This window comes from Gossypium raimondii, chromosome 1, assembly GCF_025698545.1.
Source record: "Gossypium raimondii isolate GPD5lz chromosome 1, ASM2569854v1, whole genome shotgun sequence".
Classification (NCBI taxonomy): Eukaryota; Viridiplantae; Streptophyta; class Magnoliopsida; order Malvales; family Malvaceae; genus Gossypium; species Gossypium raimondii.
This window is the reverse complement of record NC_068565.1, coordinates 51,681,053-51,742,000: the sequence shown is the minus strand read 5'-3', so window position 1 is coordinate 51,742,000 and position 60,948 is coordinate 51,681,053. Positions and strand designations below refer to the sequence as shown.

The following is a 60,948-nucleotide window of genomic DNA, read 5'->3' as shown; positions in this document are numbered from 1 at the left end:
ATATACATCGTGGTTTTCTATCAGTATGGCATGTGAGTGTATTCGAAATAAGAGTCCGTCAATTTGAGCTAGTATGCTATTGAGGTGCAATTTTGAGTTACCTGATATTCATTATATCTGAATAGTATTACGTCTTGTACTGAGCTCTGATGGAATCTGAGTTATTTGTTATATTGAATATCTTGTGCCTGTAACGAAGATGTGCAACATTTTTCTGGACGAATCTGGAGGGTTCCTCATAAGTATAAGTATGGATTTGGTTGAATCAGGGTATAGTCTAAATTAAGATTTGATTTAGCAAAGATAGTATGGGTATTTGTCAAAGGTATGAATAGTAAGTGGTAACCGCCAACAATAGTGTCTGCAATTATCTGTTCTAGAATTATCGTTGAAAGCGTCTGAAGAGAAAATGAAGGTAGTATCGTCTGTCAAGAACTGAAGTTAGTCAAGTAGTTGAATGAATGATGATACGGTAAGAATTATATGAGGCGTGTAGGTATGAAATCATATCACTGCCAGCTAGGCCTGTCCATGGGCCGGGCGGCCCGGCCCGGCCCGACGGCCCGCCCGAAATATGGGAGGGTTCGGATAAAAATATAGGCCCGAAATATGGGCTTGGGCAAAAAAATGAGGCCCGTTTAAAAATGGGCGGGCCGGGCTCAACTTTTTGGCTGGGCCCGCCCTACCAATATAATAAATATATTTTTTTTATTTTTATTTTTTAATTTTAAAATACTTTTAAAATTTTTTTATTTTTAAAATATTTTTTTTGTGTTTATTAAAAACCGGGCCGAGCTCGGGCTTATTATTTTTTTCCCGAGCCGGGCCTGGGTAAAATTTCAGGCCCATATTTCGGGCCGGGCCCGGGCCTAAGAGTCGAGCCGAAATTTTTTCCGGGCCCGGCCCGAACCCGGCCCGGCCCATGGACAGGTCTACTGCCAGCATGAAGGTATCCGCCAAAGATAGGTATAAGAAATTCAAATATTCAAGATGTAGAATTTATCAAGAAAGGTTAAGAAGGTATTATTAATATTCAAATAATAATAAAAAAACATTGTAATGAACTTAAGTCTAAAGAAAAAAATTTAACAGTATTAACTATTAGACTTAAATTTTAAAATCTAAAAATAAAAATACATATAATAAATTCCCAATTTACAAATTTTAAAATGTGGACAACAACTCAATTCTCTTACGTTGGAAACAATCCAAACATGTAGACAACAAAATAACTCTATCTCCAACTTTTACAAATGTCCAACTTCTTAGGGATTAGAGTAATTTTGTACCTAAGTGGCGACAAAGACCAAGATACATCATTGTTCCTATCATTATTAATTATTATCATTCAATAGCTATACCAACTTCACACTTAAAGCAAATCAAACACAAAATAAAGGCATCAATATTTACGATTTATAGTAACAAGACACATTACACTTTAAAGAGAATTTGAGTCCGAATCCTATAAATAATATTGTTGAGAAGAATAACTATGAATTCGAAATAGGATTAAGCAAAAAAAATCGTAAAATTAACTCGAATCGAGTGTTTGAAGGGTTTATAGAATTCAAATTTAGAAACATGATTACCAAAAATCGAATTGAATTTTATTTTTATTTAATATATAATTAATTTTAATTTTTATGATATAAAATAAATATTTTATGTTTATAATAGTGAAATTAATTTAAAAGTTCTTGAAAATTTACTTTTTAAAAATAATTATGAAAAACTTTTAAGATTTTATTGAATAATGTTCAACTATAATATAAAACTAATTTTGTTATAATAAATTTAAAAAATGTAAAACTAATAATTAATATGAAAAAATTGAGAATCGAATCGAACTGAGTCAAATTATGACAAACAATTCAAAAGATCCAAAAATCTAACCGAACTAAACCGATATAAAATAAAATAAAGAAGATTTAAGATCACATAATTTCCTTGAAAGCTTCAAAAGACTCTGGTCATAGCGTGGCAAAGACTCCAAATTTAGGAAGCAAATTGACACTTCTTTGGCTTTAATTACCCTATCTATGACTATATGTATATAGGTGGCATTTATAGGTGACAATGAGGTTGAACTTTCCAACAACACTTCCAACCTTTCATATTTATGGGTAAATTTATCATAAAGTTCCTTATATTAAGAGTATTAAAAAGTAAATCGGTTAAAAAGTATATCTATTTCTACTATTAAAAACTAGAATAGCTAATAGAATAACCACACAATTATAAATAGCAATTCCTCATTTTGACGTATCTAGACCAGTTTTCAATAGTAGTAACGAATAAACTTTTTAACAGAATGATCAGTTTATTCTTTGATACCAAACGGGGACTAATTCATCTATTTTTTAGTAGAATGAGTAAAATACAATCTAACTTCTTATACAAGGACTTTCATAATATTTTTACCCGTGATTTTATTTATTCAATATTTAACAGGAAACGTGACCTTGTCTTAAAGTATTTTCTTTTCTAAAAGGAAATTGTGCAAAAGAAAAAGAAAAGAAAAGTACAAGTCAATGCTTGATAATTATTAATTTAACAGAAATTAACAAATATTAAGTCAATAATTCATAAACGTGTCATGCATGTGTATGTGTAATGGTCTTATTATTACTCAAAAGTATGTTTTTTATTATTATTATCTTCCATTTTTGTGATTTAGGGTATTAGACATTATCTAGAAGCATTTCATCTAATATTATAATCTAATATTTACAACATTAAAATATATTTTTCATATATTTGGAATTATATTTATTTAATTTAAATTTATTAGAATTTAACCCTTTACTTGTTATATTTAAAAGTTTATATTCCATTGTTAATACCGTTAAAATTATTCTCAAATTTGACGATGTAACATTTAGAAATAATAAAATACTTATTGGATAATCATGTAATAAAAGAAATGACATTGTAGAATACTTAAATTTAACAATATTAAAAATTAGATAAATATTTTAAATCTAAAAGTTGAGAAATTAAATTCTAAATATACGAAAAATATAAAACTTGAAACATAATTTAACCGAAAAATATTATAAATCTTTTATAATCTATATCAATCCACTAAAATATGGGACTAATTATGAATATATATTTAAAATATTATACATTTGAAATATAAATATTTACTTTTCAATATATACTATTCTCAAATAATAATATAAAAACCTTCTTGATACATATAACTATTTTTTCCGATTTTTTAATATTTTATTCGAGCGAGTCCAATAATTAATTTTCTATATTTTATAAGTTTATTAAGAGAGTATATATTGGTCACGAGTTTTAAAGCTACTTGATACTCAAGATAATGATCAAACCATCGACCCACTATTTTCGTTTTTATTTGCAAATAAAAACTATTAAAAAGAGGACCGTAGAATTTTGGGAATAGTAGTATAAATAGAAAAATATCCCCACTAATATTAGGCATTGAGGCAATGGAGACATGTTGACTAGTTATTCAAAGTTCAAACTTTAATATTCTAGAAACAAAATTAAGAAAACTAATTAATCATCAAGCAAAATAAAACACGTTTTTTGATGTTTAGTTAAAAATTTGACTAACATCAAGTGAAAATTTTGTAAATTTTCTAATTAATTTTATTTAAATTAATTTATTCTTTTTGAAAGGAATTAATTAGATTAAGGGTAAACTACACCCATGGTCACTTTTGTTTACCTTAGGTTACATTTCAGTCACTTATTTTGAAATGTTATGTTTTAGCCACTTACGTTATCGTGTTGTAACATTTTAGTCACTGAGCCGTTAATTGTCGTTAATGGTGTAATGGTAAGCTGATAGCACGTTAAATTATCATTTCAAATAAAAACTTTAGGTTAAATTATACAATTGGTCCCCATAATTTTTCGTTTTGAGCAATTTAATTCTTTTATGTTCTTTTAACTTTCTTTCTTTTTTTTTCTTTTTTTTTTCATTCTCTTTTGCTTCTCCCTCTGTTTTCCTACATTCTTTATTTCTTTTAACATACCAGGAAGTCGAATTTGTAGTGAAGAAAGAAGCATAGTATGGGTTTATGAGTTTTGGTTATAGGGTGTTGGTTATAGGCAAATGATGACAATCGACTTCCTACTTCTTTTTTCACTACCAATTCGACTTCCTAATATGTTAAAAGAAATGGGGAAGGTATGAAAACAAAGGGAGAAACAAAAGAGAATGGAAAAAAAGAGGAAAGTTTAAATAACATAAAAGAAAAAAAATTAAATTACTTAAAAGGAAAAAATATAGGATCAATTGTATAATTTAACCTAAAATTTTGTTTGAAATGATGATTTAACGTGCACGTCACTTACTGCTACACCATTAACGATTTATTAATGGCTCAAGGACTAAAATGTTACAACATGATAACATAAATGACTAAAACATAACATTTCAAATATAAGTGACTAAAACGAAACCTAAGGTAAACAAAAGTGACCATGGGTGTAGTTTACCCTTAGATTAAAATTAAACACTGGCATACATGTATTAGCCAAGTAGCAAAAATATATTAAAAATAAAACTACAATTGATTCGAAAATTAAAATCTAATATAATTGGTTTATGTAATTAGGGGTAAGAAAAGCTGCTTGAGTCTTAGCCCAATTGGCATGAAAATTGTTGTCAATGTAAAAGAATGTGGGTTCGAGTGCACTGAAGCAAATCATCTTCTATTTATGGGTTGAGAAAAGGGTTATGGGTAGTTATAAGAAATGGGCTTAGTCCTCTCAATACGAAATTACAAATTAATATAATGAAAAAATTACACTCTTACACCTAAACTTTTATGACTCATCTCTAAACTCCTTTAAATAATTTAGTAATGCAATTTGATAAAATTAATTTCATTGATGGTAAATTAAATTATCCAAAATGTAATTTACCCAAAAAAAGTTTAATCGAAAATCGAAACTAAAAACCGATAGTTTAATCCGTTATGATTAATTTATATAATCTATATTTTCATTTACTTATTATTGAATTGATAATTCAACCGATTGAACCATTAAATAAAAATCGATGATCCGATTTAATCCATGTACTTTTATTTTTAGAATTTAGTTCCTCTACTTTTCAGATTTTAAAATTCAAGTTCATTACAACATTATTTTTTAGTTACATAGCTATCAAGGGAGTTTCTTTTTTCTATTTCAAAATATCAGACCAACAAATTTAAAAGTATTAACAATTGAACCTGAATTTTAAAATCTGAAAAGTAAAGGGACTAAATTTTGAATTGGTGAAGAGTAAAGGGACTTGTTAAAAACTAAAGAACCAACCAAGAAATTCAAATAAAGACCGGTAAACTTCCAAACGCGTCATTCAACTATGGAAACAAGCTGAAGGAAACGAAGCTGGTGCTTTGCTCTCTATATATACATCACAAAGATGCCTTCTTGTTTCAATCATTGATTTCTCCATCTCAATTCAAACAAACCCATTAAATTTATCTGATCAAATCCATTATCAACAATGGCTTCTCTCAAATTCCCCATTGTTCTCTTCATTTCTTCTCTTCTTCTCCACTCTTCTCTAGGTATCTATCCATCAAACACCTTCTTCATTAGTTCATTTCCATTTTATGTCAATCCATGGAGTTTCTTAAAACCCTGTTTTGTTTATTTGATTTTAATGGTTTTTTGTTGTGTTCTTGGCAGCTGAGATGATTTGTGAAGATTTGCCCAAAGACGTGTGCGCGTTTTCGATAGCCTCATCGGGGAAAAGATGTGTGTTGGAAACGGCGGTGAAGAAAGACGGCGACGTCGAGTATCAATGCCGGACGTCGGAGGTTGTGGTGGAGAGGATGGCGGAGTATATCGAGACTGACGAGTGTGTTGCTGCTTGTGGCGTCGATAGAAACTCCGTCGGCATTTCATCAGATTCTCTTCTCGATCAACAGTTCACCGCCAAGCTTTGTACCCCTGCTTGTTACCAAAAGTGTCCCAATATTGTTGACCTTTACTTCAACTTGGCCGCCGGTGAAGGTATGAATTTCCTACCTACGTATCATTATTAAAATCGTACCGGTGGTCGAACCAATACGATGGTTGATTCCAGTTTCAACAGATTTTTAATTCGGATTAATTGGTTCCAAACAATTTATTTAAATCCAATCCAAAGCTAGTTCAATTTTTTGTCCAAATTAATATATCGCTCGGTTCTTAATTCAATCAGCCTGACTAATTGAATTAGTTCAGTTCCAACAATCATGGTAGATTGGTCAATTTTGAACTCAAATCCGAGCTTACCCTATTTGATTTGACATAAAAAAGTTAACAATCCAAATAAGAAATAACTCAAACTCAAAATAATCTGAATAAATAACTTGAAATGATCTAACTTGATAATCCTAAATAACTAAAACTGGCTAGACAAAGCAACTTGGGTAATTTGCTTTTTTGTTTTTTTCCAAAATTAAAAAATTCAATTTAGGTATAATTTTAGTTCTTTTAAAAATTTGATAATTTAATTTAAACATTTTTAATATAAGATTTTTCGCTTTAGCCCCTCAAATTTGTTTAATATTGTAAGCTTTGGTTTGCAGGTGTATTTTTGCCTGATCTTTGCAACGCTCAGCGATCGAACCCACGGCGAAGCATGGTGGAGCTTATGTTGAGCTCCGGTGCTGCCCCTGGCCCTTTTTCTGGCCAAGCAACCGCCGTTGAAGCCCCTGCCCCATCCCCCATGTGGTGATCTAAATTGCTTTCCTTCTTTTTTTTACTTCAATAATATGGTTTCATCACAATTCACAATTACTTCATTTTCAATGTGTGATTTGGTTTTGAGGAATACTTGAGAGAGAGAATATATTTGTATTTTAGAATTTTCAGGGTGGATTTATTGGATTGGACATTCATTTGTTAAATTATAATAATATGTGTCTTCTATTTATTATAAATTTATTTTACTATTTTATTAACGGGTTTTGACCCGACTCAATCTGTTAATGCTCGATTTGTTCTAAAATTGAGTTAAGAGCAAATTAAGTTGGATTAATTCTTTAAAAATATTGAGGTCGAATTCTTTAAAACATTTCAAAATATATTAAACAGTGATTCATATATATAGGGATGGCAAGAAAACCAAAATCGACAGGTTTTGACGCGACACAATCTATTAGGATTTGATTTGTTCTAAAATTGGGTTGTGAAAGGGTTAAGTTAATTCTTTAAAGAAATTGAGATAGAATTCTCTAAAAAAATTTTAGGATCAGATTCATGCAAGTTTTCTTTAGGTTGGGTCTAGATCAAGGTCTAGGCATGATGGTACATCTTAGGTATTTTAAGAAGGTATTTTTAAATTATAGATAATTTTAATTACCAAAATTTAGGGAAAATAAAATAAGTTAAATGTTCAATTTGTATTAGATATTATAATTATTTAACTTTAGTTTTACCTAATTAATATTTAGATACAATTTATATTTAGATATTGCTATTATTAAATATTATTTTATCAAATTAATATTTAGATGCTAAATTTGTATTAGTTTACTAAATTAAAGTATTAAACTAAAAATATTACTAAATTTATCATAAAAATTATAAATTCTATAAAAGAAATCAAATTTAAAAACTTTGAAAAACTTTGGGGAACCCAAATTTACTAATTTTTAAACACTAATTATAATATCAAAATAAAAATTTAAAACTTAACTTAACAAAATTTGAGGGCCAAATATAAAAAAAATTTAACACTAATTATAAAAAAATATTTAAAACTTAAATGACCTACAAAATAATTTTACAAAATTTAGAAAGGGTTGTTGGCAACTTATCAACCCTCCTAAATTCGCATATAATATTTGAATTTGGTCAAGCAAGCAAAAATCAAACTTGAGTACTTGCTTTTGTAAGTACATATAACATAACCACTTGATTACATAATTTGAGTTTCAATTAAAATTTTCAAGTACTTATATTTTTTCATCATTAAAATTAAATTTGTAGCTCAACCTCAAAAAGGAATTTTATGTTTAAAATTCAATATAATTTGACTCAATTTGATTTAAAATTTTATTTTTATTATTCATAAATTTTAAAATATTTAAAATAAACTTTTTAAATATTTTAATAATTAAATTTAAATAAAAAATATTTACTATGATTTAATCTGACTTTTGATGGTATTCCTAAATAAAAAATTATATTGTCCAAAGCTCACCTTACTCAAAAGTATACACTTATAATAACATTTAATTTCATATTGGACTCAATATTTGGAATAAGTACTCATAAGTTGTATAATTTACTAGCCCAACAAAAGTTGAAATGCCCATTCGTTCCTCTACTAGATCTTCAAAATTATTTACTATGATTTTTCATCGAGGTAAAGCCCCATGGACAATTGAGAGGGTGATCCATGCATGTAGACGACTAAGATTTGAATGATCAAGGTATGCATTGAAGCATCCATTGAATTAAGTGGTTATACATCTTAACTTGCAAGTGTCACGAGATGAGATTTTAGCTCGACACACTGTGCAATCTCAGACACAAGACTTAAGTCAACATTCCCTAAGTTCAGCCTTTTGAACAATTAACAATGACAAAGACACTTGAGAGAACAAAACAAATGAGGGAGGAGTGTAAGGGAATGCTTGGGTAGTAAAATAAACTCAAAGCAGTATTTACAAAAAAGGCCTTACAAAGGAAGAACTATGAGTATGCCTAAGTTTCCTAAGTTCTCAGCCTGACTTAGATGCTCTCTTGCTTGTTACAAATGAGCTAGGTGCCATCCTATTTATAGGCAACTCAAATTGATCCAACGGTTAATATTACCCCTAGTGGACGACTCTGATCAATTCTAACCTAAAATATCTTCTTAAGGCAATTTAAGACCTTTCCAGGCCATTCTTGGAAAGTTTTAACCTTTTTTGGCACTATTCCCACTTGCCCAAACACTTCCTATGTTCTCCAAACGATTCTAGAGTCTTTTGTATGTGCTTGGACCCTACTAGTTTGATTCTAACACCTTAGCAACCCAATTCTCCCTACCATAGTGTTGCTTACAAGCTTGCTTGGTTCTAGAGGGTTCCAGGTGCTACCTTATTGTTCAGATTGCTCCTCCAAGCTTTTAGAGACTTCTCCTATCTCTAGAAGATTTACCACCCTTGTTGGAGGCTCAAAACTTTTATTTCTCGAGAGCCCTTGTTGAAAAAATTTAGTTTAGAAAACTATTTTCAGTCACAGCGGAAATTTAAAATTTTTGAAAATCGAACCAATTTATGATATTTATAATAATGAAATTTTTCTCAAAAAGTACATATACTTGGTGCAAGACGAATATGTATCGTTCCCATCTTTCAACCGAACGGTCTTCACCGCTATACTCGTATCCTAAATTGTGTCGAGTGTGAGTTTGAGCAGCACAAACCAAATGCAAAACAAGAAACGGTTAAATTACTTTCATTAGGAAAGTAATTCTCCCAAACAGAAACTGGTAGAAATTGCAATTCCCAAGTAATAGAATTTATTCTTAAAAATAAATTTGTACTGCTTTCTAGCAGAATAACAATATATACAATTTATATATCAAAATTTATATCAATAACTCTACTGGTATCATCTATTTATAGCAAGAGATAGAAGAATTTTTGTTGAATAAGAATAACACAAATCATACTTATTTAATAGAAAACACTTTCCTAGTCTAACTACGAGAGTAAGGGCGACACACCCTAGTAAATATTACTAGAGTTATCGCCCCTCACTTATCATTTAAGGGGGATTGGATCTCTCATGTATTAGGTTCAATTATATGTGCTTCTCAGATTTTTGACTCAGCACCTTATAATTTAATGCAATCCAATATTTGTTTTATATTTTCTAAAATAAATATTAATTAATTAATTTAATTAATTAATTAATTTCTCAATTCAATAATTTTGTCAACGCAATTTTAATTTCATTATATCATATTGAATTTATCGTAAAATAATCTATAAGAAAATATATTTAATTTTCATATTCAATGATTCATAATGACAAATTAATTTAATTTCATTTTCGAACTCAATTATTTAATTAAATAATAATTCAAAAACCTTAAATTAATTCTCAAGTCATATTTATACTTAGTGAGAAAATGCATTCATTTGTGTACACGACCCATTTCTCTAACTTTATCATTTTCATTCAATTTTGTTCATTTGGTTCTACATGCAATTCATTTATGATTTCAACGAGATAGTGGAGAGACCAATTGGACATATGTAATTAGGGCTTGAATGACTTATAATTAAATTCTAACTTTTCGCCTATTAATTATAAATTTATTTATTCACGAAATCATTACATTATAGTATTATGACTAAACTCTCTTCAATTATATATTACTACAAAAGCTACTTAATTAGTGTTTATCTAATGACCTTGTTATAAGTGTGTTACCCATAATTCCATTAGTCTCTTTGGGATAAATTTGTTCCCCAATATGACCATATTTTGTGTCATGATAATCATTTCATCTTCTCTAATGAAAAGTCAATTAGTATCAAGTAGTAATTAAGTCATTTATCAGAAAGACAAACGACTTGTAATCACGTTTACTTTCCATCTATCATGTAATGTCGGTGAGAAGATATCATTTACCCATTAATTGGGCTATGAATTACACTATTGTAATAATGCTACATACTGCAGAAGTTGTATACCCAACACATCAACTTTCGGTTCCTTAACTATTTGAACTTAAGTTTTTACTTACATCAGAGTATACGAGCCACGCATATATAGTCCATTATTTACTCAGAATTTAGGTATGTCACATTACAAATGTCATAAATGAATAAATCCACAAATGAATCTAGTATCTAGTTTGCTTAGGTATTGTTTGATATACTATCAGTCTAATCAGTCACTTTCTATATCATATGAGTCATCCACTTTGATACTTGATAGGCGACATATTAATCTTTCAGTTTGCTCATTTCCAATTAGATTAAAGACATGTTTAGGTTCATCTATTAATACAAAATATCTTTCTATATTACGGTTCGATCACATAAATAATGCATAGTATTAATTAAATGCTAGATAACCAATGAATTAATATTTGCTTTCATTTTGTTTTGCGTGTAAAAATATCAAAAATAATATACAAAGGGTATTAATGTAATTAATAAATATTTTATTAAATCATTTTGTTCAGAAAATACAAATATAAGTAAAGAAAATTATTACACTTAGACACTAGATCCAACATCTCTCTTGACTCGGTCGGCCTTTTTGGCCCTCGTTAGCAGTCTCAATTGTCACCCGTGGTCTCAACACGTGGTCCATGACACATGCAAGATCCTCAAGTTTCTGTCTTTGCTGCAGCTTAGGTTGCTTCTGCATTTCAGTCTCCTCAAATTGAAATGGTTGGGACTCCAGCATACATTGGAGGGTCCCCAAGTTCTGATGGTTGCCGATGCTAAGGATGATTTTGCACTAAAAAGTCTTCCAGAACAAGACATTTTATCAATATTAGAGATGATGACCGGAGAGACTGATTTGATCACACGCGGCAGAGGTCAAATGACCAATAACGCTAATGATTCTTTCTATAGGCAACCATCTTTAACAGCTAAAAGTCTCCAACAGACATTGAATAAACATGAATTATCAAAACCAACAATAAAAAAAATTTTGAAGAATTCTATCGAAATCCCATAATGAAGAAAATGAAGGAATAAATGCAAGAGCTTAAAGTAAACTATGGGAGTAAAAGAAAATTAAATTTAAAAAAAAAATAGAAAACATATGCAAAATGCTCAGTTTTTGCTCTTTTTGGCTTCCAAGTTAGTGCCATCTTTGAGGTTCTCTTGGGCGTCACTTTCCATCCCTAGGCTAAACAGGCAAGCTGCTTGTAGATAGAACGCAGTCGGCCATTCTGGGGAAACCGCCTGTGCTTGCACAGCATCCCCGAGCGCCTCTTGTGGCTTATCATTCATCAAGTACGACAAGCAGCGTCTTGCATAGACTGTTGGCGACACCATAGTCCCGCCATCAATGAACTACATGACAGACAAGGTCTTTGAGTCTATACATATATATCATGCTGATTATCAGACAACTTTCTTTTTACGGAAAACACTAGCCAAGTGCTTCAACCCCACCCAAACCCCATTTCATGTTTCTCTGTTTTTGCATAAAATGGTGTCTAATGTTTCAATATGGAGTCATATAGAGTCTTGAACTCAGTATTATAGCCAAGAACCACAAACTATATAGATTTGGATGTGGGAAGCTTACCTGTGTATAGTGATTTATTGCACTTGTGAAATCCTTAGCTCGAAAAGCGCTATCTCCATGTTTCTTAGAGTTCAAGGTGTCCTGCATTTGGCTGGTCCACATTTGGAAAGAAAGCTGAAAAGTCAGGAAAAAGAATGAGCAGAATCAAGTAGGCTGCAAATAATCCAAGGAAATAATCCTCTGTGCTCATTTAAGTCACAAAATGTAGATTTCACCAAACAATTTGGTATATAGATTTGTGTCTCCACTGGAAAATTTAGCAGTAAATGGTTATCAATCATTGACAATAGCGTTTCTTATATCCGTTATCTTCTCAAATCCGTACCCTGATATGAGCTTGTGACAGGCAGAAGAATGTTTATGTTTGCCATTAGTTAAATTTAAGATAACAACGAAGCTTTGCTTGCCACTAATCGTTGGTTATGCTATAAATGACTTACAGAACGACATGTTTCACGATTTGTGCAAATAGAACATCAAAGATGAAGTAGTGAACCTCGTTTGCGATACCCTCATCATCTTTGTATCCCATTTTCTCCAATATTTCATGTATGGCAGTCAGATCAAACCTCAAGCAAGCCTCTCCAAAAGGAGTTAATGACAGTGGCTGTTTTGGAGAAGTGGTTCCTTGTGGAATACCCATCAAAACATATGATGGTACCTAGCAATACTCAATCTCATGAGATATGTGCATGGTACACAAAATAACAGCTAGAGAATATGAACTTCTTGTAGTCAATTCGATCTGCAATTTAAACGTACCTCTGCTTCCTTCTGAAGTGACATGAGAGATACAACAAGTGACTTCGCGTTTGGCCTTTCACGAGCTTCATACTGTAAACAACGAGAAGCTAACCGTACTAACTCTTCTCCATCATCATTAGAGAAATGACCCTCCAAAGCAGAATCCATCAACATGAGAAAATTCTTGCCACAAATCAAGTCAAGTGCCTACAAACAGTGCATTCACTTCAACACCATGCATTAATTCGAGTTCAACATCCTAAACAGCATCCAAATGCTGGCATTGAAAAGCTTTTAGAGGTAAAAGTACCATGGAGTCCTTGTACTAGGAGTTAGATTGCATTTTGCCTCCTTTACTCAAAAAATAGGCAAATTAGTCTCTGTACGTTGGATAAAGAGCAAACTGATTCCTTTTGTTAAAAATTTCATTTATTTCTACTGTTAACAACTAGTGTAGCCGATGGAATAACCAAACAGTTAGACGTCATGCAACATGTACCTCATGCTGACGTACAAGGGCCCTTTTTTTATAGTAAAAATGGATAGAATTTATAACAGAAGGATCAGTTTGTTTTTTGATTTAACATACAAAGATTAATTTACCTATTTTTTTAGTAAAAGAAGCAAAATGCAATCTATCTCCTAGTACAAGAGTTTTCATGGTACAAGAGTTTCCTATTAAGTTCATATGACCAAACTTTGTCTTGCTAAGAAAACTTCAGTAACAAAGTGAAGATCCTAAAAACAATAAAAATTCATTAAGAGACAATAATTTACATGGCTAGGAGGGATATGCTTGCCACTCATAAGATCTAACAGCAAGGTTCCAAAGCTATATACAACGCTTTCAGCCGTCACTCTACCTGCCAAAGAATATCCAAACTTTGAGCTAATATTCAAAGTAATCCATAAGGTAAAAGTATCAGGAATTGTATTTTGCCCCCTCTACTCAAAAAATGAGTAAATTAGTCCTTATACTTTAAATCAAAGAGCAAATCGGTCTTTCTATTAAAAATTTCATCCAATTTTATTGTTAAAAACTGGTCCTTGTACATGACCATTTAGTTATTCTATCAACCATGTCCGTTTTTAACAGTAAAAATAGATATTTTTTAACAGAAATGATCAATTTGCTCTTTGATCTACCATGTAGAGACTAATTTGTCCATTGTTTGATTAAAGGGGGCAAAATGCAATGTAACTCTAATATAAGATACTCTATGTTTCTTTTACCTAATCCATTACAATTGAGGAACAAAAAATGAATTGTTAAACAAATTTTAACCTGTTCTTAGATATTCTGGAGGTGTAAAAGCTAAGTTTGTACTATAACTCTTGCCATCTCTGCTATTCTTCATTAGGCCAAAGCATGACAGCCTAGGATTACCGTCCTGCCACATAAAACCCAATTCAGAACCTATTTTTTTTTTTTTTGAAAAGGGTAATTTTTACAAGCAAAATCTTCAATAAATTTCACATTGTCAAACAAAATCCTGTAGGCATTAAGATTATGGTACAAAGCTCTTCCTTTACTGCTACAATACTCCAATGCTTGTGCCAAGTATAGTGCCACCCTTAACCTCATTGCCCATTTCATCGGCTGATTTTCCCCTAACAATACAGCCCAGTACTTATTTTTACTTCATTTTCACAACGAAGACGAAATAAAGAAAAAAGGGTAGAAAGACCTCTCCAATCCCTCTCAATTTCAAAATTGAGCAAATTGGTCCCTCTCAAAAGAATCAAAGCAATTTAATCTTGCCAATTTCGAAACTGAACAACTAAGAGCAATTAATTACGTTGTTAATGTTTTTCATCAATTGTACATGATTTTGATAGGTATAATAACAAATTCAACCTTCAAAGTTTACACATTCTATCAATTTGGTCCTAATTTAACAAATTTATCCCACAACATTTGTATAAATGTTGAGGCCGAATTTATTCTAATATCGTGATTAATTGTCCTTAGTTGTTCAGTTTCGAAATTGACACGATTAAATTGCTTCAATTTTTGTAGAGTAACCAATTCGCTCAATTTTGAAACTGAAAAGGACCGGAGAGGTTTTTAACCAAAAAAGGTATTAACGTACAGTGAAAAAGATGCTTAGCCAACGTTTCATGAGGCATAAACTCCGCGACCAACAATCTTTCCTCGCCTTCACAACAGCAACCAATCAGATTAGCTAACCGTTCACTCCTTAAACTCCCAACAGCTCTTGCTTCCTCCTAAAAACACCCACAAATTTTAACATAAACTTCACTCAGTATTTTAAACAAACAGTTAGAAAACAAAATGAAAATGAGCAAATGGGATTGAATTAAACAGACGAGGAATTGACGAGGATCAGGCCAAGCGAACTTGTTGAAACGTTTAACGGCAACCCAATGATCGTTTTTGAGGAGCTTCCCTTTGTAAACAACATTAGGAGCTTTTTCACCATGTTCAGATACTATGTTATCTGAAGAGAATCCATTTGTGGCAGCTTTCATTTGTTCTAAGCTGAACTCAGTGAAACTCGGCCATGTTTGCTTCTCACCTTTGCCTCCATTATCTACATTGAATTATAACATAAAGAAACATGACATTGTTTTTCCTAAACAGAGAAAGAGAAACAGAGGGGAAAAAAGGGTACCCAAATCGGAGGATTCAAGAACGGTAGCTTTAAGGTGAGATTGAAACCAACAGATAGAGAATTTAGAACAACGAGCACCCATTTTTTTTCTTTTTCAAGTCAAATCGATCAAAAAAATGGGGGAATCAATGACTTGTTAAATGATCATACACCATACATTGGTGCTAAAATCCCAAATTCTGATCGTTGTGAACCCAAAGTTCTGTTTTTTTTTTTTTTGTCCTTTACTGGGTGTGCTTTGTTCAGCTTAACACAACTTTTTCCCTCGCTCTGCAATAAAAATGCGACATTTTATGACTTACAATTCAGGGTTAATTCCAATTAATGCCCTCAAACTATCACTCAGATTTTAAATTGGTCCCTAAACTTCAAATTGTTTTAATTAAGTTCTCGAAGTACTAGTATTATATCCCTCGGGTTCTTCTTTCCACTTAATTGTCAATTTAGTAGTTAAATTCTAGTTCAAATTACGGGAATAATAGAGCAAAGTCGAACTAAGCTTGAATACTGAAAAGTTTGAGTTCGACTTGAAATTCGAAACTCGATATTTCACTCAAACTTGATCTAACATCTATTTTTGAGCTTGAGGTCAAGTTGGGATATAACCAAGTTAACTCGATTAAGCTTGTTTATCAATTTTTGTGCTTAAACTCAAGCTAGATTAAGCTCGTACGTATTTAAATTTGTGCTCTAACTAGGCTCAATAATTAAGATTAGAGTTAATAATATATATTAAGAGCAATAACATAATATAATAATATAAAATGTCTAAAACATATATTAAAATTGAAAAGGTTGATAAGTCTTACGAGCCGTTCGAGCCGAGTATTACTAAACTCAAATTTGGCTTAATTAATAACTCGAGCTCCTCGAGTTCCATCTTGGCTCGATAAATAAAGAATTGAGTTCAATTTTTTTCGAATGAAACTCAAGCAGCTTGTGAGCACTAGTGTCTCAATTGACACCTCTAATTAAGATTTAACGTGAAACATATTTAAAACATGTGAATAAAATTGTAAATGCACCTACCTAAATTATCAAATGGACAACTTAGACATAACGTGTTTAATGTAGAAATTATTTTTTTAACATGTTAGATACAAGTTGTCCATACAATATACATATTTATAATTTAATTCGCGTGTTCTAAATATGCTTATCGCCATATTTGATATGGCATTTAACGTTTAAACTAATGGCTAGATTGATAAAAGGACTTGATTGATACAATATTAATACCTTAAGGATTTAATCAGAATATTTTGAAGTTCAAGGATCAATTTAAAATCTAAGCATAATTAGAGGATGTCTATTAAAATTAACCCTATAATCTATTGAATTTTAGAACTTATCCAACCCCATTCCATAAAAGCTATTTCCTTTTTATTATGCTTTTTCTTCAAATCTCATCATTTGATTTTCCTTTCCCTCTTTTATTTTTAATTTAGATAATATCAAAAGTCAAACAAATCAACGACAAGTAACGTGTTTCGTTTGCTCAAAAAGTCAAACAAATCAATGGCGTGGGAAAGCAGATTTTATGTGATTGTCTATCAGTTTGGTCTTTGTTTTTGGTAAAGTTGCATTAACATTTTTTTTTTATACATTTCTAAGCTCCAACTTACAATTTTTATACTAAAGGAGTCCAAGTTAAGGGTTAGTGGCAATTTTCTATTCATGGATGGAATAAGGTGAATGTTGATGGTTTGATATGAAATTCTAGTCCAAGAGCGGCCATAGGTAGAGTGGTGAAAGGGCCGAATGAAAGTTGGATGGGGGTTTTGAAATGGTGGTAGGATTGTCAGATATTTTTCAAATTGAAGCTCGAGTATTACTTGAAGGTTTAAAGCATGCTTGGGCACAGGGGTACCGTTAAGTAGAGATTGAGAGTGATGATTCTTTACTGATTGCCGTTATACAAAAGGGATTAGCAGTAGCCAATAATTTCAGCGAAGTTAGGCTTATTCAAGACTGATAATTTTGGCAGATCCTAAGAGAAAGTAACAAAGTGACAGATCACGTTGCCAAAGAGGCTCAAGACAAAATGGAACAATTGATTATTTGTAAGAAGCCACTAGATATTGTGAGACATTTATTGGATGAAGATATCCATCGCGCCATGTGTCCATTGTTTGAGAGAGATTAGTATTGATGTAACTTTAGCTTTAAGGCTATATCATTTTATTTACCAAAAAAAAAAATTTACTTTTAATGATCTTATTTTGGGTTTAATTATTATGTTAGTTCCTTTATTATCCTAAAATTTGAATCGTGATCTGTCTAGTTTAATATATTTGATCTTTTTACAATATTATTAATAAATCTAAATCGATTACACAAGATTTACCATCCTTGTGATTTTGAAAATAAATTTATTTGGTCATGTGAAAATTCAATCGATCATATTCAATTATTAATAAATTTACATGTCGGTTGAATGATTAAAGGATTAAAATCACAGATAGACCCTTTTTTACTAAGAATCTTGAGAGGGACCAATTCCACAATTTTTTTTTCTTTGGATTCACGCTTTTGTTTTTGTTGAAAATGTGGTGCAAGAAATTAAATTGGGAAATATGAGTTCTGCATGAAACAAGAATCATGTTTTATGAAAAATAATCATCTAAATTTTTTTCTAAATATATAAATATCATAAATATAAATATATATATATATATATATTGTATGAATCCATTGAAAAATTGAGTTGCACATCTTACATGAAAAAATATATAATTTGATCTATTTATGCTTGGAGAAATGTTCTTAAGAAAAACGAAAGATGATTTCAAATTTTAGAAGATAAACGTGTCGTAATAGAGATGAGAAAACTTAAAGTCACAAGAAATAGAATAAAAAGTAGAGATGAAGGAGAGAAACTTATGTTATTCCAGCCCATCCATAACCATATGTAAACATGACTGATCGATTTTTAAAAAAATTATTTTTTAAGTGATAAAATAAGCTGAAATTCCAATTCTCGTTTTAAAATTTTAATTTTAGTTAAATTATTAAATTAAAATATCGTTTCAATCGAATCATTCTGCTTATGGTTGTAGCCTCTCTACCTTTATGTTATCGATAACCTCTTTAAAACCCATTCTATTATGCTCAAATTTAAAACTTAATCCGATAAAAAGATTGAAATAATAATAATAATAATAATAGAAAAATAAAGAGTATATGTCTAACAGGTGGTGACATAATTAATATCACCCACTTATTAGGGTTCAAGAGGACCCTATTTTTGGTCATTCTTTTACATGAAAAAAAAAACCTAAAGGCCCGGCAATGCATGCAAAAGGAGAAAGTGGTCGTTATTACATGCAACAATGATGAAAGTTTGCACCTTCGGCCCCAAAATTTATCGGATCAAATCGATTTTAAATCAATTTAGATCGGATTAATTTAAGTTTTCATATTTTAAAGTCATTTTAATTAGTGTTTAATAAATTTAAATTGTTAAATATTTACGATCTAATCAGGTTAAATCAAGTTGATTTTCGAATTTGTATCAAAATTCACGGGATAAAAATGAGATAAACTAGTAGTACCAATTTTTCAGAGCTTAAATTGCGGCAGCATTGCTTTTGAGGGCATCAATCATTTTGTGCTTACCTTATAAGATTATGGAAGAAAAATGGGGCCTCTTTGCCGTCAATTTGTCGACATAAGCACACTCCATAGAGAATCCCACATGGGCAAGCAACACTAGCTGTTGTACAGCACATATACTTGAAAATTTTATTACATTGACAATATATAAAGGTGGATAATATAATTTTATGGTAATTTATATTAATAGTCATTTAATTATTAGTAAATTTTTTTTGATCATTCAACTATTTAATTTTATCTTTTTAGTCACTGATTAATTAATGGTGGCAGCTTTTAAAATTGACATAATAGCAACTTTAATTCTCAAAATTTATAAATTATGTCGATTTAGTCTTGATTATAATATAACCTTTAACATTTACCCATTATGTAATTTAACTTTTTTTCAATTTTATTTTCCTTTGTAACATTGAAGGTTAATTTTAAAAGAATGAAAAACAATAAAATTATTATATTGAATTTTGGGATGGTTCCAATTTTATATATTTTTAATCAATTTAATTGATAATTTATTTTTAAACTTTTAAGTGAAAAGTTGGAAAAAACCATCTTTTAGGGTCATGTATTTCCCAATGTCTTAATTTTTTATCAAAAGATGATACTAGTTTTCCGAGATGTGTGTAGCTTAGCGCTTATATTCTTTATGTACCGATACCATTAAGATCCCCAAAAATAGAGCATCAAGACCCAATATTTAGTTTTGTTGAGGTCTTTTTCTTTCTATTCTTTTTTCCTAGTGATATTTTATTTATTTATATAATATGGGTAATGACATGCTAGGTAAACTCTATGCATACAAACACATACCCTACTCTAGGTTTAACACGTGTTAAATGTTCTCATGCATATATAGATTCGTAGGGAGTAAGCTCAGCGAGCGAACTCTGCCTGCAAACTCAATTTGCGACCTTGTAAGTTTGGGCAAATGCCAGTCCAAAACCTATCGGCCCAAACCCGGATGGATTTTGGACCGATGGTAATAATTATCCTAACAAGTTTCTATTAGAGAGTGAGATGCTGTTAAAAAAACCCGTGGAAGGTATATTAATTGGAACATTACAAGAAAAAGGGTTTCCCTACAGAAGCAATAAAGACTAAGCAGCCTGGCTACGAAAATAAGCCTTTTTCTTTTTTCCATGTACATCATTGCCCCATTCAAAGGTACTGAAAAAGGGTAAGAATTGTAGACAAGTGGTGGCCCCAGGGTATTGAAATCACCATAGCCATTTTAGTCACAGGAACCAGAGTTTTCAAAGATTGGCCATAGTTCGTACCTCCTTTTGGGATTTCAGTTCTTTTAAGATTCAAGCACTTCTCACCTGCAAATCCTGTATTGAGAGAGACAACAATTATGTTCCAAATATTCACATTGAATTTGACATAAATCGATATTATAATTTGATCCTCTACTATTAATAGGTCTAAATCAATATGATTGGGATTTTCTTTTACTATTATTGGGTCACAGTCTAGATAATGGGAACATTCAATCGATAAATTTATATGTCAAATGAATGCTTAATGTTGTTTAAGAAAAATTATTGTCATCACTTTAACAGCAACAACTACCTACTAATAACATTATAATAAAAAAATAGAGAAACCAAATTATACCAAAATAAAGGGACCGAATCTCAAATTTCACCATGGTAGATGGACTAAAACCAAATAGTACCGTTAGTTGTTGCATTCAAAGAATAATTGAATTTTTTTTACTATTGTTTGGTCATAAAGTGAAGTTTTCAACCAATAATAAATTTAGATGTTCAATGAATGCTTAATGTTGTTTAAGAAAATTTTACTGTCATCACTTTAACAACAACTACCTACTAAAAAGTAAAAACATTATAAAAATAGAGGGACCAATTTACGCCAAAATAAAGTAGAAGGACTAGATCTTAAATTTTGCCATGTTAGATGGACTAAAACCGTAATTAGACAAAAAAAAAGAGAACCAATATTTCAAAAGCCACAACAAATGAAAAAAAAAAACTATCAACAAGAGAAAAGAAAGAACCAGCATGTACATGTTTGATGCTAATGATAGCTGATGATGGTTTTAAACCAAGAAATAGCAAGTACTGTTTTTTTCTTTTAAGATTTACAAATAAAGTTTACCATTTTTGGAAGAAGTCGAGTCTTTAAATCCAAGAACGATATGGTTTCAAAACAGTCCCCCATTATGGTGTACTGTTCATTGAAGTATCGACCTGGTTTATATTGACATCTTCCAGATTCTTGCCATTACTTTGAGATCTTGGCCTCTAAACAAATTTAGAAAACACTACCAATAAATACCAAGATATCCAAAGAGGGAAAAGAGTTAAACTGATAAAGTTACTGTACCCGATCAGCAGGGTTTACAGAATTCCCGTTCAAAAGTTTGTGATTCTCTTCTTTGGTCCATTTATCTTTATCTTTGGTGCTCAAGGGTAACAAAATAAGCGAACTTCCATTAGTTCTGCCGGACAATTCTGCAGTAAAATGTTAGTGTTAGAACCACTCCAAAATGCCATGACCGAAGTTAGATAAGATCGAAACATTTCTAACCTGGCAATTTCTTGTCTACGAAGAATACCACTAAATTAACAGTATACCTGCAGAAAACAAAAATGAAGTTTAGTTATGTATAAATAAAAAATTTTGGGAGTTTGCTTCATTACCAAGCGACAACTACGTCAACTGTGTAATGTTTGCGAGATGCTACAATCAAGAGACTTTGAATAATAGCTATCGACCAACCAAATTGCTTTATACATCTGCAATTGTACAAACGATATCGTTACAAACCAATCAATTTGTTTACTCATATGTAATGTCTACAGAGCAAAGCTAGGATGATTAGTGGATTGATTATATACGAGAAAACCGATCAAACATACTTAGGGGACAGCTACAGCCATACTTAGGAAATAGGATGACTCATCCATTGATTAAATACGAAAAAACCATGCTTTACCTTCGTGTGCCGTATTTCTGATAGGTGAGAACAAAGACGAGGGTGAAGATCATGTGTGACGAAAAAATCAAGTCACCACAGCCATATATTACACCTTGAGGAACTGCAAATTTGACAATCAAATGAGTATATGCTTAAAGAACATATCTATGTTTTTTAAAAACAATAAATCAAGAGTTCAACAAAAGAAAAATACAAACAATTAATTACAAGGACTTCTAGCACACCATCCGGTTCTGGCAATCTAGCAAGCTTTGAACCCTGCAACAAACACAAGTTATTTACTAAAACGATAAAACCAATCTGTTTTCATTTGTTACATTAACCCCCAGAGAACAAATATACCGGTCGGCAATGGTAATTTGGACCAGGAAGCTGAGTAGAATAGAAAGTGAAAATTCGGAGAGTCTGAGAAACCTGCAACAAATAAATAAATGAAACAAACAACTATTAAGTAAAATTACAGAGGAAATGCTAAAGGTTTCTGATTTATCAAGATTTGCACCAAATTAGTATGGATGAACAACTTCAGCATCGAGTTCAATTTTTACTGGACCGGTCATTGATGAAAACGGTACTTCCAATGGATAGACAGGGATGAAGACAAAGGGGGGCAAGCAGTGGCCTTGGTCCCCCAAAATGGTAGATTTCCATTTAGTCCCTTAAATTTTTATGAAATTACATGTTAGTATAATGGTAAATTTGTGCTTTGGCCCCCCAATAATTTATGATTCATTTCTAGCCCCCCTAAAGCAATTTTCTGGCTTCATCCCCGTGGATAGAAACCTTTGGTCAAAGATAAAAAAGGGTTTTGTACCAACAATGCTGAAGTTGATTCTCACTCAAACATGGTAACATACATTGGCAAAATATGAAAAACAAAGAACCTTAAAACTGCTTTAGTAAAGGAACCTATGGTGGGTGCATATTTATCACCAGAACAAAAGGGAAAGACTAATGCATTAGCACTTACAACTAAATATGCTAGCACCCTGCACCAAATTTGAACCGTATAGAACTTTTTGACCTTGAAAACAAAAGGATGGAAAGTCCACTGCAAATATCAATTCATGCATTAGAAGTGGAAACAAAAACGATGCTACTCAAACTGAAACTAATGAGGAATATAACTTTACCAAGAAAAATGATAGAAAGACAAACATGAACACTGTCTCACTAATGTAGGCTTTATCTTGTCCCAGCTCCTAAATTTACAAGAAAATTAAGTATATGAAACTTGTACATCATGGAGATATAAGCAAAAGGGAAAAACAGAAGAAACTTGTACTTACTGGAAGAAGAAAGAATCCAAGATCCTGTAGTGTCGGTCCAGGCCGGTGTAGATAATGAACTCCTCGAGCGGCTACACCGTGTATGTACTTCAGAGAGCAAAATGCACATTTCAGTACCAAAATAAAAAGGCCAGATATGACTATAATTAAGTATACTTGAACTTTGTAATGCATAAACACACACTAAACAATCTCAAATGACCCTGAAATTCTTTCGAGAAAGAGAGTAAAAGTAACAACTTAAACCCTAATTCAAATGCTACATTTCAGTACCAAAACAGAAGGCCAGAAAATGAACATAATTAAGTATACTTGAACTTTGTAACACATAAACACACCCTAAACAAACACGAATGACCTGAAATTCTTTCGAGAATCAGCATAAAAGTAACACCTTAAACCCTAATTCAAATGCTACATTTCAGTACCAAAACAGAAGGCCAGAAAATGAACATAATTAAGTATACTTGAACTTTGTAACACATAAACACACCCTAAACAAACACGAATGACCTGAAATTCTTTCGAGAATCAGCATAAAAGTAACACCTTAAACCCTAATTCAAATGCTACATTTCAATACCAAAACAAAAGGCACATAAACACACACTAAACAATCTCAAATGACCCGATATTCTTTCGAGAAACAAGATAAAAGTAACACCTTAAACCCTAATTCAAATGCTAGATTTCATACCAAAACAAAAGGCCAGAAAATGACTATAATTAAGTATTACTTGAACTTTGCAACACACAAACACACATTAAACAATCTCAAATGACCCAAAATTCTTTCGAGAAACAGCATAAAAGTATCACCTTCAACCCTAATTCAAATGCTAAAACAATGCCATAAGCTTAGATTTCTCTAAGTATTACAATTCACCATATACTAATCTCTTCATAAAATCAAGCATCTATTAAAAAAAATGCAGAAAATGAACCTGAAAAACGAAACCGGCAATAATGTATTTCCAATTGTCTATAAAAAGATTGCTCTCTGCACTTGTTTCTGCACAAATTCTCTTCCATAACTACAAATAAATTTTTTTAAAAATACCAAATCAAAAACCCTGAAAAAACCTCATATAGAACGAACCATAACAAACACAGACACCCACCTTTGAAGCTTCGCGACCAATGTAAAGCGTCATCTTGTAATCGTTTACCAATCAGTTCCATAGTACTTCAAAACAACCCAGTTCTGATCAACATCATTTAAAAACTAAATTAAAGTCCTCAAAATTTTTTTTAAAACAAATGGTTATCTTATTATTCTCTTTCTCTGCTTCCTTCAATGTAGCCGATTCTTGAAACGATCAAAGACTCGGCGATTTACGATCAAGAACAAAAACCCAAAAGGAAGAACAAAGAAAGAGAATCAAAGTAATGGGAAATGGGTTGGTATTAAAGGTCTTTCTTCTCCTCGGGTTTTGATATAAATGAAATGGAAAATTTTTGTTTCTTTTTTTTCATTTTTTTTTGCTAAAAATTGTAACAATAAAGAGAAAAACGGAACAATAAAACAGCGAGGGTAACACGGAGAAGCCGTTCAGAAGGGTTTTTTTTTAACAATTAGCCCAAACACCGTAGCAGCAGCTAGCAAGTTGAGTTGTATTTAGAAACTTTACTGTATTAAGGTTAGGGATGGCTTTGTTAACTAATTAATGTTTGGCGGTTAATTTAGGTGAATTGATTTAGGGCTTAAAATTTTAGGACATTTCGGTTACTTTTTTTAGTTTTGTTTTGTTAGATTTAATTTTAGGTTTAGGTGGTTTTAGATTTTAATGTTGGGTTATTATAGATTTTTATTCTCATCTCGAATTCGAGTTATTTTGGGTTTTGGGTTTGAATTATTTTAATTTTGGATGGTTTTAAGTTTTGATAATTTTGGATTAAAGTTATCCTTTTTTTTTTGGTCAAAATTGAGTTGGAATGAGTGGATACGTGTTGAGTAGCTAGACTTTTAGTTCGGGATAAAACAGTTAGGTTTAATGATGATAAAACGAGATTAGACTAGTAGAAAACATACACATGCATACATGTTGGTTATACTTAAAAGCTCTGACTGAATTAATATCAGGAGTTAATCAGTCAACAATTTAATTGGGAAATAAATAAAAAGCTACTATTTTTTCAAAGTAAATTATATTATTAAGGGGGTGTTTTAATCTTTTTTATATTTTATATAAAAATTAATGATAATTAGATCCGATCATGGTCGGGTCATTCAGTCTGCTTGAAAAGTGGAAGAGTTTGGGCAAAAATATAGGTCCGAAAAATAGGTTTGTACAAAAAAAAAGGGTCGTTTATAAAATGAGTCGGGCCTCAAAAAGCTTTTTTGGCTTATGCTCAGCCTGAATTTACAAAAAAAAAAATTGTTGTTATTTTTCCATTGTTTTGCTCTGCTTTTTTCATTGTTTTATTATTATTTCACTATTATATTGTAACTATTTTGTTGTTATTGTTTGAATATTGTATAATTATTATTTTATTGTTAATTTTACAACTATTTTGGAGGCATTTGTTTGTTAGTTAAATTGCACATATCTTAGTGTTATCTAAATATATAGACTTTTTTTTAATTTATTTTCAATTTTTTAGAAAACATTTATTTTAATATTTTTAGTGTATTTGATATATTATATTTTTTAAATTTATTTTTCTATAAAAATAATATAAAATTTTTTAATATAGACTACAGTGCTAAGCTCGAATTTTAGCTTTTTTTATCTGGGTTGGGTTTGGGCAAAATTTTAGGCCCATTTCTTTGGTTGAGTCGAGTCTATCAAATGGGCTTGAAATGTTGTTATGACCCGACTCGGGCCATGATCACCTTTGATGATAACCCACACCTGAAGGAATTTAAACACAGGACACTAGTTTCTAAATTAAAACTCAGTTGAGAAATAATAATAAAAAAAACTATTATTTTTAAAAGTAAGTTATATTGTCATGAGAGTGTTTTAATCGTGCTAAATTTGTTTAATGGTCAAATTATCTATTCAAACTCCAAATTCTACTTTAAATTGTGAGGGTTTAAATAGAAATATTAGATAAAAATTGGGCTTGCACAAAACAATTAAACCCAATCGAATATAAATCGAGCTTGAACTCTAACATTATAATATTAAATTAAAACTAATGCAACTTTCTAAAAAATTTTGACAAGTCTAAAAAAGTTAATCATTTACAATATAGATGTACTTAAATAACTTTGAGACTCATATTTTAAATTGAATCAAACTTGGGCAAATATGAATTTTGTTAATATCATATTAGATTTTGTCACACCTATGATGCTGGTGGAATAAAATATTTGATATTAAAAATATTTTTTAAAATTATTTAATAATAAATATAGGTGGAATGGTAATGAATTTGTACTTTAATATTATTGAATACACATTCAATCTTCAAATTTGTAATTTTTTATTCATTTTATTTAAAATTTTTATAAAAGTGTCATATAATATTGTTAATAGTAATTTAAAATAAGAGATATTTTATAATTTCATAATTGAATTGTGATCCGATTAAGGGTGCCACAAACTTCATAAAGTGTTTAAATATTAAATATATATATATGTAGTAATGGTATAGGTTCAACTTATATGTGATCATGGGTCAGGCCGGGTTCAGGCGGGTTGGGACAAAATCTTAGGCCCTTTGCCCGAGCCTATAAAATGAGTCAAAAATTTTGTCCCAAGCTCGATCTAGATAAAAATACTAAAACCCAAGTCCGGCTTAGCCCATATTAATTAATTTTTATAATATTATTTTTATATAAAAGCAAATTTTGGAAAAAAAAACATAATACATCAAATACATTAAAAATTTAAAATAAATGTTTTCCAACAAATTAAAAATAAATTAAAAAAATATTTATACTTAAATAACACTAAAATAGATGCAACTTAACAAGCAAATGCCTCTAAAATAATAGCAAAATTAACAATAAAACAATAATTATACAATATCCAAATAACAAAATAGTAACAATATAATAGTGAAATAGTAGCAAACCAACAACAAAACACAACAGCAAAACAATAGAAACAACAACAATTTCTTCTTTTTTTTTTCTGCAAATTCGAGCCGAACCCGGACCAAAAAAGCTTACCCAATGCCTGACCCATTTAAAAAACGAGTCTTATTTTTTTCCCAAACTCTCTCATTTTTCGGGCGGACCTTCGGACCGAGTCAGATCTAGTTCAACTCTCCCCATATGCAATTTTTTATTGATTAAAAAAAAGATCAAAGTACTTTTAAATAATAGTATAGATATAAGCTTGATACGAACTGAATTTACCCAACCCATTAACATCTCTAAGGATGTGTTTAGTATTGTTTTTAAAAAAACCTTTTTTTGACAAAAAAACATTTTTTTGATAAAAATATTCCTAAACAAGCTATTTTTTTAGAGAGAAAAACACTATTTACTAATAGAGGCGGATCGTAATGATTTTGGGAAAGTTTGATTTCTCCCTTTTAAATTTAATTAGACCTCCTTACAATTTTTAAAATTCTCATTACACCTTTTAATTATTTTAAAATTTTTAATCAAGATTTATTAAAATTTCTAAAATTCTCATTAATCTAAAAAAATTAAATATACCCTCGATTTAAAAATTATTAAATTCCTAATTATTTTTTTTTAGAAAAAATACCTCAGCCACTTTATTGAAGATGGCATTTAATAAAGCCGGAACATTTTTCCTAAAACAAAACTCAGGAGGGCAGAACAGAGTAATAGGACTCAAAATAAAGCTAAAGTGTATATATTATATATGGAAAAAGAGGGAATAAAATCTGAAAACCTCTGCTGTAGCAGTTCATTCGGTCCGTGTGAACTTGGAAAATGCCAGTTCCATGTTGGGATTGCTTTCAAATGAGTTTTTCAGGAGATTCCAATTCACTTCTCTTTAAAATCCCATCACAGTTGTATTCAAAATCCCATAAAAAACTAGTACGAAGATGGCGAACATGGCCGAAACCACGTCGGCTTGGAACACGACGGGCCTGCACGTTCACCGGAAATCCTTGCTACACATGAGCTTCTATTGGGGTCATAAATCCGAAATCCTTTTCTCAGGTTGGCCCGGTTGTAATTCGGGCATGTACGCATTAGCCTTGATCTTGGTATTTGCACTAGCCATGATCGTGGAATGGCTCTCTTATTGCAGCATCATCAAGCCCGGAGCTAATAAAGTCGCCGCCGGGTTCTTCCAGACCGCGATGCACACGGTGCGAGCCGGGTTGAGTTACATGGTGATGTTGGCCGTCATGTCGTTTAATGGCGGCGTTTTTCTTGCCGCCGTTTTCGGACATGCGATCGGGTTCTTGGTTTTCGGGAGTAAAGCTTTTAGAAAAGCTGAAAAAGTGCCTGACCTTCCTCCTAGGAAGTAGGGAAATGAAATGATGAGTTTATTTTCAAGTCTGATACAAGTTTGCTCTCAATTTTAAGTACTGATTTGCTTGAAGTGTTTTTTGGTTAATAGTTTTTTGTTTTCATCTCTCTTTCATGGTTCATGCTTCGGATTCGTTATGGATTGTCCAAGTTTCACTTTGAGTTGATAGATTTATGTATGGATTAAGGACATAAGATATCCTAAATTTTGGGTTTTGCTACTGCATTTATTAAATAAAGTATTATTCTCTAAAATCAGTATAGTATAATTGTGCCACATCATCACTTATTTTTCTATAAAATTATAGTTTTTAGGTTGTGACATGGCATGATAGGTTGTAACACATCATCACATGGACCAAAATTAAGAAAACTATCAAATTCTAGAACTAATGTGGACTAAAAAATAAGTTTAGAGACAAATTTGAGAAACAGATGTTAAGTTCAAGAGCGAAATGTTGCTATACCTTAAATAAGACGTGTATTAGTAAAAGTACCAAGAAAGTCCTTATACTAGGAGTCGGGTTGTATTTTGTCCCCTCTACTCAAAAAATAAACAAGTTAGTCCCTATACTTTATATCAAAGAAAAACTGGTCCTTCTGTCAAGATTTCATCCATTTCAACTATTCCCTGTACGCTAAAATGAGGTACACGTGACATGCCACGTACAAATGGATGAAAATTTTAATAGAGAGGACCAATTTAGTATCTGATTTAACATACATGGATTAATTCATTATTCTTTTAGTGAATGGAGTAAAATGCAATTTAACTCTTAAAATAGGGACCTTCTTTATATTTTACCCCTTTAATAGTATTGCTAAGACCCAAAACAGCTTGAGAATCAAGTTTTTGTTCTTTCTTTTTTAATCCCTCTAATGACTTTTCAAATTAGAAATCAACATCAACCAAAGTCTAAAATATATTTTTTGTTGGACCAACCGCATTAACCAAAGAGAAGTGACCACAAGATTCTAAAGCCTTACAAGGAAAGTTAGAAAAAGGCTAAGTGGTGTGTGTTAAACAAAGGGATATTTCATTACATAAATAATTATGAGATCTTAAACTTCAAATTTCAATGTCATTTTTCCCAATCATTCTCAATGTTAGTTGTGAGGAAAAATTATTTTGATTTTCTCTTAATTCTCAAATCAATCCTTAAAAGAAGTTGTTTTCCAACTTGGGTTTTCACTTTTGCAAGCAAAGAAAGAAACAACATAAATTAATGAATTATTTGAAATATTGATGGTATATAATTCTATATATAGTTTTATTTAGACCTGTTTATGGGTCGGGTTACTAGTCCAAGCTCGCTCGAAATTCGGGAGGGTTTGGGTAAAAATATTAGGTCCGAAAATAAATTTGGGTAAAAAAATTTAGGTCCCTTTAAGCCCGACCCTTTTTTAAGTTATACTTTATATTGTGTTATTTTTAAACCTTATGTAATTAGAACACATTAAAAAAATAAAGTTATACTAAATATATAATACTACTATAGTGTAAACATTAAAATAATGTTAAGATTACTATATAAAAAATTTCAATAAATAAAAATTGTAGAAAAATATTGAATATTAAAATAATATAATATAAATATTTTTTTAAAAAATTAAAAATAATATGGGCGGGCCTTAAATGGGCTTGGATTAGTCTTTTGCAAAAATAAGCAGGTTTGGTTTAAACACATATTTTAGACCAGAGCAAGCTTGGGTAAGAATAAAGTGTGTCCCGACACGACTCATGAATACCTCTAGTTTCATTTAATTAGGAATAAAGGTAGCAAAAATTAAAAGTCATAATTAAATTATAAATTATTGGGAATTGACTTGTCCATGAGTTGAATGGTCTGCTTGGTCTTATCAACCCAACTCAACTTGGGTCGAGTTTGGACAAATATTTTTGTGTTCGAGTTGATCCAACCCTATCCAAACTAAATTTAAATAATTTTTAATTATAAAAATATATAAATATTAATGTAAGACAATATATTTGAGCAAGTCGAACTTGAACCCGGGCCTTAGATTTTTTTTTTAAAATCGACTCTCAATCTAGCTTGGCTCACAAACACCCTCTACCATATAATTTTTCTTAAAAAAAATTCAAGGACTTAACAATAAATTTACCAATTTTGAACCAAATCCTCTTCCTTCCCCTTGGCCTTTGGCCTATCATTAAATTTTTTAAAAAAAAATCAATTTAAATGACTTTATTTATTTTTTGTTACAAAAAGGAAGTTGAACTACAATGTTCAATAGAAAAAACTAAAAATAGACTTATTTAGTACTTATCTTGTAGGATCGCATCATACACCGCCAGAGGTGATTGAGCAAATACAAGCAATCCCATTGTATGTCTTCAGACCTCCTTAGCTATAGTATCAACTACTATATTTGATATTCTTGACATAAACCAAAGTTTAAGATACCAATCATTCGCCATCCAATTACAAATCTCTAACTCCAATCAAGAGCTTTCTCCTCTCTCATTTCTCAATTACCAATCAGTGCACCCTTATTCTCATGCCAATATTTACTTTTAATAGCATATCAATGTTTATGATTGTCCATACATTAAATTTAAATATTAAATTAAACCAATCTTTTATGAAAGAAAACAAGATTTGACAAATTTGATTTGGATTAGGAAAAAGAAGATTCCTAGTTGTCAAATTTCAAATGCCAAAGGGGATATTTGCATGAATGACCATACAAAAGTGGAAAATAACTTACATAAGCATCATAAAGTGAATATTATTCTTACTTTACATGTTTTGAATTTTGAAATTATTTTTCTTTTTAAATTCAAGATGGCCATGAAAAAGGGTTGTCAGGTAACTTCAAGAACTGGCAATAAAGTAAAAAAAGAAAATGAAAGATTTGAACTTCAAAGATGGTAGACATAATGGATAGGATCCGTCGGCTACACGACTTCCCATCACCTTACTTTTAGGTTGATTTTAAAAAATCCAAAAAAAAAAAATTGGAAACTTGGGAGGTCTTTAGATGTTTTGGTCTAATTCTTGTTTTAGTCCCTTGCTGAAATTTGCATTTAATCCTTTAATTTGGTATAATTTGATTTTACTACTTTTATTATAATGTTATTAGTAGATTCAAATCGATAATATTGTTAGGTGTTGCCCCTAAAACGATTATGTGAATTTTCTTCTTTCGAACAATTTTAGCATTCGGTTGACATGTAAATTTATTGTTGGATGAACATTGTTAATTGGATTTAGCCCTAATTGTGTGATCGAATAATAGTAAATAGGTGCAAAACTAGAATTTTTGGAGGGTCGAAATCAAGTATAAATTTTATAAGAATCAAAATACAATTTTACCGTTGTATTAACTTATAACTTTATAGCTTTTAAAATGACTAAATGAAAATTTTATCATTTTAAAAGGGTTAAAATAAAAGTTTACCATGTATTAACTTATAATTATACAAATTTTAGGATTAAACCCTACCTGCCCTTGACAGTAAACAAATCTACATCATCAATTTAACAACTAATGATAACAATATAAAATAGAGGACCAAATAACTATGTCAAATTAAGACAAAGAAATTTTATCTAAAATTTTAGTATAATAGAAGGACTAAATCAACAATTGGACCAATAGCTTTTGAGTTATCATGCAAGACTCCTACATGTTTGTCACAATATAAAGGAAAAATAGAACCCATACCAAAATTCTCTTCATTTATTTATTGTTTTTAACTTCCAATTTGCCCCATTGAAGCAGACATGGTTACAACCGTATGGATGGATATTTCACCCACCAACAACAAATAGTTCCACCAAACACCACATTATCACCAACAACAGCATTGCCAGTTCAAGCCTTGTTTGTCTTCACCAAAGCCTAAAGCTGACAGCTTTTGGGTTTCAAAATCTGTTACCAGCTTGTGTTGCAAAGACATAGACACAAACAGCACTTGCTTGCAGAGGCTAAAGCATAGTGGCAATAAAGCTGAAATGGAGGACTTGGTTGAAAAAAACCGAAGCTTTGTAGATAAAAATGAAAACTTCGTTGAAAATGAGGTGCAATTGGGTACATCTGCAGTGTTGCTTGAAGACAAGGGTTGTGAAAGTAGTTCAAGTTCTGATATTTTGACAGCAGAAACAAAGAGCAACAAAGAACACAGTGACAGTAGTTCCTGCTCCACTTCTAGTTGTAGTGAAGATGCAAAGGAGGCCCCATTGGATGATACAAAATTAAAGAAACAAAGCTCCACGATTTCAGGTAAAGAGTGTATTTATGTATGTATGTATGTATGTATGTATGTATGTATGTATGTGTGTGTGTGTGTGGCCCTCATTTTAGTTGCTTGAATCATTATGCTAATGTGTCTGGTTTTAATGGGTTTTTAGAGATTGAATTGATGAAGGAAAGATTTGCTAAATTGCTGCTTGGTGAAGATATGTCTGGTTGTGGAAATGGTGTTTGCACAGCTTTGGCTATTTCAAATGCCATCACCAATCTTTGTGGTATGCTATTGCTAACAATGGTTTCTTTCTTTGGGTAAATTAAGTTGGTAGTAACTCAATTATTAGTAAATTAATTTTTACCCAATTATTTATTAGCATTTAAAAACTTTAACCTGCAATATTTATAAATTATATCAATTTAGTCTTGATTCTAAAAAAAATTTACACAATGTGTAAACGTTGAGGGTTAGATTTTTAAAAATCAAGACTAAATTGACACAATGTATAAATATTGAGGGTTAAAGTTGCTCTAATGCCAATTTTAAAAGTTGCCATCATTAGCCGGTTGGTGATCAAAAAAGAAAAAATCGAATAGTCGGGTGATCATTTTGTAACTTTTCATCATAGTTAGGTGACTAAAAAAGAAATTTACTAATAATTAGGTGACTACTAGTGTAATTTATCCTTTTTTTAATCAAATTTTCAACGTGAGCATTTGTTTTATGATTTGGTATTGGCTGCTTTAACTTTGTAGCCACCTTATTTGGGCAAATGTGGAGGCTAGAACCGGTTCCGGTCGAGAAGAAATCGATGTGGCGACGAGAGATCGAATGGCTTCTTTGTGTTAGTGATCACATTGTTGAATTGGTACCTTCATTTCAGACTTTTCCTGATGGAACTAAGCTTGAGGTAAAAGCTAGATAAGTGAACATGTTTTTATTCGGTATTGATGCAATGCGATTGAGAAAATTGGACAACATTCTCCCCAAGCAATTCGAATGCCATTAACACCAAAATCATCTGTGATTTTCAGGTCATGACTTGTAGGCCTCGATCGGATCTTTACGTTAACCTCCCTGCATTGAGAAAATTGGACAACATGCTTCTTGTAAGATCGTTTGATTCTCGTTTCGATGCGGTAATGATTTGGTTTTGTTGATATGAACAACATTGTTGCAGGAAATACTAGATAGCTTTGTCGATACCGAGTTTTGGTATGTTGATCAAGGGATAGTAGCCCCGGAAGCTGATGGATTGATGAACTGTTTCGGAAAAGCCCTTCAACGACAAGAGGAAAAATGGTGGCTTCCCGTACCTCGAGTACCTCCAGGAGGCCTCGATGATAGATCACGAAAGCAATTGCAACATAAACGGGATTGCACGAACCAGATACTAAAAGCTGCAATGGCTATCAACAATGTTACTCTTGCTGATATTGAAGTCCCCGAATCGTATTTGGAAGCACTTCCAAAGGTAATAAGTATTTGGGTTTACGCTTTCTCGGGCGTGTTGATTACTTGGTTGTTAAGTTTTCTTGTTCCGAATGTGTTTCAGAATGGTCGAGCCAATTTAGGTGATGTCATTTATCGACATATTTCATCAGATATGTTTACACCCGAATGTCTTCTCGATTGCCTTAATTTGTCCTCCGAACATCAAGCTATAGAGATTGCCAACCGAGTGGAGGCCTCGATGTATTTATGGCGTAAAAGGCCTGTCAACAATGCAGCCCGGTCGAGTTGGGAATTGGTCAAGGACTTGATGGTTGATGTAGACAAGAGAGACATACTCGCGGACCGAGCTGAGAGCCTCCTCCTTTGCTTGAAGCAAAGGTTCCCCGGTCTTCCTCAAACTACGTTAGACATGACCAAAATTCAATACAACAAGGTATGTTTCGATAAATCCCGATAACAACATCCGTTCTTACCAAGCTAGTACTTACAAAAAGTCGTTACGGTGTTGATTAGGATGTTGGGAAATCGATTCTAGAAAGCTACTCGAGAGTGTTGGAGAGCCTTGCGCATAACATTGTTGCACGTATCGACGATCTGCTCTACATAGATGACTTAACGAAACATTCGGAGCAATTCTCTTCGCTGTTACGAGCCGGTTTAATAGGTCCAAAGAGTGTTTCAAGCACACCTTATAGAACAACATTTACCACCCCAAACTTTTCACCGGCACAGCTAGCTAGCCCCGCGAAGGTGGATAGATCATCATTTTCCGCAAGCGACAAAATCGCACATGGCAGCATGGGTGCGAAGAAGGTCTTGACGGATTATCTTAGTATCAATTTAAGCACGAAAGAATCAAGTTCGAGCACTTATCAAGAAACATCGGTATCGTTTGAACATCGAAATGAGGAGCCGGTTCCAGAGAAAGAGAGTGAGATTGTTTGCCATGAAACCCGATTTTCGGCGAAAACTGTTGTTTCAGTTGAATCTATTTGGTAGGAACAGGGAGATGCTTGAGAATGTTTCAACATTTACACATTTGTGTAACTTGTATCCTTCGTAGATATTAAAAAAATAAATAAAGAGTTAATCTAATTTTTGGCCCCTGAACTTGGCAACTAAGTTCATTTTGGTATCTGTATTTTTTCTTTTAGTCTATTTTGACACTTGAACTTGACAATTAAGTCCATTTTGATCACTGGACTAGAAAAATATAAAGTTTGATGATGTAGTGTCATCGCCGCTTGAAAAAAATTAAAAATTTAGATAAATTTTCACTTTTTCAAGTGATAATGTAGTCAAATTTCAGAGTGTCACATTCAATATTTTAATAACTACACCACATGGTTAAAAAGACTAGACCACTGGTTCCCAATTCAGTCAATTCAACTGTTGGCCGAACAATAATTAAATAAATAATTAAGTTTTTATAAAAATTTAAAAAATTAAAATTAAAAATTTTATTAAACCGATTCAACTTGTTCAATTGTCGTTTTCTATCTTGATTTTTTATTTTTATCAATTTCAAGCAATTTTCTGGTCAATTGGTTCAACCCCTATGTTCAAACCATAATATCGATCAATTCTCAGTCGGTTTATCTGATCCGGTCTTATTCCATTAACACAATTCATGTCATCAGATCTTGGAAAAACTTAAATTTAAGGATAAAATGGATTTAATTGTTAAGTTCAAGGATCGAAGTGGACAAAAAAAGTACATACACCAAAATGAACTAATTGCCAAATTTAGGGGTAAAAAATTATATTATTCTAAAAAAAATATCATTGCAGGCATTGCTAGTAGCGCAAAAACGTGAGCGGCAGGATTCAAACATGCGCGGGCAAAGCCCACATGATTTCTAGTCATGCCCGATAACCATTCTGGCACGCCCACTCCAAATTATTGAGAGAGTTTTGTTAAATTTAACTTTTAGTATAATTTATTTTGACTAGACTTGGATGAAATTAGGTAAAAGTACCATGGCGACCCATGTACTAAGAGTCAAATTGCATTTTGCCACTTCGATATAAAAGTAGGCAAATTAATTCTACACGTTAGATCAAAAAGTAAATCGATCTTTCTATTAAAAAATTCATCTATTTCTACCGTTAAAAACCAATCTTTATACATCTACTATATTAGGTACACGTGATACGCCATAGGTCATAGTTTGGTTATTCTATTAGCCACGCTAGTTTTTAACAATACAAACGGATGAAAATTTTAATTTTGCTCATTGATTTAATGTACAAAGACTAATTTACTCATTTTTGTGTAGAGCGACAAAATATAATCTGACTTCTCTCTATAATACTTTTACCGTGAAATGATTTTTGGTAAGTAAATATCGATTTAATCTTAATTTGAGTTCGAATAAATTAAAATTCAATTTGAATGAATTTAATTAACATTTTATGATAAAATCAAATTAGATTGAGTCTAAGCTTAAATTAATTAGAATTAAGTTTTGAAAGTTGAGAAATGCCATCAATATATGATTTATTGTAAAGTAAAAATGATGTTTAATAAAATAATATCTCAAAAGCACTTGTTTAATATTTTTACTAAATAAGGTAAAATATATGTATAACACAATTTTAAAATTGTTTACATATTATAATAAGTCATTTTAATATTAATGAAGTAAATATTTTTCCTGATATTATAAAAGAGGTTATAATGGAGAGTTTAGAAGAAATTACTTATAACATAGTTGTTAGTAGGGGTGAGTATTTGATTAAGTCAAAAAATTTTAAGTTAGTTGAGTTGACGAATCCTATTTCAGGAACTGAACTCAATTTGAAAATTTTTCGACTCGAATCAAATCGAGTCGAGTTAATGAATCCTATTATTTATACTCATTATTGCATTTATATGGACCGATTATTTAACTAGTGGACAAAGTACAAGATTATTTAACTATATAACAATATAATGGTTTTGTTTTTTAACTTAATGGGTAAATACTTATCAAAATGACGTAGTTTTACCTTTTTTTATTTAGATTTTCAGATAACTCGAATACCAAAAAAATAAAATTTTATTGAATTAGACCAAAAATATTTTAGAAACAATGAGGAGTAACATAAATTACTAAGGTTAACAAATTTATCAGTAGGTAAACAAATGCGCTAACATAACCAATCAAACAACCCAAAGACTAAATATAAATATTTCAATTACAACTCTTTGTTTTCACTATATAACTTATTTACATGCTTAAAGCTCTTGTTACTTTAGTCCTCCAATAAAGCTCTTTGCTAACTTAAATATTGAATCTCAAAGCAGTTTGTTGAAAATAATGTAACATCTAAATACTTATAGAATGACTTTGGGACCCTATGTCAACTTGTGGCTGTAGTTTAGTGGTAAGAATTCCACGTTGTGGCCGTGGAGACCTGGGCTCGAATCCCAGCAGCCACACTAAACCTTTTTTCTTTAATATGTTTTGGTTAATTTTAGATATTAGTTTCTTGACCTTTAACAAGTTGTGGCTGTAGTTTAGTGGTAAGAATTCCACGTTGTGGCCGTGGAGACCTGGGCTCGAATCCCAGCAGCCACATTAAACTTTTTTTTAATTTGGTTAATTTTTACTATTAGTCCTTTTACTTTTCAAATTTTAACAAATTGTGGCTGTAGTTTAGTGGTAAGCATTCCAAGTTGTGGCCGCCACACTGAACCTTTTGTTCTTACTATGTTTGGTTAATTTTAGCTATTAGTCCCTTTACTTTTAAAATTTTAATATTGTAGTTCTCATAATTGTTAAATTCATTAAGATGTGTGATGCCATATCAGCTAATCATTTTCATATATTACTCAATAAAAATCTGGATTTAATTGCTTCTGTTTGGTTAGGATTAGAATTTAAAATTTAAAAAGTATAGGGACTAAAATCTATCAAATTAAAGTATAGGGACTAAATATACAATATTTGAAAAATATAGGGACTAATATTAGAATTTAACCATATGTTTTTGCTGAAAAACGACCTCGTTTATAAGCCAACCCTGAACCGTCGCCCAGTTTTGTTTAAAACACTGTCAATACTTGGGTCTTTCTAGTATTGTGAGTGACCATTTGGGAGTTTTCAGATTCGTCTTTTCTTCATTACCTTTTAAGCTCTCATCGTAAGTGTTCTAAATTCTGCCATTAAATCTGTTCTTTTTTTAGCTACTAATTTTTCATAATCACCGAGTATTAACTTTTAGAACTGAATTCTTGGTTCCACTATGGTGTTGTTCGAGAAAGATTTAATCTTCTTTTCCTGCTGATCTTCCATGACTGATCTATTATTGCTTCTTAAGAAATTTTAGTTCGTGGTTTATTTTTTGTTTGAGCTTCCAGTTTTATGCTTTGATCGGAATAGTGGATGTGTTGGCCTAGGAATGAGAACAGTTTAGATATCTGCAATTTTCGTGAACTTCATATTCGAATTCGATTTTGAATTTGAATCTGAGTCTGCAAATCTGCTTTAAAACCTAAATCCTTATTTTTCCGTATTAAATTTGAATATTACTATCCGAAAATTAATTAAATTATCAATCAAATATCCAAATCCGTTAAACATATGAAGTTAGTGAGTCTAGAAAGTTTTTAGAATAAAATTTTTAATATGTAAAGTTGATAATGGATTTAGATATCTGAATTTGTTATCTATAAAAGTGAAGCAGATTCGGATCAGTAATATTCACAGCTCTTTCGAATCCTATGCAGATAGTAATTAAATATCCAAATCCAAATATTACTTGAATATGTAGAAAGCAAGTCAGATATTCAAAAATATTGGAATCCACACCATCGATTGTCATCTCTAGGTTGGCCTCACTATGTTCCAACAAAGTTTTGAATTTGAGTGTGGCAGTTTAACTCATCATTTGGGTTTTAACTCAATAGTTGGAAGCATTCATGATTTGATTAAGTGTCTTAGTACTGTTTTTATCAGAGTTGTTTAATTTTATAATTAGTTTTAATGTTGCGATTGGGAAATTTGCTGTTTCTAGTATGCTTTTCTGGTTAGTGATATAGAAAAGAGTAAAGTGTTATTCACAAACTTCTGTTTTTATTTCTGGTTGTTGGTGTTTTCATTCTTTACTCCATTTTGGCTGCAAGATATGCCCTATGAAATGAGAAAGATTATGTTCCGAAACTGATTTATCCTGTTATTGTTGCTTGTAATGTTTCAGATGATTGACGATCAAGACCTTGGTTTCTTCGCAAGTTTCCTTGGAATCTTCATTTTTGTTCTGGTTATAGCGTATCACTTTGTGATGGCGGACCCGAAATATGAAAACTATTGAAGATTTTGCATTTTTTTTTAAAAAGTGTCTGAAATGGACATTTAGATGATTAGCTTTTGTAGATCGACTTGTTTTGGAAATAGAGACAAATCATTGTTGTTCAAAACCTTTGAAAAATTGTTGCTATAAATGTCATCTTATTGTTGAAATTTGTTTGAGAAATATTTTTATTCTTTACATTCATAAGTGCTTTAGCAGCAACTAGGGGAAATGATTTCCCTACACAAATACTTTAAACGTATAGCAGCATCGCATTGTGTTGGAGCTGAAAGAGGGGATGGCATTTCAACTGAGGATGGTCAATCACTTGATCCATACTATCCTGAATATAGCTTTTCCGGATTGGATAAGTCCCGAAGAATTTTTGCAAATTGCATTGAAACCTCCTTGCTACCTATATACATAGGCTTTGAAAAGGCCTAGTTCACATATTCACTTTTGTTGTCTCTTTTATCTAGTTGCAGAGAAAAATGAAATTGAACCAGAGATAGCTGGGTCACCGTTGAGGCTTCCTCATATGGCTTGCAATTTGACAGGTTTCGTGTGAGTTTGTATTTTTATCATGTGGCATGAAGCTTAGATAACAGTTCAGGAAAATTTACATGCCTTGTTGGATTCTCCCATTTCAGTAGTTCAGCTATTTCTTTCTCTGTTTCTGTGGCTTCTCTCTTCAAATCATTAAGACAGTAGCCTAGGCTGCTTAGACATAGAACCATTTGGCTCTTAAGCATCTCTTCGACTTCATTACGCTCGGTCTTATCTGCCACTCTGATTGTATATTGAAGAAAAGACTTTTCGATCTCAGAAATGCTGGTTTCTTCATACCCCAATCGTGTAGAGACATCTGCATTTGGTGATTTTCCCAACTCAAGGTCTTGGGATACACTTTCCATTTGCAACTGTTTTTCAATCTCTTCCAGAGACTTAACTAGTAATACCTTATCCAGGCATTTTGATAAAGAGCCTGTTTTGTCCACGAGATGTTCTAGGATATTCTTTATCTGTTCTTGGATCTCCTCCCAAGTGACTCCCAGCATCTGGGATGCTGCTGAGAGAAATCCGATTAGATGGATAGTAAAGTGTAGCAAATCTGTCATTTTGCAAATAGATATTAGAAGCTTATTGTAGCAACCACAATGAAATGGCAGGAACCAGAAATTCGGCTCCAATTCAGCTTCTGCAATGAAATTTTGCAGTTCCCTGACATGATATTTCAGCTTCTTCTGCTTTTCTCGCATTAGTTCCATCAAATTTTCTTTTCGATCAGTATGAAGACTTATTACCTTAAAGCAATCTTGAACTGCTCTTAAGGTCCTTGAGAGTTCTGTTTTTGCTAGTGTTGCAGATCTTGAAGGATGGAACAGAATCTCCACTGCGACGAAGCATAGTAATCCGATGGTAGCTTCTGCGGTTCTAGCAATTGCAAATTCACTTGGAGTGCCGTAGTTTTTCCTTCCCAATATCAGCGATGCCGCTATAACCGCTGCAATCCCACCAGCTTGGCCATACATGCGACTATGTCTCAGAAAACTGGTGAAAATGATCCAAGGAAGTAGAAGTAAGAACCTTAAATCTGTAAGCTTTTTAAAAATAAAGCAGCATAGTATTCCATATACTGATCCCATGGCTGTCCCCTGCGCTCGGGCATTAGCCACCATAAATGTTGCTTGTCGCTCTGTTACGAAACTAATGGCAATTGTTAGTCCCGACCAGTATCCGTTCTCTTTGTTATATATCAAACCGAATAGCACAGCGAGACCTAGAGAAAGTGAGCACTTGATTGCGAAAACAAAGTTTTCCCTGTGGAAACTCTGCATCTGTTTCATTCTGCTTTTTCCTTGCTTCTTTGGCTGACTCGATTCTTGTATTTTAGCTTCCTCGCCATTCTTTAAAATGCATGCAGGACCGTCTTGTAGGAGTTCCATACAATACAAGAAGAAGAAGGATGACAGATCTTCACGGTTTGTTGAAATGGCTTTTTGGGTCCACGGAGATCTGTCAGTATTTTCTCCCTTCATATCTGGAGTTGTTGCTGCATCAAAAGGCACGGAACGCATAGCTTGCTCAAGTTTTAGAGCGATCTGTTTCTTTTCAATTTGTAGAACATCTACGAGCTCTTCGTCCATCATCCTGACGGGGAAGGAAGTGCAAGTGGTTAAGGCCCATTCCATCCCTTGAATCGGCATATCCATCTCTTGCAGTTTCTCTCCGGGATCTGAGCGCTTTGGTTTCAAGAATCTCAACCATGGTTTCTCCCAAAGCATGCCTTCCTGTTAACAGAAAACACCTCGTCAATGTTACTTTCAAACAAAAGCTCAGACAGAGATTAGAAAAGGTTAGCTCTTTAACTGCTTTTTCACTTACATGTTTATCTTTGATACTTCCAATTAGCTTGGCTCCTGCTTTAGAGAGTAACCTTGCATCTGTTATTAAATTATGCGCTGCCATGTCCCCTTTTGCACAAAAAGCTTCCACTAAGAGATTAAACCTGTTTGAAGCATTCTCCGCATAGAATCTGCATATCTTTCTTACCTGTACATCCATATTTAGACATGTCAATTCTAACTTGAACCCCAAAACTCGACCCAATTAATCCAAATCTAAGCCTTATATAACCATAGAAAGTCAACAATACAAACCTGTCTAAACCAAACCTAAAAAGACCCAAAACAAAAATGACTTGAACCTGAAATGGCCTGAAGAAGTAACTTGAAATAACTTGAACCCGAGATGACCCAATCCAAAAAAGACGACTGGCAAACTCAAATGACTCAAGCCCAAAATGACCCAAAGTCAAACAAACTGAAACCAAAATGACCCAAAAATTTTAAAAACTGGAATGACTGATCTAAAATCAACTTGACCTGTCCAATTGATAGGGCTATTCATAGTATTAGACTATATTCAGTTAAATTAGATACCCTGATTGAACTAAAGCCAATGTTGAATATTAAAACGAATAAGATTTCATGAAAAGGGCTTAATCCTTCTTTAGGTTACTGATTAATTCCTAATATAGTCACTGGCTAACATGCCAAAGTGTGTTATCAAAGGGAGTGGAAGACACTTGATAAGTAAAATATCAGTTCAACTTTGAGCATGAAAGTTCAATGATATACCATTAAACCGAATGTGAACAAACAATAGTCAAAACAAAAAGAATATAGATATTTGTCAAAAAAAAGAATATAGAAAGATGTATTAATTGTGCTGATCAGGTTAGTTTTGGAATTGATCAATTTAGGTTTTAAAATTTTCGGATTATTTTGTGTTCGGGTCAGTTTTGGATTTGGTGTGTTTCGGGTTTGAGTTATTTTGAGCTTGGGTCATTTGGGTTTGCTAGTTAAGTTTTTCAGGTCGGATAATTTCAGATTTGGGTCATTTCAGGTTTTGTCATTCAGATTTGACACTCAAGCTTGACGCATTTCAAGTTCTAGTTGGACAGATTCAAGTTGACTTTTTATGATTAAATCAGGTTGGGTTGAGTTTTCAGATTTGAGCCAAAATTGAATGGTCTACATATGGATATACTCTCCCTTATGGCGGTACTAAGAATCTGATGCTTCATGATTTTTCTATTCTTCTGCTTCCCTGTTTATGCATTATGAAGGACCATGCTTTTCGATGTACCTTAACTTTCATGCTCTTAGTTTTAACAAAGAAAAGAAATTAACGTAATCCTCATCATCATCTTGTAGATAGAAGGAAAATGATTGGATATTTGATGAAAAGGTTTATTGGCATCTATTTTAGTGTTTTACTGCACTAGGTGAGGATGAACACCATGAAACTTGACCCTAAACATTGCACTATTTCGTTATGCTTATGCAATACATAAATCTTGATGCAAAATAGATGCAGGTCCATGCAAAACAAAGCAAGTTCATATTCCAGCTCGGTACTTACCTCACGGTAGGCTAAGTGAGGGTACGGAAACAACATGGCTAGAATAGATGCCACGGCGCCAAGAGCTGTGCTCGCTGCGACATGAATCGGATGAATGATAATTCCAGTTTTTGCACCTTGAATAACTGCACCTACATAAATAATCACAGTCTGACCGAAGGCAATCCTCTTAGCCGTCAAATGCGTGGAACCAGGTAACGCGATCAGGAATGAACTAAGTGCCACTGCTACAGCAGCTAGTCCAAAGTTGAACCTTGATGGTCCAATCAACCGGAGAATCAACATAGAAGGCAGTATTACTTGAATGCTGGCACATAGAACATGCCAACAACCTCGCAGGGCATCACCAAGTGTAGCATCCGAGACTATTAAGATAGTTGTCACATAGGAAAACGCAGGAAACGTTATGGTATGCCGGACAGATTCCGGCCCGTAGAGGGTAGTGCAACCCACTATGGAACAAGCTAGCACAGTCCGCAAAGCAGATCCTAGGCGTAAACGCCATGGAGCTTGTGAGCTATCCATTGATGCTTTCAGTATGTAATTTAGGTCTATCAAGAGTCGAGATTGGTTGACGAGAGGCTTTATAGGAGAACAAAGACACACATGGTGGTATGCAATTGCAAACCTGGGAAGATTAATGGAAGGGTTATGATGTATTTTACATTATTGGAGTGAAAATACTCAAGCCGGCAGTATTTATTTGGCATCATAAAGGTGATTCGTTGTGCTTTTTGTATTCTTTTTAACTTAGCCATCGAAAGTCATTGTCAGTTTAGGCAAACCTTTGGAGATTCTGCATGGATTATGGTTAAAAAATATTGCTGATCTTTCCCTTTTTTTAGGTGTAAACTCCAGGTTTATCCCGAGTTACATTGGACTCGAGACTAACATTTATTGAACCAGGAGAATATACGGTAAAACCCTTCTATCAAGTGCCTTTTTTTGAGGGATAACTTTTCTATTTCGGTAAAAGTACCATGAAAGTTTCTGTACTAGGAGTTAAATTACATTTTGTCCTCTTTACTCATAAAATAAGTAAATTAATCCATATACGTTAGATCAAATAGCAAACCGGACATAGATCATTCTATGGTTAAAAACTAGCATAGCTTACAGAATAACCAAATACACGTGATATATCACATGTATTTCATTCTGGCTTACATAGATCAATTTTAACAATACTAGTTTGCTCTTTAATCTAATAGATAGGGATTAAATTGTTAATTTTTCAATAAAAAATAAAATGCAATATAACTCTTAATACAAAGGTCTTCATGATATTCATCGGATATATATTCTTTATTCCTTTTAATTTTTACTACCGAATATAGAAATCCGGAATTGTCACTGATCTACTTGTTTTTGTCCTACATTCCAAAATCCCACATTTTTGGAACATTTTTCAACAATATTTTCTATATTAGATTTTATAAAACGACCTTTTTTTTATTTTAGATTATTACGTGGAGTTTTTAACTCTATAAAGCAGAGTATAAATGAATAATTGATGACATACATGTGTTGACTCATTTTTAATTTGTTCTTTTCTTGGCCAAATCATTTTTAATTTGGTTAATAAATAATTATATGATTCTTTGGTTGTTGATTTTTTCAATTCAACAAGTTAAAAATCTTCATGTGTGTTTAATTAATATTTTAAAATTAAAAATTAAATAAATGAGACATGTGATAATTTTTGATTTTACATGCATGCTTGTTTTCTGAATTCATTTGTCAAGATTTTACTTCTATTTGTCAGTTTTTTAAATTATTAGTAAGTTTATGTTTTGATTACTTAACTTTAAAAAGTTATAACATTATCGTTAAATTTTTCAAAAGTTTTCATTTAAGTTATTAGATTGTTAAAATTGTTGTTGTTTGGTCTTCTTTATTTGGGGCAATTTACCAATAAAAGTTCTTTTTTTTTAAATTATCGAAATTGGCCCATTATTTACCGGAATGGTCCATTTTCTACGAAATCGCGTCCACGTCAGCGCGATGTCAGGGTACGCGCCAGGCAATCGCGTCCACGTCAGCACGAGTTGCTGATGATGAAGCAAATCGCTCCCTCTAGGACGCGATTTGCTGACGTGGGATGAACAGTTTATGTTTTTTAGCTTGGAAAATTTTGAAAGGCCATAACTTTTCGCTCGGTTGTCTGATTGAGACGATTTTTTTTTTGATTTCGAATAACTTTTCGAGATCTACTCGCTGACAAATAGCCGAAGGCGGTTTGCCGCAGTTTTCGTCGAAAAAGATTCTTTTTTACCTCTAAATTTTGATTTTTCGATTTAAAATTGAATTTTGAAACATTCAAATCTTTATTTTCCTTATTTATTTGAAGTAAACACCGGATTTTTTTTACAGAATTGTTGCATTTATTTGAATCTTTTTTGTACTTGTTGCATTTATTTTTTTAATCAATTAACTGGGTAAAATACCAAAAAAAACCCTATTTTTTTAAAATTTACCGAAATGGGCCCAGTTAATTGATTAAAAAATAAATGTAACAAGTACAAAAAAGATTCAAAATTATTACCAACAAGATTTGAACCAAGGTACTAAGGGAAAAGTGCAAGCATTTTGACCAACTAAGTTAAACTAATTAATTGATATATTATAAAAATACTGTTATTATCTTAATTATATTACTTACGTTCTAATGATTTATCGGACCTATTCCATACACGTGTCAAATCAGAAAAGTTATTCGAAATAAAAAAATCGTTAATCGGACAACCGAGCGAAAAGTTATGGCCTTTCAAAGTTTTTCAAGCTAAAAAACATAAACTGTTGTTCATCCCACGTCAGCAAATCGCATCCTAGAGGGAGCGATTTGCTTCCACGTCAGCAACTCGCGTTGACGTGGACACGATTTCTTGGCGCATACCTTGCCATCGCGCTGACGTGGACGTGATTTCGCGGAAAATGGACCATTTCGGTAAATAATTAAATAATGGGCTCATTTCGGTAATTTTTGAAAAAAATGGCTTTTATTGGTAAATTACCCCTTTATTTGCACATTTTGCGTCAATCGAAAACTCTCTTTTCTCTTCTCATCTATAATTTAAAATTTTTTTCATAAAAAAATTTTAAACGTAACGAATCTGCAAATAATGATCCAAACTATTTTCTTTTTCGATTTTCGACCGTCAAATTGACTTGGATTTAAGGTATGTTTTTTTGCTCGTTGATGGGTATTGATCTATTGTATCAATCATCAAATCGTTGTTTGGAGCTCGCTAACCTAATTTTTTCTATAAAAAAAAACATTAACAGTCCAGTGATTTAAATGAATAAAAACTTTCAAATACTTTAATAACTATTTTTGTAACATTTTAAAGTTGAGTGATCAAAACGTAAACTTACTAATAATTTAGTTACTTTAGGTATAGTTTACTCTTATTTTTATAAATTTCAATATCATTTTGGATTAAAATTCACTAATCAAAACAAAATTCAAATTGTTTGATGTTATTTATCTCCTAATTCTTAGGTTATATAAATGATATACTTCCATAAAATCTTTCAAGATGAAAAGAATACGATTTTTCCAATCACCATTTTGCATTTGGAATAAGTACCTTCTTTTCCTTCCATTCCACATGTTGAAATGGGTGCAATTGAGGGAATTTTGAAAGAGACCCGAACCAGAATCAACAAGTTGTAATCCAACGACCCCGAATAGGTCGAAATATTTTATCGTTATTTTATGATTTTGATTCTTTTACGAAACCCTCCTCCTAACCCTTATCGCAGCTGGTTCATATCTGAAAGATGAGCGGTCACATTCAGGCCACATCTTCTACGTCCTTGTTATAGGATACATGATGGAATGTGACATCAAAATTTTCCTGGAAAATTTTGTATCCTCCCTAGAAACTAACCAATTTCCCATCACCCAATTTTTGTTCTGCAGTTCAAAAATTACTGTATCATAAATCAACAACCATGAAAAAAAAGAGTAAATTTATTAGGTTCATAACTTTTCATAGTTGAGTGATGAGTCTATAACTTTTTATAATTAGGTGATAAAAAAAGAAATTTATTATAGTTGGGTGATTACTAAGTCAATCTCGTAAAGTCAATTCAAGTTTTAAAATTGTTGACAATTGGTCGATTCTTTCAGGAGAAGTTTTCTAAGTATCCAAGTGGTACCATCTTCACCAACAAGCAACCTATATGTTATAGGTTAGGGGTTTGAATCTCACCTAGGACGAGACGCTCACGTCCCCTTGGTGTGTGGCAATACACCCATGTATGGTCGAGGCACTCGGCTCTGTGAACCAAATCCTCTAAGCAGCCGCTCACGGCACACTATCTCTCAGCAGAGCATGGGAGACAACCTTGTTGGAAGGACAATACTTTCAGTTGTTAAGGGATCAGGTCGACTTCCTGGCAGACATCACTTCAAAAATTTCCCGCTCAACAAAAAAATTAATCATTTTCGGTTTAGTTTGTTTTGAATTCAAGTCATTTGTGATTACCAATTGACATTTTCTTAATTAGGCCATTTTGGATTTCTTACCTTGATCGTTTCGAATTAAATTGTTCTTTTGTTTAAATTAATTTTGAATTCGAGTTTAGTTTCGGATTTTCGATTTTGATATATATATAATAATTCTAGTATTAATATACGCCATTCCCATTGATATTTTAATAAGTGGAGTCTAAGATCTCCCTCTTCCTTACGGTAAAGGAAACTGGGAAAGCAGAGGGTGGGATTTATGGTTGCCATTGATACAAACAGCTTAATATGATTCCACTTGCAATGGCAATTTAATTCGTGGCTTAAGCTATCAATTTTACATTGACAAAGTCCATTCTCCAAGCTTAGTCACTCTCCATCAAGTCTCTTTAATGCAAAAGCACACTTGGCATTTCACTTATAACTTCTTTTGTTAAATTTAATGATTTTTGTTCAAACACTTAGAGGATTTAATTTCATATATATTTTTTTTAAATAAATTCTACTAGATAGAAGATGTGGAATTATTTTTTAAAAACTCATAACTCGATTTTTTTATACAAAGTCTATCTCTATCTATAATCTCTCTCAACTCTTAAATTAAAAGAAAAATAGATTTAAACGTGTTCGAACCCATATCCTCTAAGTTGTTGCAAGGGCAACGGTGCCAACTAAGTTTAAATCAGTTGAAACTCTATATTCTTGATATCATTCAAAATGAAATATCAAATTTATACATGAACTTTGATCCAATGTACAATTTGATACATGAACTTTGATTTGGTAAAATTGTACACATGAAACTTGAATCGTGATTTATATGTATACATGAAATTTTGTTTTTGATTTAGTTATACACATTTAAGAAATTGATGCATATATTTATTTTCATATTAATATAATTGTTTGTATATGCAATATATCAACGTAAAATGATGCTAATTCGATAATGTTGATAGTGATTTGTGAAATTTAATTAAATCAAAATTTCATGTATAAAATCGCACAAAATTAAAGTTCGTGTATTTTTAAACAATCTCAATATAGGTTTTGATCATATCTGCTCTCTTTGACAAATGTCTAAAACTACCCATAACCCCTCTCTAACCCGTAATTAGGAGGATAATGCGTTTCAACACACTTAAACACACGTCTTCATACATTGGCAACGATACTCACATTAATCGAACTAAAACTCAATCGGCAAAAGAATTTAACTTTTAATTGCGTAAAAAATTATATATAATACGTAAATAAAAACCATATATAATTTTTCTCCAACAATTTTACTATAAATCAACAACATTAATGATTAGCCAAACATCAGAGGCAGTGCATAATTAGACTATAAATAAGAGTTGATGGAAATACTAGAATTAGATGAGGACAAAATTAAATTTGGATTGGGATTTTAGTCATGAAAATGAAAGCACACATAATTGCCTTATGGATTGTAGCCATTCATATATCACTTGGAATGTAAGCCTCAAATTTGATACACAAACAGGTGATGTACCTAATATATTTCCAATGTATTCTTCAATGAATTATAAAATAAGAAAGTAAAATCGACTTCCAAACTTGTTATATCCGATAATTTTAGATACGATATAAAAAATACGATTACAATTTGGTATCATAGATAAAATATGAAAAAGAACACAATCGAATGGTGGTAGTCAAAAGAATCTTATAAACATACAAGAGCACATCAATTTTCATGGTGAAACGATTCCGTTTTCTTTTTTAACAAACAAGTTAGCTTGCAATAGGTTAATTGTGTTTTAACTTAGTTAATATCATTGTTGTTGCAACATTTAGAATATACAGATTCAAACGCGTTATATCCTTACTTTAGGAATTGGAGGTTGTATAAAAAAAAGTTATCGAGAAAAAGAGGAGAAAACTCGATTTCAATTTTGGATGCACTTACTCTGGTCAAGTTTGGGTATTAAAAAGAGAGGGCTATTTAGGAAAATTGCTTTTTTTTTCTTTGGATAAGAAATTAAAGAAAAGAGCAAATTAATGTGTTCAGAATAAAGAAATTATTTTATGGACATTTCTCAGTACATCATTCATGGTTTATTCTGAATTATATTTAACATTTCGGCAATTTTTCATGTCATTAACACATAATTTAAAATAAAATACCCCAAACCTTAAACTCAAAATCTTGAACCCTGAACAGATTCAAGATTTTAGGTTTAAGGGTTCGGGTTTAAAGTTCAGGGTTCAAGTTCAAGTTTAAGGTTTGAATGACTTAAATTCCAAATAACTTTTTTTTTCTATGTAATGTTTCAATTCATTTTATATATTTGAGTGATTATCGTAATGATGTAATTTTAATTCAAAAATGTAATCATACCAAACATATATTAATATAAATATTATGTTTAGATAATCCTTTACGCTTAGAAGAAATCAGGAATTTTGTGTTGAAAATCAAGATAAAAGTATAAAATTTTATAAAGGTCAAAATTAAAATTTTATGTTAAAAACTTAAATAATTCCTTTAGAAAAATGTTTAAAAATAACTTAAAATTTTTAACTTAAATTTTAATTTTATTAGTATTTTTCTAGAACTATCCATAGTCCCTTCCAACTCATAAATAGGAGAATAATGCATTTTAGCGCACTCAAACTCATATACTCCTACATTGGTAACAATATCCATATCAATCAAGTTAAGACTGAATCAACTAATTTTTAGTAGTCGTAAAAGTATAGTTTGTCCTACTTTCTCCCACCGAATTTGTCTCTATTTACACTTTAATAATTTGTTTTACATAAATTTTAACATATTATTATTTATGTTTTTTTTTACATGATAAGTTTTAATTATTTTCGATATTCTGTATTATCTAAACATTATCAAATTACAACTCTCATTCTAAATTAGCCTCAAAACTTTAAAATATTTTAATCACATCCCTAAATTATCGATATTAAATCAATCGGTCCTTTTGTTATTAAAATTATTAATTTAACCATTAAATGACACGCCAATTCTTATGTAGCTAAATTTAAAACGATTTTTTAAGAAAAAAAGAACATTGTTATAAAGTAAAATTGAAAAAAAAAGAAAGAACGATAAAACTTTTTAAAAGTTTGAAAACCTCAAAACTAATTTTTATTATATTTATTTTATATTAAAATTTTCATTTCACATTATATCACATAAAATCTTATGTGTCATTTAACAATTAAATTATCGGTTTAGTAATGGAAGAATTTAATTATTATAACATCGATAATTTGAAGATGTAATTAACGTGATTTGAAGTCATAATTTGCATAATTTTATCATATAGTAATTCATTATTCTAAATGCATTTATTTGAGAATTTTACCATTAAAGCAATTATACATTAATATGAACATCATATTCAACTAAGAATTTAATCTGTTTCTGCTAAGTATAGAGAGCTGGCATATTCTCTAAATCTTAACCCCAAATCTTTAACATATGACTTAAGCTTATTGTGGGGCAACCAACCCACCATTCAGCCCATTTGCTACTTCAAACATACTTTATTAATTGAACCAAAATGGGCCTTGTTGGGGAATGAGTTTGATTCAAATGCCATTACAATTTGCATCCAAGATGACAACTTGATGCATAATTTAACTTAGGCAGATATGTGAATTTCATTCTTTCAACCTGCAACATGGAGGGACAGACCTATCTCTGATATTCTTAATGGGGCATTCAGTCATAATTAGAATCATCATTAACCACAATACCATGAATAGAGGACATATGATTTAGTCTAGATGTGAGAGTATGGTCATATTCTATGCCCACATGACTGAGACAATCTACGATTTTATTGAACGAACGAGTTACGTAAGAAAAAATAAATGAATCAAATCAAACGTCCAAACTTTGGACTTCTAATAACAATTGACTCGGAATAGACAATCAATACTGTTAAAATGAAGTTTATTAACAATCGAGACAGCACCACTCTCAAGCATGACATGATGGAAGCCCATGGAATGTGTCAAACACAACCCACCTATAGTTGCTCGAGCCTTTGCTCAAACAGGTTCCATGCACTCAACCACCCTTTGTGCACATCCACCACGCACAAAACCATCTAAGTCTCTAGTTTAAGTGTTGTTACGGTGATTGGATGTTTGGTCGTGGAACAGCTGATCATCGATCCTTTTTTTATCTTAGGCTTTGTCCATAGGATGAGGTCTGACCGAATTAATAAATTTATCCTTTGCCTAGGATGGTTGTATCCTTCGAGTCTCCTGGGGTTCGATTCTCTAAATATTAGGTGACTTTGATCTGTTGAGTCTTATCGAGATTTCAACTCTCTTGTGATTGTGCTTGTTGTTATCTTCGTCATTGGCTTTTCGAGTCCTTTAGTCAATAGAATTGAGGGACCCGTGAGGTAGATGAGATCATACGCATTTATACAACTCACTAGCACCTCTATACATGAATGGGCTCCTCATTGCATGGTGATGATCCCTCTCCCAAATCCACTATTAGAAAGGTTAATCAATACTCATTTGGTGGTCTATAGTGATTTTTTTGTTTCTCTTCTCGGTTGGGTTGGGATGTAGTAATGGTTTGATTTTGAACCTCCCTTTTTTGAATGGAATGAGATATTATATTTGATTAAAAAAACCAAAAAAGGGTATACCCATTTATCAAGTATAAAATATATATAGGGTTAGTATCTGGTACATTGCTGGTGTACTATTAAAAAGTTTAGAGACTAATATCGTAGGTATTGCAAAGGTTTGGGCCATTTTGAATGGATTGTTTTTAGCTTGGTCTTTGGATCATAAGAAGATAATAGTGGAAACTAACAATGAGGGAATTGTAAGTGGAGGGACTGAAGTGGACATATTTAGACAGACTGTCAAGTTTTGCTGTTGAGAGTGGACTGTTAACTTCAAACATGTTTATCATGAAGCGAATACAATAACTGGCTTCTTGACGAAACCAGCCCATTCGTATGGAGACGTCCTTCGAACCTTTGCTGCGGGATGTGGAGTTCCTTTTATGCAAGATTTAGTGTGAGTTTGGATGGGCGGTGTGTTTACCTGCGGTTAGTGTAAAAATAACGGCGGCGATGAGACTAGATACTGTAGCATGAGATAAAAAGTAAACTAACCGCACTGCACTGCATCACTGCGTCCATCCAAACTCACACTTACTCACACTTAATTGATTTACATACCACAATTTAATATGATATTTTATTTATTTTATTACCAAAAAAAATTAAGTAATTAACTAAAACTAATTAATTAGTATAAAATTATAAATTGATTAGATTACTTGATATGTAATTATTTATTTCCATAATGACCATGTAAATATAATTATTAGCTTATTCTATCATTTTTCTTTGTGCAAGGCACGTGCACAAGTGTTCTTTTACGTCTTTTCACACCAACAACTTGCGTGTTCGTCGAGCACGACATAGAAAAAAGTAAAAGAAGGCAATAATAAAAAGTTAAATTATGTTGTAAATTTGATTAAATTAAAGTATAATGACTAATATTATAAGTTAGGCATAGTACAGGGACTATTGTATAATTTGACCATATATAATCAATTTCATTTGTGCATCCAGGCACTTGCATAAGTGTCCTTTTACGTCTTTTCATTATCCAACTTGCGCGTTACTTGAGCCCAACACAGACAAAAGGTAAAAGCAGACAACGGAAAAGACCAAAAGGGTCTTCGAGTTTTAACCTTTTATTTTTCCTCACATAGAATGAATCTTCCTAGATGTTGACCGTCCAATGAGAAACAGCCGTAACAAGATTCTTCGCATTCGCCATTTTCTTCTCCCAATCAGAAACGTTAGATCTCAAACGTATGGTCCATATCCCATCAGATATCTGTCCCTCCATGACGTGGCGACCATTTATTGGTTAGTTTCAAAAAAAAATGTAATCGAGTTCAACCATCTCGAACTTACTTCAAAGTTTTCACGTAATAATTATATAATCACACATAGCGTATTGAAATCATACGTTGATGTGTAAGATCAATTTTTAATAATAAAATTTGATAAAAATTTTAATAAAAAAATTATTTTATTCTTTACTTAACGTATAATTCGACCCTTGATACAATGGCCTCCATTATATTTACTCAACTTAAACACATTTTATATAACTATTATATCTATTCATGGTTGAGGTGATTTTTTGAGTAGATCTCGAGTTGAGATTGAATAATAATTTATTTTATAAATATTAATATAAAATTTTATGATTATTTTTAAACAATGATATTAATTCTTTTAGTGAATTGGACTGAGTTAAACTCGAGCTCGAGTTTAACTTTTAAAAAAAATTGAATATCGATTCAGCTCGAACCATGGACACCTAAATGAAAATTTCCGATTCAGACATGAAAGGCTAAAATGGATCTGTAACCGTTAAAACAATTTCCGACATCCGACGGTTCCAAATCTCCAGGGATTAGAACATTCTAGAAATCAATTTTCTTTTTTAAAAAACTCTATATAAACGAACTCTTTGCTTCGTATGCTTCAACTTGAAACCCTAGCCGTTCGTAGCTGTTTCTCAGTTTTCGTTATTTTTCTTCTTTGTTCTTTACATTCTTTTCGTCTACACAACAAATAGTTAGTAATGGCCGGTAAAGGAGAAGGTCCAGCTATCGGTATCGATCTCGGTACAACTTATTCTTGCGTCGGTGTTTGGCAACATGACCGTGTTGAAATCATCGCTAACGATCAAGGTAACAGAACGACGCCGTCTTATGTTGGTTTTACTGATACCGAGCGTTTGATCGGAGATGCAGCAAAGAACCAGGTTGCAATGAACCCGATTAACACCGTGTTCGGTAAGCTTCGACTCTGTTTTGTAACTTTGCTTTATTTTGAAGTTTGAATCTGGTATTTGATTGGATCTGAATTTGCATAGTTTCGATCTATGCTAAGGTTAGTTGTTTTGCTTAAAAATACAGATGAAGCTTACGAGCTAAGACTGCTAAGATTTACGTAGGAAGAACAGATTTAACTTGTTTTTAGATTCTAGTTCGAAGCTTGAATGGTACCGCTTTTTGAATCTTTATGTGAACTGTTAGCTATTTGATGAGTTGCAAAAAAAAAAAAAAAACTGAAGTTTACGAGCTATGTTTGCTATGACTAGCGTAGGAAGAACAGCTTTAGCTTGTTTTAGATTATAGTTCGAAGCTGAATCGTACTGTTTTTTGTATCCTTATGTGAGCTGTAGCTATTTGATGAATTACAAAAAAATACAGATCTGAAGTTTACGAGCTAAGTTTTCCAAGATTTACGTAGGGAGAACAACCTTAGCTTGTTTTTAGATCCTAGTTCAAAGCTGAATCGTACTGTTTCTTGAATATTTAGGTGAATTGTTAGCTATTTGTTGAATTAAACTTTGGCTTGTTTATTAGAGTTGTTATTGCGTAGGTTTTTGCTTTAGTCTTAGTTTTATTTGACCTTCTGCTCTTAAAAGTCTTAAAACAGAGCTGATAAGTGTTAATGGTCAATGCTTATTGGTTCTAATTCATAATCTAGTTTTATGGTATCATTATTTTTGCATGACATGTATGAAATTGCATTAGATTATAGTTTTTAATTATGATAACTATAATATGAACTAGTATAATCAACGTTATACCGTAACTAGTTTCACTAGTTATATTATGTATGTTTTGACTCTTCATTTTATTAAAAGTATTCGCGTTAATATAAATACAAGAACGTGAACTTCAAATATCAGTAATCAATGTTTTCACTCACACTCAGTTTAAATAACATGATCAAAATGTTTTGTGTTTTTGATGCTTATTCATATCATCATATAGTTTATGGATTAAAATATTGTGCTTAGTCTCTTGTTTTTCTTGTTGTATTGTTCATTGTTTTTATTTAATGTAAACTAATGCGCTTCATCATCTACAGATGCTAAGAGGTTGATTGGTCGTAGATTCACTGATTCTTCAGTTCAAAGTGATATCAAATTGTGGCCATTCAAGGTCATAGCAGGACCTGGTGACAAACCAATGATTGTCGTCAATTACAAGGGCGAGGAGAAGCAATTTGCTGCTGAGGAAATCTCTTCTATGGTCCTCATTAAGATGCGTGAAATCGCTGAGGCTTACCTTGGTTTTACAGTTAAGAATGCCGTGGTTACCGTCCCTGCATACTTCAATGATTCTCAGCGTCAAGCGACAAAAGATGCTGGTGTCATTGCTGGACTCAACGTCATGCGAATCATCAATGAACCAACAGCTGCAGCCATTGCTTACGGTCTTGACAAGAAGGCAACCAGTGTCGGTGAAAAGAATGTCTTGATCTTTGATCTCGGTGGCGGTACTTTTGATGTCTCCCTTCTCACCATTGAAGAAGGTATCTTTGAAGTGAAGGCCACTGCCGGAGACACTCACCTTGGAGGCGAAGATTTCGATAACCGAATGGTGAACCATTTCGTGCAAGAGTTCAAGAGAAAGAACAAGAAAGACATTAGTGGTAACCCTAGAGCCCTTAGAAGGTTGAGGACTTCTTGCGAGAGGGCGAAAAGAACTCTTTCGTCCACCGCTCAAACCACCATTGAAATAGATTCGTTATACGAAGGTATCGACTTTTACTCAACCATAACCCGAGCCAGATTTGAGGAACTCAACATGGATCTATTCCGAAAGTGTATGGAACCAGTTGAGAAATGCTTAAGGGATGCCAAGATGGACAAGAGCAGTGTCCATGATGTCGTCCTCGTTGGTGGTTCCACTAGAATTCCCAAAGTTCAACAACTATTGCAGGATTTCTTCAATGGTAAAGAGCTTTGCAAAAGCATCAACCCTGACGAAGCTGTCGCGTACGGTGCCGCAGTCCAAGCCGCAATCTTAAGCGGCGAAGGCAATGAAAAGGTACAAGACCTCCTGCTTTTAGATGTCACCCCGTTATCCCTCGGATTAGAAACCGCCGGCGGTGTGATGACTGTTTTGATCCCAAGAAACACTACCATCCCCACCAAGAAAGAACAGGTCTTTTCAACATACTCCGATAACCAACCCGGTGTATTAATCCAAGTTTACGAAGGTGAACGAACAAGAACAAGAGATAACAACTTATTAGGCAAATTCGAACTCTCCGGCATCCCACCGGCTCCACGAGGTGTACCGCAAATTACTGTGTGCTTCGATATTGACGCCAACGGCATCTTAAACGTTTCAGCCGAAGACAAAACAACCGGTCAAAAGAACAAAATCACCATCACGAACGATAAAGGAAGACTTTCGAAAGAAGAGATCGAAAAGATGGTTCAAGAAGCTGAGAAATACAAATCTGAAGACGAAGAACACAAGAAGAAAGTTGAATCAAAGAACGCATTGGAGAATTACGCTTACAACATGAGAAACACAGTGAAAGATGAAAAGATTGGTTCAAAGCTCTCACCGGATGATAAGAAAAAGATTGAAGATGCTATTGAAGAAGCTATTCAATGGTTGGATAGTAACCAGTTGGCTGAAGCTGATGAATTTGAAGATAAAATGAAGGAATTGGAGAGTGTTTGTAACCCTATCATTGCTAAAATGTACCAAGGTGCTGGTGGTGATATGGGTGGTAGTATGGATGAGGATGCTCCTCCGTCTGGTGGAAGCGGTGCTGGCCCTAAGATTGAAGAAGTTGACTAAGCAATTGGTCAAGGCTCTATTTTAAATTAGATTCGCTTAAAATACTGTTTATTGCTTGAACTCGGGTAATTTATTTTTATATTGGTTTTTAGACTTGTCTCTTAATGAGATCGACTTTTAATCCTTTATACATATGAGACTAATTATTTTTCTTTTTAATAGCATTTATTATTTAGATGCAAATATATTTTATTTTAATAAACCATATAACATTTTTAATATATTTTATTAAAATAATTTAAAATGGGTTTTAAAATTGTTACTCTCTAGATTGATCTTAGAGAGCAAAGCTCTTGAAATAAATTTTCTCATCATCATCATCTCTGTCAATTCATATTGTAAAATTCATAAATTTATTTGTCAAAATCTATAAATGAACACGGTAGAAAATCCAAGTATATCGTTTGAAACTGGTGCAATTTACTGTCAAATATTTCTTGGAGCAAATGGAGAGTTTTTAGATGTTCCAAATTCAAAGAAGTAATGTTTACTTTAGAGTGAAGATTACCTAATATCTTGTTATTATCATTAAATGCTTAAATTAATCTGATATGTATTTCACTTGAGTTGGTTTCTCACCATTCTAGGTTATTGGTAAATATTTCAATTGAGTTTAATAATTTTTATAATTATAATATCTAATATGTTGCTCTCATTAAATTTGTCCCTCTAATTGTTCACAAATCCCATGTAACCTAACATCATTTTGAAAGTGTTTCATCATTGTCACATATCCATCATGATCATATAATACCCTAACATCTTCATTACATTCCAAACCAGATTCACAATATCAAAAATACTTGACTCAAGTATATCCAACCCCATCAACCAAATCACACAACAGTGAATGAGATAAGTAATTAAGGTCTCTATCTACCTCGTGTACTTGGTCACCTACATAAGCTAACTTGGGGTTTGTTTCCAAATTACCCCCATATGCATGTATATAAGTTTCTTGGTCGTGTAGTTTAGCTGGATTATAAAATGGATATTCAGTGGGCTGGGGCGGAGGTATTGAGAGAAGGTATTATTTGGGCGCGTAACAATAATATTGAAGGGATATCTCGATTTTTGGATTTCGATTGAAGAATATTTTTGATCTGTTGGATTCTTCCATCAAGTCTATGATTAAGTGGGCCGCTCGTTTGAATAATAGGGTGGCCGATGACCTTTGTAAACTTTTTGTTGATAAACATTATACATTTTCTTTTAACATGGAGCATCCAAGCGATATTCATAGATTTATACTTGCTGATGCTTGTTATATTGAGGTGGTGGTCTTTGGATCCATTTTGATAATAAAAAAAGTTTCTTACATTACTCTGTAAAACCAGAAACTAAAAAACTCAAATTTTAGTAACATATTACAACCAAATACTAAATAGTATATTTTCGAAATAGCATATACACGACCAATATCATATATAGAAGTACATATAAATAACAATTAGTAATAACATTGTATAAATAGAATATATAATAACATTATATATAAATAGCAATAGCATTATAATATCAATGTACAATACCATTTTGCCATCTTCTTTCGGACAATCAACATGGAATAATATCTATATATACACACATAGACAAAATTAAATTTTGAGAGATAAAGATTAGTTCTCTTACTTGGTTTTGTCGATCCAATCTCCAACAAAAAGTAGATTTTTGAAAGTGCAATGCACTCAAAAAAAAAACAAAAGTCAATTTATTAGAATTAAAAATAAAATTTAAAAAATAAATTCCTAATTTAAACGGTTAAATTAGCTCAATAGGTCGGAAAAAAATTAATTAGCTAAATAGATCATTTTTTTAATTTAGAAAAATATGTTATTTTTGGAGAAAGAGCTGGACGTGTTTTTTGCACAGGTAGTGTGAAAGTGTCCCCAGTCAACGAGAAGGGATTGTATGAAACTATGATTTCGCGTCATTCTACCACTTTCCAATAGGAGAATGACAAATCAGCTTTTTTCTCTTGATTTTTAGCATTTTTAGTTAGATTTAAAATTTTTCAGGAGGAAAAGGCTGAAAATCAGGAGGAAAAATCTGATTTATCATTCTCTTATTGGAAAGAGATAGAGATGACGTGAAATTATAATTTTATACAATCTTTTCTCCAATTGGACGTGCTTTATTTGTAATTATCGAAAAACACACATAGTTGTGTGCACTTTCTCTTACATGTCAACGGAAAAGTTGGGTGCGCAGGGGTGAAGCCAGAACAATTATTTAGGGGGGCTGAATGAAATTTTAACTTTTTATAGTTTATATCTTTATAATTTTTAAAGAATTAAATCAAATTTTTATAATTTTAAGGGGGCTAAAGTGCAATTTTACCTCTACTAATTTAAAATTTTAAAATTTTTAAAGGGTCTAAATAATAATTTTTCATTTTAGGGGGGTCGGGCCCTTGCCAGCTCCTTAGCTACGCCTCTCCAAAAACGACATATTTCCCTAAATTTCAACAAAATTGATCTATTTTACCAATCAATATTTTTTTTTTGACATATTTAACTAATTTAACCAATTTAAAAATAAAATTTAAAATTACCCAAAACCCAAATCAAAATACCCAGATTGAAAAACCCAATTCAATTTCATTGAAGAACCCAAATTCCAAATACCCAATCCCGAAAGCCTAACTCTAACTATCTAATTTCAAAGGCCTAAACAATCACCCCAGTTTGTTTTCAAGAACCATCACACCCAACCTCAACAAAAAAAAACCCTAAACGTTCATTTTAATAACCCTAAACAAAATCTACAATTTCATCAAGAAGAGCAAAAATGAAGCCCATTGGATATCCATTTCAAGAAGCATTTTAAATCATTAACTAAAAACTCAATAATGAGTCGAAAAGATTATATGAAATTGTGATATCCTTTTTAATAACAAGATGTCATTTCAAGATTTTCATCCTAGAAAAATAACTTAAATCTAATATGATATATTGAAATTTAGGATGAAAATGTGAAGTGGCATGCTCTTATTGAAAAGGAATACAAATGACA

At 32.0% G+C, this 60,948-nt stretch overlaps 8 protein-coding genes, 1 long non-coding RNA gene and 2 other non-coding genes across 14 annotated transcripts; 8 read left to right on the top strand and 3 right to left on the bottom strand.

Moving 5' to 3' along the window:
• The first annotated feature begins 5,401 nt into the window (after nt 1-5,401).
• Nucleotides 5,402-6,926, top strand: LOC105786516 (uncharacterized). Its single transcript, XM_012612996.2, has 3 exons — nt 5,402-5,564; nt 5,686-6,012; nt 6,573-6,926. The coding sequence occupies exons 1-3, from the start codon at nt 5,501-5,503 to the stop codon at nt 6,719-6,721; spliced, it is 540 nt and encodes a 179-aa protein (XP_012468450.1). The 5' UTR covers nt 5,402-5,500; the 3' UTR covers nt 6,722-6,926.
• Nucleotides 6,927-11,137: 4,211 nt separating this feature from the next.
• LOC105786515 (serine/threonine-protein kinase BSK6) lies at nt 11,138-15,886 on the bottom strand. Its single transcript, XM_012612994.2, has 10 exons — nt 15,645-15,886; nt 15,340-15,563; nt 15,102-15,237; nt 14,486-14,619; nt 14,294-14,399; nt 13,786-13,871; nt 13,027-13,215; nt 12,761-12,925; nt 12,265-12,378; nt 11,138-12,026 (listed from the first exon to the last, which is right to left on the bottom strand). Exons 1-10 carry the CDS (start codon nt 15,724-15,726, stop codon nt 11,784-11,786), a joined length of 1,479 nt encoding a protein of 492 aa, XP_012468448.1. The 5' UTR covers nt 15,727-15,886; the 3' UTR covers nt 11,138-11,783.
• Nucleotides 15,887-20,282: 4,396 nt separating this feature from the next.
• LOC105786513 (phosphatidylinositol:ceramide inositolphosphotransferase 1) lies at nt 20,283-25,142 on the bottom strand. Of its 4 annotated transcripts, XR_008188738.1 has the most exons (13): nt 24,635-25,139; nt 24,458-24,547; nt 23,514-23,600; nt 23,358-23,426; nt 23,195-23,275; nt 22,567-22,638; nt 22,422-22,482; nt 22,222-22,324; nt 21,926-22,021; nt 21,813-21,859; nt 21,609-21,736; nt 21,381-21,526; nt 20,283-20,590 (listed from the first exon to the last, which is right to left on the bottom strand). XR_008188738.1 is itself a non-coding variant. In XM_052620872.1 (12 exons), exons 1-12 carry the CDS (start codon nt 24,665-24,667, stop codon nt 20,567-20,569), a joined length of 891 nt encoding a protein of 296 aa, XP_052476832.1. In that variant the 5' UTR covers nt 24,668-25,142; the 3' UTR covers nt 20,283-20,566. The 4 variants fall into 4 exon arrangements, 1 of the variants encoding a protein (XP_052476832.1); XR_008188739.1 differs by lacking the exon at nt 24,458-24,547 and having other exon boundaries at nt 24,635-25,140; XM_052620872.1 differs by lacking the exon at nt 21,381-21,526 and having other exon boundaries at nt 24,635-25,142.
• A 3,012-nt stretch (nt 25,143-28,154) lies between these two features.
• On the top strand, nt 28,155-29,027 carry LOC105786514 (copper transporter 4). The gene has a single exon (XM_012612993.2). It carries the CDS (start codon nt 28,491-28,493, stop codon nt 28,920-28,922), a length of 432 nt encoding a protein of 143 aa, XP_012468447.1. The 5' UTR covers nt 28,155-28,490; the 3' UTR covers nt 28,923-29,027.
• Nucleotides 29,028-32,671: 3,644 nt separating this feature from the next.
• LOC105786510 (rop guanine nucleotide exchange factor 7) lies at nt 32,672-35,701 on the top strand. The gene is given in 8 exon segments (XM_012612989.2): nt 32,672-32,743; nt 32,745-33,171; nt 33,300-33,416; nt 33,892-34,046; nt 34,171-34,245; nt 34,317-34,610; nt 34,692-35,024; nt 35,105-35,701. Coding segments are annotated over 8 exon segments (1,944 nt in total). The 5' UTR covers nt 32,672-32,686; the 3' UTR covers nt 35,591-35,701.
• A 2,242-nt stretch (nt 35,702-37,943) lies between these two features.
• On the top strand, nt 37,944-38,015 carry TRNAH-GUG (transfer RNA histidin (anticodon GUG)). The gene has a single exon. It is a non-coding gene; the product is annotated as a tRNA-His (tRNA).
• Nucleotides 38,016-38,082: 67 nt separating this feature from the next.
• Nucleotides 38,083-38,154, top strand: TRNAH-GUG (transfer RNA histidin (anticodon GUG)). The gene has a single exon. It is a non-coding gene; the product is annotated as a tRNA-His (tRNA).
• A 1,621-nt stretch (nt 38,155-39,775) lies between these two features.
• Nucleotides 39,776-40,038, top strand: LOC105786511 (dolichyl-diphosphooligosaccharide--protein glycosyltransferase subunit 4C). Its single transcript, XM_012612990.1, has one exon. The coding sequence runs from the start codon at nt 39,776-39,778 to the stop codon at nt 39,887-39,889; it is 114 nt and encodes a 37-aa protein (XP_012468444.1). The 3' UTR covers nt 39,890-40,038.
• On the bottom strand, nt 40,007-44,442 carry LOC105786509 (uncharacterized). Its single transcript, XM_012612986.2, has 3 exons — nt 43,796-44,442; nt 42,254-42,421; nt 40,007-42,159 (listed from the first exon to the last, which is right to left on the bottom strand). The coding sequence occupies exons 1-3, from the start codon at nt 44,318-44,320 to the stop codon at nt 40,450-40,452; spliced, it is 2,403 nt and encodes an 800-aa protein (XP_012468440.1). The 5' UTR covers nt 44,321-44,442; the 3' UTR covers nt 40,007-40,449.
• On the top strand, nt 44,371-44,869 carry LOC128032500 (uncharacterized). The gene is made up of 2 exons (XR_008188737.1): nt 44,371-44,512; nt 44,641-44,869. It is a non-coding gene; the product is annotated as an uncharacterized LOC128032500 (long non-coding RNA).
• Nucleotides 44,870-54,789: 9,920 nt separating this feature from the next.
• LOC105786505 (heat shock cognate 70 kDa protein 2) lies at nt 54,790-58,092 on the top strand. The gene is made up of 2 exons (XM_012612981.2): nt 54,790-55,113; nt 56,201-58,092. The coding sequence occupies exons 1-2, from the start codon at nt 54,900-54,902 to the stop codon at nt 57,931-57,933; spliced, it is 1,947 nt and encodes a 648-aa protein (XP_012468435.1). The 5' UTR covers nt 54,790-54,899; the 3' UTR covers nt 57,934-58,092.
• The last annotated feature ends 2,856 nt before the right edge of the window (nt 58,093-60,948 follow it).

Coding starts and splice junctions, on each gene's coding strand:
- LOC105786516 (XM_012612996.2), top strand. CDS start 5,501: ATGGCTTCTCTCAAATTCCCCATTGTTCTCTTCATTTCTTCTCTTCTT. Junction 5,565..5,685: donor TCTTCTCCACTCTTCTCTAG/GTATCTATCCAT, acceptor TGTTCTTGGCAG/CTGAGATGATTTGTGAAGAT. Junction 6,013..6,572: donor CAACTTGGCCGCCGGTGAAG/GTATGAATTTCC, acceptor TTTGGTTTGCAG/GTGTATTTTTGCCTGATCTT.
- LOC105786515 (XM_012612994.2), bottom strand. CDS start 15,726: ATGGGTGCTCGTTGTTCTAAATTCTCTATCTGTTGGTTTCAATCTCAC. Junction 12,926..13,026: donor CACTTCAGAAGGAAGCAGAG/GTACGTTTAAAT, acceptor GAGTATTGCTAG/GTACCATCATATGTTTTGAT. Junction 12,379..12,760: donor ATGAGGGTATCGCAAACGAG/GTTCACTACTTC, acceptor CTGACTTTTCAG/CTTTCTTTCCAAATGTGGAC.
- LOC105786513 (XM_052620872.1), bottom strand. CDS start 24,667: ATGACGCTTTACATTGGTCGCGAAGCTTCAAAG. Junction 22,639..23,194: donor GGGTGCTAGCATATTTAGTT/GTAAGTGCTAAT, acceptor TATTTGTTGCAG/GTTTCTCAGACTCTCCGAAT. Junction 22,483..22,566: donor CAAATTACCATTGCCGACCG/GTATATTTGTTC, acceptor TGTTTGTTGCAG/GGTTCAAAGCTTGCTAGATT.
- LOC105786514 (XM_012612993.2), top strand. CDS start 28,491: ATGGCGAACATGGCCGAAACCACGTCGGCTTGGAACACGACGGGCCTG.
- LOC105786511 (XM_012612990.1), top strand. CDS start 39,776: ATGATTGACGATCAAGACCTTGGTTTCTTCGCAAGTTTCCTTGGAATC.
- LOC105786509 (XM_012612986.2), bottom strand. CDS start 44,320: ATGGATAGCTCACAAGCTCCATGGCGTTTACGCCTAGGATCTGCTTTG. Junction 42,422..43,795: donor CTCACTTAGCCTACCGTGAG/GTAAGTACCGAG, acceptor ATGGATGTACAG/GTAAGAAAGATATGCAGATT. Junction 42,160..42,253: donor GAAGTATCAAAGATAAACAT/GTAAGTGAAAAA, acceptor TTCTGTTAACAG/GAAGGCATGCTTTGGGAGAA.
- LOC105786505 (XM_012612981.2), top strand. CDS start 54,900: ATGGCCGGTAAAGGAGAAGGTCCAGCTATCGGTATCGATCTCGGTACA. Junction 55,114..56,200: donor CCCGATTAACACCGTGTTCG/GTAAGCTTCGAC, acceptor CATCATCTACAG/ATGCTAAGAGGTTGATTGGT.